The 72,089-nt window shown below is 38.3% G+C and overlaps 1 protein-coding gene across 1 annotated transcript; it reads right to left on the reverse strand.

Annotated features, from left to right (window-relative positions):
• Positions 1 to 27,346: 27,346 nt before the first annotated feature.
• Positions 27,347 to 49,874, reverse strand: SLC40A1 (solute carrier family 40 member 1). The gene is made up of 8 exons (XM_040475626.1): positions 49,514 to 49,874; positions 48,947 to 49,014; positions 42,953 to 43,112; positions 40,636 to 40,751; positions 39,476 to 39,602; positions 32,175 to 32,420; positions 30,673 to 31,329; positions 27,347 to 28,950 (listed from the first exon to the last, which is right to left on the reverse strand). The coding sequence occupies exons 1-8, from the start codon at positions 49,554 to 49,556 to the stop codon at positions 28,637 to 28,639; spliced, it is 1,731 nt and encodes a 576-aa protein (XP_040331560.1). The 5' UTR covers positions 49,557 to 49,874; the 3' UTR covers positions 27,347 to 28,636.
• Positions 49,875 to 72,089: the final 22,215 nt, after the last annotated feature.

Consider the following 72,089-nt stretch of genomic DNA (forward strand, 5'->3'; position numbering starts at 1 on the left):
TCCTGCCCTCAGATATGTTCAGTCTAATGGGGAGTAGACATGAAAACTAGTCTTTGTACTGCACTGTAACAAGTGCTATGAAAACAGTAAGCGTGGATTAAAAGGTCTCATTCTACCAATAGACAGATCAAGAAAACATTCATGAATAAGAGCTATTTTTAGGGGCACCTGGGCGACTCAGTCAGTTGAGCCTTCAACTTCGGCTCAGGTCATGATCTCGCAGTTTGTGAGTTCAAGCCCCACGCCGGGCTCTGTGCTGACAGCTCAGAGCCTGGAGCCTGCTTTGGATTCTGTGTCTCCCTCTCTCTCTGCCCCTCCCCTACTCACACTCTGTCTCTCTCTGTCTCAAAAATAAATTTAAAAAAAAAGAGCCATTTTTAGTTGAGTCAAGATAGAGGAACAGGACTTTGCCACAGAGAATAGCATAATGGCAGATGTAACAACATGACAAACACAGGGAGGTATGAAAGGGCCTGGCAAATCTGGGTATCTGCTAATAGTTTGTTATTGATACAATAAGGGTGTAATGGAATGGATTAGGACTGGGGAGATGAAGCCAGAATAGGAGGAGGGGCTAAATTATGAAGGATTTTATATGTCATAAGAGGTTTGGTTGTTTTTTTTTTTTAATGTTTCTTTATTTTTGAGACAGAGAGAGAGAGAGAGCGCCAAGCAGGGGTAGGGGAGAGGCAGAGAGAGAGGGAGACACAGAATCCAAAGCAGGCTCCAGGCTCTGAGCTGTTAGCACAGAGACCAACACGGGTCTTGAACTCACGGACCACAAGATCATGACCTGAGCCCAAGTCGGACACTTAACCAACTGAGCCACCCAGGCATCCCTGGCATAAGAGGAGAGTCAAGTAGGATTTCTAGTAAGAAAGTTACTATATTGGTTCATGTGTGATGGTAGGAACCTAAACTGAAGAAATGGCAATGGGAATGGAGTGGAGGAGGTATATTTGAGAAATGTTTTATATTAGCCAACTGATTAAATGTGTAGAGTGAGGGCTAGGTAGAAGTAATGGAAGATGGACACCAGATTTGGGGCTTTTGTTCCTGGCCAGGTGGTGGTAAAATTAGCTGAAGTAGAAACCTGGAAAGGCATGAAGGGGAAATCAGTATGAACTTCTTTTTAAATTTTTATTTATTTATTTTTATTGTGGTGAGAACACGAAAGGTGAGATCCATTGTTAAGTGCTAAACACGGTAGTGTTGATTATAGGTACAATGTTGTATAGCAGATCTCTAGAACTTAATTCATCTTGCTTTGCTGAAATTTTTTTCCTATTGATTAGCAAATCCCCATTTCTCCTCTTTCCAGCCCCTGGCAATCACCATTTCAACTTGTGATTCTATAAATTTGACTCTAGATACTTCATGTAAGTGGGATCTTCTATATGCCAAAAAGACTCACACATTCACATCTATACCCCAGACCTAGGATAAAAATTCACACCAGTTTGCCCCGGGATTTTCTTGGTTTTAGAACCAGAAATTCCATGTTCCATGAACCTCCTCAGTCCCAGGCAAACCATGATCATTAATCACCCTAACCAGACTTCTTTCCCAACCTCTAGACTTATAAATCTGACTACTCTCTAATTCCACTTGAATATGTAATGGGCATCCTAAAGTTAATATGTCCAGACAGACTCCTGATCTTTCTCCTTAAATCTGCTTCTCTCACGGACTTGCCCATCTCAGTATATCATGACTCCATCTTTCTTTCTAGTGGCTTATGCCATAAACCTTGATGGAACCCATGATTTTTTTTATTTCTTCTGTAACACACACCCAATCTGTCAACATATTCTGTTGGCTTTCTTTCCAAAATATCCAAAATCTGACCAGTTCCCCTACTTCTACTGTTACCACCCCAACTAAGCCACCATAATATCTTACCTGAATCAGTGCAGACAAGTTCATAACTGATATCCCTTCTTCTACCTTTCCTCAACCCTATCCACACACAGATTTTATTCTCCACACAGCAGCTCATGCAATCCTTTAAAAAGAAACATATGTCAGATCACATCCTTTGCTTAAATTTCATAATTATTTCCCACTTACTCAGACTCAAAGCCAAAGTTCTTATATCAACCTTCTAGGTCCTTCCTCACCTGACCCCTATCTCTGTCATCATCTCCTGCTATTTTCATTCCTATTAATCTGCTTCAAACATACTGGCCTTCCTTCCTGTTGCTCGTTAGACATGGCAAACATACTTTTATCAGAAGGCTTCTGCCCTTACTCCTCCCTCTACCTGATATATTCAAGGTTCACTCTCTCATCTGGTTTAAATGTTACCTCATCAGTTTTCCCTATTTAAAATAGTATGTATTTGTGCACACACATATACACTTCCTATCCTCTTTGTGTGATGTATTTTTCTCTGTAGCATGTTCACCAAAGGACACAATTTATATTTTATTGTTGATTTGATTATTGTATATCTCCTCTACCACCAAATGAAGATCTTTAAGAGGGAACTATTTTATTTATCACTATATCCCCAGCATTTAAAAGAGCTTGCTATACAATAAATATTCAATAAGTATGTGTTATGTAAACCAATGAATGAATTATAAATTGAGATAAGAACTCCAAAGGGCAGGAACAGAACATGTAACTATAAGAACATGTAACAAAAGAATCTCAACCTAGAGAGTAGGGAGAATTTTCTAAATGCCACCTGAACAGAGGGATCTGAAGGGTGAGTAGGCATTGACAAATAAAGAGGACAAAGGAATATATCAAACAGAAGGAAGAAGGTATGCAAAGGCTTTATGGCTAGAGATTCTACAGTGTGATCAAGGAACTTAAAAACAACCTGTGCTACTGGAGTACAGAGAGCAAGAGGAGATTGCTGAGATGAGATTGAGGATGTATATAAGGGCATGATTTCTGTCTGTATTGGAGAGAAATAAAAAGGCATTAGAGGAACTTAATCTTGGGAGTAGATGTGTGTATGTCCTGATCCCATTTTCGTAATGCAAATATCACTCATGCTGGTATGTTAAGTGGGATGAAGAGGGCTCGAGTAGAAATACTGAGACCAGATGGACCACAGCATACTATAGGCAAGAAATGATAGTTCCATGGACAATAAAATAATGGTGGAGATGAAAGAGTGACAAATTCTGAGATTCTAGGAGTGAAAATGGACAGGGTCTGGAGAGGAATTAAAGATGGGGAAGAGAGGATGAGGGAGAAAGAGATACCAGCAATGATGCTTGAATTTACTAACATAACAGGTGGTGGTAATATTCACTGATTTGGCGTATTGGAAGAGGACTTGACTTGGAGAGGATGGCTTAAGAGTTTATTCTTGGACATCCTGAGTCTGAGCAGCCTTTTTCACACCAAAAGGAGGAATTGGTAGAGCTTTTGGACATAGCGGACTGGGGCCATGTAGAGGTCTGGACTGGAAACAAGTATTTGGGAGCAATCATTGTAAAGATGCTTAATGAAGCCTTGAGATTGATAAGATGGCCAAATTTTTGCATGAGTTCTTACTAAGCTGCATCTTTTCTTCTCTGTAATGGAAAAAATAACTTTTTAGACAAAAGCACGATTATAATTTATCCTTATTTAGTTTCATCTTGCTATAACCTGTTATAACTTTTTAAGATTCTCATCCTCACTTATTTTCCCTCTCCTCTTTTCAGTTTTTTATATTCTGTAATAATAATAATAATAATCAGCAGCAGCAGCAGCAACAGCATGGCAAGTCATCTCTAGATGTTCATCAAGAACAGCGTGGAACCAAACAAGATAGAGAATGTATCCCACTTGGGACTTCCCTCCAGTTGCATTGGTAGAGGCAAATCCACTTCAGATCAACCACAGCATCCAACTTTACTATTCAACAGCCCGTCTTGTCTCCCAAGGACAGCATGACAGAATGTGTAAAATTATTTATATATCAGGTAACTTTAGAAATATGACAAGAGTACTCCTAAACCTACCGTTCAAGTCCCTACTCTATCAGTTCCTTGGTTTGTGACAAGTTTGAACACATTGCTTAAACTCTCTGGCTTATGGTTTCCATTTGTAGACTATTGGTCACAGTATCTTCCCCACAGACCTGCAGAGAGGATTACATGAGGTGATGCGTGCAAAGCATCTGGCACCCAATATGTACACAAAAAAGGAGCTAGTTTATTTTTGTGTTATTATTACCACTATTGCCCCCCAATTTATGTGCATCTAACTTGGTACTGGAGCATATCTCTTTTTTGATAACCTGGTAGGTTCATGGGAGGACCATTGCCTCATTCCAGCAGATAATAGCAACACAAGAAATCATGTACGCAAAATTGGTTATAAAATGGAGCAAAAGAGTTGTCCAAGAATAAACTACCATTTAAGGATATTTTAAAAGACAGCATAGGGACTAGATAGGATACTATTGGTTGAGCTTGAAAATAAAACTTTGCAATTTCTTTTTATTCAAATGTTAGGCAACTAATAGATGTGTACTTTTACTATCAATTTGATGCTGAAATATTTACCACATTAGCTAAATGTCTTAGGTACCCAGAAAAATAGGCTACCTACAGAAATTTACATCCTACCAAACATTGACTTATCATGGGAAGTCTAACTTTACTAATTTTACTGAAATCTGGCCTTTTTCTAAAAAAGTCTGCGCTGGCAAAACCAAGGGTTGGGGAAGAAAGAGCACAGCTTTTGGAGTCAGACATACCTAGGATGGAAATCTAACTCTTCACCTACCCCGTGAACTGCCGTTAGCAAGCTTCCCTGTTTGTCTCATCTTCAATTTCCTCAACTCTCAGATGTGAAAATTAATGTCAATACCATAAGGTTGCTGAGTGTGTTAAGTGATTTATCATATGCAAAGTGCTTTATACAAAATAAGCATTCAATAAATGCTAGCACCACTTTCCTAAATACTGCTGGCTACGCACAGGCAAACAATGGGGAAATGAAAGCATGATTTTGTTCAAATGAACTGTACCCAAACTATCTTTCATTTCCAGCACTTACCTTCACAAGCTTGTCATTGGGACCCCACCATTTATCACAGCCAAGAAAGATAACGAAATGGTATCAATTGTTAAACACTTGCTAAAAGATAAAGGAAAATCCATTTCTAATGATCTGTGCTTAATCCCATGACATTTAGTGGATGAAAAATGAGTCTCATTCTTTGCTTATAACAGTTCTTAGAGTACTTAATTTTAAATATATATATTAATCAATATAAAACATGCACTAGTAACAATGGCATAATGTAATGTAAGCTCCATGCAGGTAACGAGTTTTGTGTGATTTTTCCCTTTCTCTATATGCCAAGTGCCTGGGAACAGCACCTGCACCCAGTGGATTCAGAGTAAATATTTGGCAAGTCAATGAATGAGTGACTACACTGGTGATATCAGTGTATCAGCATTCTTACTTCCTTCTACGTGTCCCTTTTCTCCCCCTATCAGCTACATTTTTACTTTTACACATTATAAGGTTGTTAATATTTGCCTGTTGTTCCGTAAGCACAGGAAAAACTTGCTGTGTTTCGTCCATAGGTCACTCAAGGCTAGTTGTCTTTGCTTTCCCCAAATGTTGTGTAGTTTATTTAGACACAGCCCTGCATGCCATCTGCCTGCATGTTGGTTTGGGGAAGGGGGCTGGAGGTGCCCACTGGTGGCAGCAGCTTTACTCAGACATCAAGTGAATCCCTTGATTTTAACACCAGTTCCCATTAGCTTGCTCTTGACTCGGGCCAGAGACTTTCTGGGAATCTGCCGAACAGATTGGCTCTTGTCTCCCTGAAGCTCCTGTGATCTATAAAACTTAGGCTCCTTCAGCATGTTGATTCACAAGCCACTCCCAGTCGGTCCCAATCTCCCAGGAATGTGTTAAAATCATTTGTTTGTTAATCCATTCCCATCCTCATTTTCTTTAACGTTATTGATTTCTTTCTTTTTGTGCTTCTCTACTTTTATTTCAGTAGATGTTAAAATGACACCTCATACCTCATTTGCCATCTTAAAGCACAGGTGTTCAAAATAATATTTTTAATACTTTGTTTAATATGTGTGTGTATGTGAAGGAATCAAGAGACACACATGATTTGTTATGGACAACTTCCTTTTGCTTTTCCTGCTGAGTTTGACTTCCCATATGAACCATAATATAGTCAATAAGTGATTGCTGATTCTCTTAGTTTTTCTTGTTTTTAATTTCAGTCTGAGATTTATGTTAATTCTGTGATACATCTTTTAAGCCACATTAAAATCTTTTCTTTCTTTTTACAAAATGCAGCTAAAACAAAAAATATATATATATTTGAAAAGCAACACCCCCTCCCTTCCCACACACACACTGTGGATGAGCAAAATCCTACCTCATAGACAATGAAGTTGAGGAAGGACGGGGTGGGGGAAGGTGAATGAGCAACTGTGACCTGACTTCCCTGTTGTAGGGCCACAGAGCCAATGTATTAAACCAGCCAACATTGTCTAAAAGGGATTGGTCCTGGAGAATTCTAGGAAAAAATATCCAAAGACTATCTACATTTATCACACCTTTACCTAAAGAGAAACAATTCTCTTACCAAATTCATTCACTCAACTAGCACATATTTGGGAAGAAAGGAGTCTCATTAAATGATGATTAAATATCATCAAATGATATTGATCCTATCATTTTCTAACTCTTTCACCTATGTTACATTTTTTTTTTCATGGTCACAGCAAACTTAAGAAGTAGATACTACATTAGACTCTTGTCATTTAAAGATTTAACATTGGAGGTTTTCACTATTTTCCAGTAACCGCCAAAGTAGAGGACTTGTAATTTTTCTAAAGTTTTCACTTGAATCTGAGGCCCACTGAAGGTTGAAATAGGGGAACAAGTGATTAAGCAGTGAATGAGAAAAGATTTATTGGTGAGCATCTCTGTTTCAACTTGATTTTCTCATCTCTCTCAGCTCCCATCTTTTGTAGCTCCAGCATCATTCTTGGATCTAAGGATTTCATGTCTCAAGAGTACCCCTTGATTATTTCAAGGGTCTCTTATGAAAGACATAATATAATGTAGCAATGCTGACCCAGGAAAAAAAATAGCAAACTAGGATTCAAGACCATTTTTCTAGACTCAAAAATTCCTGTTCGTCCTTAGTTCACCCACTGAGATTCCTTCTAATGCTGGGGATAGAACTGCAGCAATGATTTTTATCCTCACTGAATCTGAGGCCCCATAAGGAAGAGTGCACCTCTCCCAGCAGCAGACTGTGCCCTAGGCAGTTTAAGGACCCTGTGAAGGTCAACCTGTCAACAAGGAGGCTTATCTCTTCTTTATCCGTAGGAGGATATAAAGCTAACTCCCTCCTGACAAGCAGCAGTATAAGATGAGCAAATACAAACCATTCAGTTGAATCAAATGATCAGTTTAATAACAGGTAGAGATGTGTGACCTGAAGAACATGAGTTACTTGTGGAAGATTGAAAAAGAAGCCAAACTTGAGTTAAGAAACAATGGTCTAAGCTCTGCCAAACTCAGAGACAGTCCATGGCCCAGGCCGCCATGGGTTACCAGCTTCATAATCAGTTGGAATTTTATACACCTCCATTGTTCTAGCTCGTAATAAGGTGAAGCTTGAAGTCTTCCAATTGTTTTCAGCAACCAGTAAACCAGTGCCTTTGTGCATGGGAAATATTTTGTCAATGACCAAATCTGCTTCTCCTTCCAACATGTTACCTTCAAACCAATTAACTCTGATCTCATAAAGAGAAGTTTGCCAGATCAGAGATTAATAAGATCAATCCTTCCATACAATGATCAATGTATAAAAGGATTCAAAACCTCCATCATCTGAGACTCCAGAAGCTATTTATGAGCTTTCCTACTTCGTGTGGCACACTTTGTTTGATATGTATGTTCTGGGTTAGTTCTGCCTTTTTTTTCCCCCAGGAAAATAAGTTCAAAAACAATTTTTTTAAACCAACAGCGTTTGGGCTGGGCCCCAGGCAGCTTAGTTAGCTGAGATACCCTTAGATAAGTATTATAAATATTTAGAAGGTACCTTGGCCAGATAATCAGTGAGATTATTGGTGTTTTCTCCCAAAGAATACAGTATGCAGAAAAGGTAAAATCTAATTCAAATTACACAAATAATAACTCAGTACATTTGTGTGACACTTTAGAATTATAGAGTACCTTCACATCTATTACTTCATTTAGTCCCTATAAGATTAATGTGAGGTAGATGTTATTCTCTTATTTACCAAGTTGAGTAACTTGCCTGAGGTGACACAGGTGCTATGTGATCAAAGCCAACTCTATATATTACTCCTTCATTGAGGACAATCCTGGTGTCCATACTAAGTGAGGTGCTGGGGCAAAAACAATGAGTAAGACAGTGTCTTTCTTTACAATGTGTTTGCAGTGTGTGTACACATATTCTCAGTAACATGTCTAATGCCTCCTGGAATGAGCGAGAAGGCAGTCTTTTTGCTAATAGACAAGAAAACCCAAGCCAGGCACCATTCCAGTTGAGTCTATCTGCCCTGTTTCAGCTTTGACCTGGGTAGGTCATAAATCATGTGAAAAGATTGCTCAGTCATTGTGCCGATTTGGTCTTTGCTGAGATTCATACAAGTTGCCTAAAAGCTGAAAAGCAACCTGATTTATCAGATCATTGTTATGAAAGCCATTAATGTCACATTCATTGTGCCAGGCTGCATCGGTGCCCAGGTTACTCCCTAGGAAAAAGTAGGGGCAAGTCTGGAAGTTGCAGTAACTAAGAAGAAACCGTGACCTGAAAAAGGTTCAACGTGACCACAGCTAGAAGTGAATGAAAAAGTATCTGCTGATAGCTGAAATGGAATAGAGTGACATGAAATATTATTCACTCTGATGTCCCCTAAATTATACTGAAACATTGTCAGAATGTCATTATATAAAACTGTCAAACTGTTGGCCAAAGACAAAGTTAGGGGTCTGGTTACTGGAGAGTTATCCCTGCAGGCATGCAAAATGTTACAAATGGCCATAGCCTGTGTCAGCAGTCTGCCCCTCCCCTGCCTCCCTCCACCTCCTGCACCCATCCTTCTCTCCGCACTGAAAGGCTTCCCTCTGGTATATTTAGGCTTTGTCCCCTATTTATCTCCTGAACTATTATTCACCCAGGAGTTACTCCTCCCTAGTCCTTTGAGATCTGGCATCTGGCATGGCTCATTTTGCAGCTGGGAATCCTCTAGAACTTGCAATCATAGTCCCCTTTGGGGGAAGTTGCCACTCCTTCACATGGGACCAGCAGACAAGACAGGCCATTGTTTCCTCTGCTCAAACCATTTGTTTTCCACAGTATCACTCCAAAAAGCTGTATGATATAAGAGCCTTTACCAAATGGCTGAGGTAACTTGGCCAAAGAACTGGGCCAAGAAAGGAATAATTTAGTTCAGTAGAAATAGTACAGGGGCAAAGCAGCCAACATGTTTAAGCCTGGGCAGCAGTGCCTACCTGCACCACCCTCCCATAAAACCCTCAGCCCGTTGCCGTCTCCACCTTTCTTGTGGTGATCTCTATCTTCATCTTTAGAAAGCACTGGACAGAGAATTGGAATGAACTAAGGAAATAGGGTAATGTGTCCACAGGCAAGTTGAAAGGAGGGACAGGATCAGTATGGTAAGTGTCACCAGTGATGCACCATATCCTCTTGAGTTCAGACAGGTTTGTTTTGATAATGCTATTCTCTGGGTGATTTGTAGTAATCACATACACACATCAATTCTTCAAATTATGATCACTTGAAAGGTCTGGCTTATTTTTAGGTTGAGAGAAGAAGAGCCTAAATTAGATTATAACAATATTTGGATGGATGGATTTATATCATGTTTTACAAAATCATGTTTTAAATCCAGTAAATGTCAGCCAGAATCTGGGAAGAAAAACTTCGGGCACAGAACAGCTGCTAAAGAGTCTCGTAAATAGAGATATATAATGCTGAATTTTCTTAAAGGTACCCAAAGTAAAGTATCTCTGCCATGGAAGCCACCCACTCAGCAATTTGACTATCAAAAAATATTTCCACTGTAGAGAGAATCTTGTGCCAAGCCAGGTGCAACCATGACAAACTGTAAATGTCTAAAGTTGTACAAAAAGCCTCTTTATAAAATAGTGGTTGGATATTTTTCCAATAACACTGAATATCAAAAGACAGCACCAACAGTACATTTCCAGAAATCATAATCACTTCCTCCATTAAAAACATCTACTCAGAGCCTTCCCTTGTGACGAGCAACTTCATCTGGCTTTATTTTTATAACACTTCTAATGGTTCAACTGTGCAATGGGCCAGCCGTTGTAAACAGGCCAGTTCTATTATTAGATTGGTTTAGAAGAGTCTATAATCCCAAAGAGTGAAGAGATTTATTCTCCAAAACTGGCTGTTCCCTCACAATATAAACTCTAGTCAAAGAACTTCTGTCTCTGGGAAATGAAGCGGATTTGGAAAATAAGGCAGTGTTAAACTGCTTATGTGAATACATTTTTTAAGAGTTGACTAAGTCACTGTTCTCTCCGTAGTACAAGAGATTTCAGTCTGTACCACTGAGGAAACACATTGTTGGCTTACTTGTTTATGGACCTGTAGTTTACTAGGCCTAGGGTGACAAAGTACCAAAACCTGGGTCACTTAAAAAGAAACTTATTATCTCACAGTTCTAGAAGCAAGAAGTTCAACATCAAGTTGTTGACATGGTTAGTTCCTTCCGAAGGCTGTGAAAGAGAATCCATTCCATGCCTCTGTCTTAGCTTCTGGTGGTTTGCTGGCAATTTTTGTCATTCCTTAGGTTCGGCTACATCACCCCAATCTCTGCCTTTACCGTCACATGGTATTCTTCCTCTGTGTATCTGTGTCCCAATTTCCCCTTTTTAAAAAAAAATTTTTTTCAACGTTTATTTATTTTTGGGACAGAGAGAGACAGAGCATGAACGGGGGAGGGGCAGAGAGAGAGGGAGACACAGAATCGGAAACAGGCTCCAGGCTCTGAGCCATCAGCCCAGAGCCTGACGCGGGGCTCGAACTCACGGACCGCGAGATCGTGACCTGGCTGAAGTCGGACGCTTAACCGACTGCACCACCCAGGCACCCCACCAATCTCCCCTTTTTATAAGGACCCCAGTCATATTGGATTAGGATCCCACTCTATTTCAATGGGACCACATCTTAACTAATTACATCTGCAACAACTCTGTTTCCAAATAAGCTCACATTCTGAGCTACTGGGGTTAAGACTTCAACATATGAATTTCAAGGGGGCACAATTCAACTCATAACAGAACCAAATCCATGTTCAGTATCTATTGGACCAACTTCCAGAAAATCATCCTAAAAGAAAAAGAATTCAGTTGTAAACTAATGCTTTCCTTTCACTTTTCTCTTATATGCCACCTCTCTGCTCTTGGCTTTTGAAGGAGGGATGCATATTTATGAATGATAGGCTTTTATCAGGGTAAAAGCTGTGGAAAGTTTTGATCCATACTTAGACATTAGAATTAAATTTTACCAGAGACTAATTTCCAAGACTGGAAATGAGTAAAGTAATATTGTTAGGCTTTATTTTAAGAGCTAGAAGTAGGGGTGCCTGGGTGGCTCAGTCAGTTAAGCAGCTGACTTTGGCTCAGGACATGATCTCATAGTTTGTGAGTTCGAGCCCTGTGTCAGGCTCTGTGCTGACAGCTTGGAGCCTGCTTCAGATGCTGTGTCTCCCTCTCTCTCTGCCCTTCCCCCACTTGTGTGTGCGCTCTCTCTCAAAAATAAATAAAACATTTAAAAATTTTAAGAGCTAAAAGTAAAATAATGGGAGCATTTTAAGTATGATAGCTAAATTTATTTCTTAAGTTGGAAATCACTTGGCTCGGGGTAGGTTTGTTTTTTGTGTTTGTTTGTTTGTTTGTTTGTTTGTTTGTTTTTACAAGAAACCAAGAGACCTTCCCCTCATCACCATGCAAACTTTGCCATTGTTGGCCTTCTTCCTTAAACTATGTTGGCTCTTATGCCTAGCTCTTCATTTTTTATTCTTTTCCTGCCTTATTCTCACTCTTTGCCACTTCAGGGTATCACACGCCGCCTTCCAACTGCTAAATGTAGAATTTCCTCCAAATTATACTCCAATCCTATCCTCTTTCCCTGCTCTATCCTGTGATTGTAGTTACTTCCTGGATCCAATTATCATTTTTAGGCACCTGATTCCTAAGTTGATATTCTATCTTTGACTTCTCTAGCTACAGACTCATATTTCCAGTTGTTTGCACCTGAAACTCAATAAAACTAAAACTGAGAGCATCATATCCTCCACTCCCTCTGCTATTTTCTCCTCTCTATTATGTTGTTTCTGTTAATTTATTATTCTTCCACTCCACCAGGCTCAGAACCTTGCAATCATCACATATGTGTTTCTTATTGTTTCCATTATTCAGTCATTCTAGAAATTCTGTTGTCTCTGTCTCTGATATGTATGTGATCTGTCTTTAAGTTATCTTAGTCCAAAGCCCTTATTATTTTTCACCAGAGTCTAAATTGCTTCCTGTTATCTCAGCCTCTCTCTGCTCCATTCTAAATTATACCCTGCTTCTCCCACTTCCAAGAGTTCAGCTGGAAAACATAACTGATTCTCCATTTTCTGTAAATTTTAAACTGAGACACCAGTTTTAAACTGGCATTTCTGACCTCTATGATATGGATATATTCTTCTGGTTTTCCTTATCTCCTTCCAGTTCTATACAGGTACCCCCTTCTTTGGCCAGAGTAGACTGCTTGCTTTTTTTCTTCCAATGGATTTGAAAGAAATGGATTTTTCCAAATAGTGTATTCTTTAAGGCTAAAGACTTATTTATTCCATGTTCTCCATTAAGTCATTTCTGATAACCAAACAATATCTCTGATGTTTAGCATTTTGTTTGTGTTTCATTCCACTTAACACAAGCCTTAACAGAATGATAGGCCCATGGTATATGCTCAACAAATGTCTTAACTGACTACCTTTCCCAGGATGCCTTGCTTTAGAGTTACTGACATTCTTGTCTTACCTTGTCTACTAGATTGCAAAGAAAGTAAGGATTCTAGGAAGGATCCCAGAAAGGAAGGATTCTATTTCATTTATCTCTTTATAGCCCTAAATGCTCTTCCAATCATTTTATTCTGGGCCTTTGATAGACAACTAATCAAAACTACTGATTTAAGCCAAAAATGATATTAGACAATCAACATGACACACCAAAAAAAATGTTATAAACTTCCCAGCCAATGGACAAGAAGGTCAAAATTATTATTTGATCTAAATATTTTGTTAAATGTACATCATTCACTAGATTATGTAACCTTATCTTTGAAACATCATAACAACCCTCTTATGAATATCCCATGGGCTGCTAATGGTTGGATACTTGAAGGAGTGGGGTGAGGAACAGCAGAAGGAAACTTCATGCACCCATGAGCGCTAGTGAAAGTGATGGGAAAGAAATGACCCCAAATCTTAATCTCAAGAGTGTCCCCATGACAACATTTTCATATGCAGCTCTTCCTATTGTGCTTTAGTGTAAGATTTCCTGCAAAAGACAGAACTTTAGTTTTGCCTCCTAATTACTTACACTGAACATTCAATAATAATAATAATAATAATAATAATAATAATAATAGTTGTCCTTCCCTGTACTTTCTCACAAGCTCACAGTAAACCATCCAAGTCTATTTTTGATTTATCTTGGAGGCTGAGTTCTCCATAAGAAGAATGAGAGTCTGCTTTCTCCTCTAACACAATAACCTTGGTTTCCCTGAGCTTGTGGATACATATTGAGTGATAGTGATGCTGGAATTTCTGAAAATGCAGAGAAATTTGACACCATGATGAAACAAATGCAGTCTAAAACTACGGGTTTACAGATACGGAAACTATTTGCTATTTTTGTTTATATAAGACAAATACAGATCCCTCTCCACAGAAAGTTAGTCTAGTCTTGAATACCTTAAAATATAATTCAAATTGAAAAATATAATAGACTTTTTTTTTCAGAAAATGTCTATTAAAGGTTATAGAGAATTTACTATACTTAAATAAATTTTATACAGTCTATTGCATAAAATCAAGTCACTAGAACCGCTTAGATGAAATAACTTGTCCAAGTCTTGTGGAGATGGTATTAGCATTCAGGAAAATTGCTGTTTCCAGCAAAGGACAGTGAAAAGCAAGCTAGTCTGAGGTGTTTGGGTGAGGTTAGTGTTTCAGAGGCTGAGCTCCGGAGAAAGATGCCTGGTCTCCATCCTACTGACTGCATCTGTTATGCTATGATTATTTACACTAATCAGTTACTATATCAAATTAAGCTGATAACTTTCTTTCTTTCTTTCTTTCTTTCTTTCTTTCTTTCTTTCTCTCTCTCTCCCTTCCTTCCTTCCTTCTTTCCTTCCTCCCTCCCTCCCTCCCTCCCTCCCTTTTGGCTCTAAGGCATTTGGATATCTATGGCTTTTTAAAAATGGCTTTATTGAGATGTAATTCATATACCATACATTTCACCCATTTAAAGTATACAATAAAATAGGTTTTAGTATAGTCACAGAATGGTGCAACCATCACCATAATCTAATTTTAGGACATTTTTGATCTGTGTTTTTTGCATAATAAATTACCAACTCTTTTTTTTTTTTTTTTTTTTTCATTTGCTGTATTCTAATTGCCTTTTTAGAATTCTTCCTACAGTCTCTGTACAGGCTATGTTGAATAATAGAAGAAACCACTTTATTAATGGAGGAGGTACACAAATTAAGTTTTTTTAAGTTGGGGAGGGACACAATTTTTAATTAATGTGAGGATAGTACTGGATGAACTCTATTTTCCTGGCTGTCTCACAAAAGGTCTAAGTTCCTAAAATTAGGCTGGTAGTACAGAGGAAAAAAAGCAATGGCCTAATTATTTTTTTCAACAGTGGGATTGGAGGTTGAACTCATGCCCTGAGAATGAAAGGAATTCCCTTATCCAAGTATACATTGTAATTTTTAAGGGTCTGGGGAAGGGGAAAATGCAATCCTATACTTCTAAGTGGTATAGATAGTAGTAATAAAACGTTATATCATGGGCTGGATAGGTACATTCTGAGGGGGGGAGAGGAGTATATTGCTTATTTCATCACTTGGCTAAGCCCAGATGGACTAGGGCCAGCAATATATGACTGGGCATCTGAAGGACAGGGCCTGTTCAGTGTCAGCTTGAACAGGGCATAGAATGTAAGTACCTGTACAGGAAATTAACCCCAACGATGGTATTCCAGAGCCATGGTTCTGAAGTTGAGGTGGGATGGGCTGAAAATGAGGTCAAATAACCAATGAAGAAAAACTGGAACCACTTCACAAACTCACCTTGTCCAACTGTGTTCAAAACACCCAACACACATCAATCTGCACTGAAATCCCTTGGTTCAGACACACAGACTGGTTTTTGCAAACAAGACAGTAGGTTCAGAAAAAACCGAGCAAGTCTATTGCTGCCAGTCCCAGAAGTTTCCTGGATTAGTTCAGGCAACAGCTGCATAAATATTTCTTACATTGGCTGCCTGCCTTACTCCACTTCTTTGTAGGAAAGAGCTTTGCAGAAAGATTTTTTTTTTTTGCCAGTTCAGTTTACTACTTGTATCTTGTGCAGATTGACTTGAAGAACATTATTTCTAAAACTAGGAGTGTTCCAGGCGTAACTACTGGAAGCTAAACAGACACTACCAATTTTTCTCTTTCTCCGTCTGGTTTATTCCTATTCATCCTTCAAGACTTAGCTTAGAACATTCAGTATCAAGTAATGATAAGGATCAAACAATAAAACTCTAAACCTTTAGTAAGTAACAGAAAGAAACACTCAAATAAATGGGAAGATGTATCTATTTAATGGAAAGAAAAATTCAAAATTACGAAGAAATCAATTTTTCCTAATAGTATTTATTCTCTATAATAACAGTCAAAATCTCAATGAGCTTGTTAGGAGTTGACAAAATGACTCTGAAGTTTATCTAGAAAAATTTAAATGCTAGGGGGAGGCTGGGTGGTTCAGTTGCTCAAGTGTCTAACTCTTGGTATCAGCGCAGGTCATGATCTCACAGGTTTGTGAGTTAGAGCCCTGCATTGGGCTCTGCACTGTCAGTGCAGAGCCTGCTAGAGATTCTCTCTCTTCTCTCTCTCTGTCTCTGTCTCTATGTTTCTCTCTCTCTCAAAAATAAATAAATTAGCAGTTTTTTTAATGCTAGAAAATTAGGAAAATTCTGAAAAACAATGAGAGAACTTGTCTACACATGTTATAAAGCTAGAATCTGTACTGACCCATGAACTCCTAGACTCCAGTGAGTGCAACAGAATAGGGCCTATAAATAATCCCACATGATACATGAAATCGGCACTCAATAATAGTTACGATTTTGTGAGCCCTGATAACGTGCCCTGTAATCTTCTAAGCCCTTTACATACAGTCATATATGCAGTCCTGACAACTCCAAGAGATAGATACGCATCTCTGTTTTATATGTAAGAAATCAGGTCCAGTGTGTAAGCAGTGGAGCCAGAAGTTGGACCCACACAGCCTACCTCCAAGACCCACTCTCTTAATCACTACTCTATATAGTATTTTAAATCAACAAGGAGAAAATATCACTCCAGATAGGTGGCTCACTGAAACCCTACCTCACTTTTTATATCACAGCTTATTCTAGATGGCTTAAATGTTTAAATATAAAAATAAAACCATAAAAGTAACCGAAGGGGCATCCGGGTGGCTCAGTGGGTTAAGTGCCTGTCAGCTCAGGTCATGATCTCATGGTTCATGGGATCGAGCACTGCACTGGGCTCTGTGCTGACAGTGCAGAGCCTGCTTGGGATTCTCTCTCTCTCCCTCTCTCTCTCTGCCCCGTCCAGACTCATGCACATGCTCTCTCTCTCTCTCTCTCAAAATAAATAAATAAACTTATAAAATAAATATAACTGAAGAAAATATGGGCTTTTAGAAATCTTGATGTAGAGAGGCCTTTTTACAGCCCATACAAAAGTCAAAATCAAAATAGAAAACACTGATAGATCTGACTCGAACATTTTAAAAACATAAAGTCAAACGAATAAGTGAAATAATAATTGCAGTACATACGACAGGCAAACATTAACATTCCTAGCATCAAAAGATCTTTTACAAACCAACCAGGTGGTGATAAGCATGCCAATGAATACATACATAAATAACTCATAAAAATTTTAAAAATAGAAAAAAATGTGAAAAGATGCTTAAATTTATTAATTATTAAAGAAATGCACATTAGAATAAAAAGAATTTTCATTTATCAGATTGGAAAAGACTTGATAGATAAAATTCAATGTTGACAAAGGCACAGGAAAACATGGAAACTTGAATTTGTGCAACTTTTCTGGAGAGCAATTCACATTTGTAAATCAAATTTCTTATGTGTGTAACTTATGGTCTAGCAATTCATCCAGAGACTTATCTGTAAAGATCACTGCCTGAGTATCCACAGATATATATACAAGAATATTAAGTATAGAATTATTTAAAATTATTTAAATTTCCCCTATCACTTGATAGGGGAAACAACCTAACTGTAGTTTGATAAGAGACTAGCTAAATAAAGGCCCAAAATATAGGAGGAAACTATATACCTGTGAAAAGTGATATAATTTCAAATTTATTGATATGGAATAATCCAGGATATATTGTTGAATGAAGAAAATCAAGATACAGAAGAACACGTGGAGCACAGCCACATTTATATAAAATTATAGCTACACACACACACACACACACACACACACACACACGCCCAGAAGATTTACTTAATCTTTTGTCACCAAAATATCAACCTGTGATCATCTCTGGGTGAAGAGACTTGGGGTGAATTTTACTCTCTTGTTTATATTTTCATGTATTATTTGGAATTTTTAAATAAGCAAATAAATACAACTAAACAAAGAAACATAAGAGATCCAGCTGAAGCATTGCCTTTTCAGGAAGCCTTCCCTAACTCTAGGCTGGTCTAAGTGTTGCTCTCTGACCTCCCATAGCACCCTGTGCACATCTCAACCACAGCAAAACCGTATTATAATGTAAAGACATCACTTGCCATTAACTCACAAGCTTTGAATACCCTACTATCCTATTTATTTTGTTTTTCCTGTGCGAAGCTCAGGGACAGGCACGTAGCAGGCAGTCCATGACTCAAACTGTCTGGGAACTCAAACAACATCCTATAAAGTGATATATTCTAAGAGACCATAGGTGTCAAATTTTATGAGATTAGGATGTGATTTTTTTCAAGAGTTTCAATGAGATAAATAAAACATGGGAAAAGGCAAAGTAATGGCCTTTTTTTATGGCTCTGTCTGCCTTCAAGCAAGATACAGGGTCTCAACGAATTAACATTCTTCAAAATCTTTTGAGTACTACGGTTTAAATCTTGACAATGACGGACACTGTCTTATTACAGGGAACATGTCTACTTTTTCTGGAACTCTCACTTTCTGGATCTGCAGACTGGAAATGGGAATGTTTCACCCAGCAACAGCCATTTAACCTTCAATGACTGGTGATGAGGAATAGCTAAGAGTATTTGCTCTAGGGCCCTGCTTTTGGCATGCTTTATTTCAGCTCCAAATTTTCCAGTGAACTCTGTCTCTATTTTGACATTGAAAACAATGTTTCAGCACTGAGGGACACTCAAAAATGTTTCACAATAAACTCCTCTTATCTGTTTGTTGACTTCATCATGTGAGGTTTGCCTTTAGCCAGATTACAAATTATATTCCAGGGATAGTGCTTTTGAATTATAAAAACAGATACGAATTGCAGGTAGAAATGGTCTCTAAAAGGAGTGCCTGGGTGGCTCAGTCAGTTAAGCGTCCGACCATGACTCAGATCATGATCTCATGGTTCATGGGTTCAAGCCCCATGTTGGGCTCTGTACTGACAGCTCAGAGCCTGGAGCCTGCTTCAGATTCTGTGTCTCCCTCTCCCTCTGTCCACTCCCACTCGTGCTCTCTCTCTCTCTCAAGAATAAATGAATATTAAAAAAAAATTAAAAATAAGAGAAATGGTCTCTAATTAGTAGCTATTATTAGATAGTCACATGAAATATACAATACATGAAAAGGGGAGTAGGTAACATATCAGATACCCCAAGAGTAAAAAGGAGCCCTCTGAGTGAAATTAGTTAAAAACCTAAAGACCTGTACCCAATATCCAAACTGTTAATGTATGTATAAACATCTGCCCGAAGACGGTGTTGGTTTTGTGATGTTAGTGGTGCTATTACTGCTTAAATTCAAACATGATACAATGGCAGTAAATGAAAAGTTACAGCTTTACCCCTCATTACACCAACTAGAGAGAATGCCTTCTTATTATTCTTGGGTTTTTCAGGTAGTTACTTCATCATTATGCTTGTTTGCCTATGTTTAGGCGGGTGTGATTTTCACACGCTCCTCCAGCCTGTGAAAGCACCAGCCTTTAGTGATCATGTGAAAGCTGTGACTCTTATTTTATAAATATTGACACTGCTAGGTCAGTCAGTGTCTTTCGGAGTGTTTATTTACTTAATCTTTTGTCAGTGAAGTTTAGCATTTCCACAACATGTTACTTTAAGCACGTGTCATCATTTTGAACTTGCCATATTACATAAGACTGTTTGTAAGACCTGTAGTGCATGGCTAAGCATTTGTTTATTTAAAATCAATGGACCAAAATTTTTAAGAAATGTAAAATGTTGGAGCATATGAATGAAATACTACCAGGAAAAGAAGGATAGAGGAAGAATTAAAGGGTGATTAGAAACTAGAAGAGTGATGGGCACCTGGGTGGCTCAGTCAGTTAAGTCAGCATCTGACTCTTCATTTCAGCTCAGGTCATGATCTCACCATTTGTGAGGTCAAGCCCCACATCAGGCTCCTCGCTGTCAGTGCAGAGCCTGCTTGGGATTTTCTCTTTCCCTCTCCTCTACCCCTCCCCCACTCGTGCTTATTCTTTCCCAAAATAAATTTAAAAACTTAAAAAAAAATTAGAACCAGATGCAAATAACTTACAAGCTGTCATCAAAACAACTGCACATAAATCGTATAACATAGAACATTATAACATTTTTATATGATAAACACTGTAGTTAACTTAGATACAGTTCTAGGACCACACAGTCTTTTTTTTCCCACTTTACACAAATATAGTATTCACTTTCAAAGTAAGGCAACCTGTTATATATTCAATCAAGTCAATGACCATTTAGACTTCTTTTTTGAAAAAGTCTGTTCATGCCTCCCTAAACTTGAATTTCCAAATAAGCAGGACAAGTAGTTCTTTTGATAATTCAATCATTGGACTCATTAAGAATTGTATTGGAGAAGAATGAGCTGTTAATAAATATATAGAATAAAAAGATATAGATAAAAGACTTAGGTACAGAATAAAAATATACAGATAAAAGACTTATGTAACTAATAGAATCTACTAGAGTAGCTCACAGTAAGCCAGCTACATCTAATTTTCAATACTACTGATAACTATTTCTTGATTTAGCAGCCTGAGACACTCTCTCAGTGACATACTGTGACAGACACTTCATGTCACATTACATCTTGCTGTCTCCTGCTTTCAAATGATATAATTTATATAATTTCATATAAAATGCTTAAATTCCCTTTATTGTTTCATCATTTTTAGATACTATTAATTCCCTCTCTATAAAATGAGGACATAACAACCCTACATGATCCTTCACCTCTTTTCTATCCCCAACTCCCAGCTTTTGTCAACTACACCAGGACTTTTAATTTATAAGTATTTGTAACATTTACATTTACAACCATGTTGTCCTTGTCTTATAGCTTTACTTAAAAGCTTCTGATCTTCACTTAGTGGTTAATTTAATTTAATTTTTAATTTTTTTATGAGGCAGAGAGAGACAGACTGCAAGCTGTGGAGGTGCAGAGACAGAGGGAGATACAGACTCTGAAGCAGGCTCCAGGCTCTGAGCTGTCAGCACAGAGCCCAACATGGGGCTTGAACTCACAAACTGTGATATCGTCACCTGAGCCAAAGTGGGGTGCTTCACTGACCGAGTCACCCAGTTGCCTCCACAGTCAACTTTAAAAATTAAAGAAAAATGACATATTATTATATCTCTGCTCAAAGAAAATGATCTAAGAATCAACATAAAATTCATTCTCTTTTCTTTTACTCAAACAATTCCTCAGAATCAGGCCACAGTTTACTTTGTGTCATATACGGAAATAATTTTCTTGTACAAGTTTTAGGTTTTTTTCTGAAGTTTCTAGTTACATTTTTTTTTCTACTGGACAAGAAACATATTAACACTTCATCATATCATTAGGTAACCCAGCTACTTCTAATTCCCTCCCCATCCATTCATCTCCTCCATCTTTTTGTTTCTTTTTACCTGATTTTGTCAATAGAAAGATATTTGACATCCTTTTTTTCAATGATTGATTTATTGATTGATTTTTGAGAGAGAAAGTGCAAGTAGGAGAGGGACAGAGAGAGATGGGGGACAGAGGATCTAACACAGACTCTACACTGACAGGCTAATGGCAGCAAGCCATGGGGCTCAAACTCACAAACCTCAAGATCATGACCCGAGCCTAAGTTGATATTCAACTGACTAAGCCACCCAGGTGCTCCAGATATTTGGCATCCTTGACATCCATCTTTAAGGTCACTTATTTTTCTTTATACATTATTTCTGTCTCTTTGTTCTACTTTTGAATTCATTTTTATTGAATTTGGGGGAGAATCATGTTTTTAATTTCCAGTAATTTCCTCCTGTTCTCTTTTGCATAAAACATTAAGTATAACTTACCTGATAGATATCATTCCTTTTTGAAACTCTCTGAGGATATTAACTAGAATTGAAAAAATCTGTTTTCTCCCCTAAATTATCTCTGGATTTTTTGGTTCATACTTTCTTTATTCATCTTAGTCCCATTATTTGGAGCTTTTGGTTTTCCCCAGGTTATCTGTTCATATATATGAAAGAAAGCCTAGGTTGATGAATTGCAAGTAGCTTATGTGAATTTCCTCTACTGTTGAGTAGGTTGTTTTTTCTCAACAGATGCAACTCTGGGAAGATTTCTGAGTAAGTGGGCAAGTCATGTCAATGGGTAGGCTTCTTTAAGATATGTAGGTAGAGAGCACAAAGACCATCAGGGTTTCACTTCCAGTATCAGAACAGGAGGGCTCCTCTCTGGGGTCCACACCTTCACTAGAAATACTAACCCTCTCCAGACTAATTGTTCACTCTGCAAGTATCATCATGTCAGTAGTACTGCATACATGCTTTCCTTAGGTGGGAAGAAGCAACTGTTTTGTGTACAAACTGCCCACTTCCCTCACTGGTTCTCTATACCTGTCAACTCAAGCTACTGCAGGAAAGGTGGTTCACACCTTTTATCCTATAGCCTTTTATGCTAGGGCTTATATGTACAAGCCAAAATAAGCTGAAGGTTTTAGGTATTCTTTTACTGTTATTTCAGTGGCATCTGAAGAGGAACAGTGGAAAAACATATGTACTCTGGGGACTATCTTTTTATTGAGAGAGAGAGAGAGAGAGAGAGAAGAGGGGAGGGGCAGAGAGAGGGAGAGAGCAGTCTCCACACTCAGCACAGAACCGGATGTGGGGCTCAATCTCACAACTGTGAGATCATGAGTGGAAATAAAGAGTCAGACGCTTAACTGACTGAGCCACCCTGGTGCCCCAACTATCCTTGTCTAAAAACTTGCGTTGTGAATTCCCTTCCCCCTCTGCCCAATATCTTACCTTCTTTCCTTTCGCCCTTCCTCTCTTCATCCTTCTATTCTTCTGTTCCTCTCTCCTTTTCATTTACAGAGAAGTGCCTAGAAGTTAAGGAAACATTAGAATTAAAAACAGTGATGAGAATTTTCCTTTTTTAAAAAATAGAGGTTCTTTATAATGTCCACAAAAGAAATATCAGCTATTTGTTTTCCAGAGACCTAAAACTAAATGTAAATTCAGTGTACTTTTCTTCTAGACAAATCTGTTTGTAGATTTCTACTGTGAACATGAATATGTATATTTGAAGAAAAAAAATGGACAGGTACAATTAATTGGTATATTTAACTGAATAGTTCATTGAACATGCCACACTGGCATAAGAATAATTCAGATAAAAATTATATTGAAACAAAGAATATCCTTAATTCTTTCTCACATGAATTTAAGAAATACTTTACTGAGTGATATATCAGATATTGGGCTAGAAATGCTAATCCCCTATGAGATAGGTATTAATATTCCTATTGTGCAAATAAAAATGCAGGGAAGTTAAACAATTTACCCAGGAACACAGAAGCTAGTAAATGACAAAGCCAAAATTTAAACCCAGATCTCTGTGCTGTTCCTAATCATTTTCCTATTATACGTTAGACGTATTAAGAAATATACCCTTATATACCTTATTCATATATCCCACAGTTTTGTAAATGCTGCCCGAGGACCAACCAAGACATTTAAAATGGGTGTGGCAGCTATGAATTAGAAAAACTTCAGCTCCCTGGAAATGCAATTCGAAATCCTTGTGTTCAATGAGTCAGTTAATTAAGTTACACCCATTTTCACTGTGTAAGTTAAAATGTGTTTGCCACAAACAAATAGACCCCTTAAGGATGGTAAGGATTTTCCAACACTTCCCATAGAAAAAGCTCAAGCTAGAGGTGTGTGGTGTGGAGAGAAGAACCTTGGGAGTTCTTGGAAGAACAGACAGAAATGGCCTTGGGAGACAGACAGAAATGGTTTTCGATTCTTTTGCCACTTCCTAGCTGCCTAAGTGCATGACATTTATTTCCAAGACTCAGTGCTCTCATCTCTAAAATGGAGATGATAATATCTTCTTCACTGAGTTATGGTGAAGATTAAATGAAATGAACAAAGTGCTGGTAAATAATAGATGTTTAAATGGTAGTTCCCTTCCACTGTAGTGTCTTTTATTTAAATACCTTATAATTTACAGGTAAGATATTTGGTCATATACATAGTAGTAAATAAAAACCCTATCATTGAATAAGCATTCTTTCTAGAATATATATGTATATGTTAAGTTCAAATATTCCTTTAGGTATGATTTACTATGTGACTGTATACTGCTTAATAGGATCATTTATTGTAAGGTCTTTGAAAATCAGTTCTTCAAAATATATATTTCTCCTGAAGTGTTTCAATTTAACATATTTATCCTCCTGCATCTTCGGTTAATTTAATTAGATTAACATTTGCATTATGGTCACTATAACTAAAGACAACCATTTTCTAAGACACTTGGAACATAACCAGGAACTTTGTGGTGCACTTTTCTCCCAGTAAAATGCAATAAGGAAAATGTTCAAATGGAAAAATATATACCAATTCACATAAAGGCCAGAGTGAAGAACGTGGAAGAAAGTACTTACTTGTACTTTGATCTCTCATTTGTCCATCCTTTAGATAAAATATTTGCTCCCTTTTGGACTTGGAAAATGTAAACAAGTATCCATATAAGGAAAATAGTCACTTAAGTTCTAAAGTGTGACTTACATGTGGCCGGTTCAGACTTGTTTGTGACAAATGTGTACGTGTTGTCAGAAGGTTATTCCAACATTTCAACTCTACTCTTGAATTGCTATGTTGTAAAACAAAAATGTTCTGATAGCAAAGATTGTTCTGAAAGGTGGATTAAGAGGAGAAAAAAGGAGACATAAAAGAAGCAGCAATGTTTAACTGAAGTTAATGACGAGTTTCAAATAAGTATCATTTAGGGATAAAAGGTAAAGCTCAGTGGCCTTTTGTCTTGGCTGAAAGGAATCTGAGAGTAAATTTATTTCTCAATCATAATAAATATATTAGACTAGGTATTAGACTACTTCTATGTTATTGAAGTTTTTAATTACTCTGTTCTATGTGTTGAAATTTTTTAATTACTCTATCAACAATCTTAATGCAGACATGACTTTAACTCAGAATTTGGGGGGGGGAAATATACACTTAAAAATGAACAGATATAGATATCGACATAATCTTGGTGAACAAACCAACTGATGATATGAAGAGTTATTTTTTAAACTTCATTACAAAGACATTGAAAGGATACACCCTGAATTCTTTTCAGCTGGCACTCTTGAGGATTTACGGAGTGTGATGGGAAAAGAGGACTTTGTCAATATAAAATTCTGTGCTTGCTGTTTCTTTTTCAAAACAGAAGCACACTATATTTATAATTCAGAAAAACTTTAAAAGCTTTTTTTTTTTTTTTAATCATTATTATCCTTTAACCCAACAGTGTAAACAACACATGGAATAAAGAGCTTTGGGGCAGAATGCTCATTGACATCAATATGTCAGGAAATAAATGCATAGATGACTTGACCTTAAATGATCTCCAAAAAAGGATGTCTAAAAGCTTAATATTTTTTATCACAAAAAAGTGTTTGCCCTGTTTTCTTGCTCCCTGTACTCTACACGTTTTTTTATATGCAGCTCCTCTCCTCTTACACGTTATTCAAGTACATTCTCCTGTTTGCAAGCTATCCTCTTAGAGAAAATCTCCCAAAGGGGCTCAGAGGTAGCTTGTGGGTGTATATTGTTTGACTAGAAAGATGTTCTAGCATTTTCAAATTAGTTGCCGGTATTTAAGAATTTGGAGAGTCCACACAAAATTTCAGAATCCCAGCTTCTCTTGAAAGATCAAAGGACATAACACAGGGCCCACGTACCTGCATGGCAACGGCATTGCTTCCAGCTGCCCCTCTTGCCCCAGCCCCCCATAGCCGGACCACACCATTACTTCCCAATAGTCCTTCCAGGGCCAATGCTCCATTTAGCACGCCTCCTGCACTGTTTTTCTGTCTTCTGATAAACAGGAAAAAAATTTCTTATACCTTATCTTTCTTTTTGGGGGGTTGGAGGTGGGGAGAAATGAAAGGTATATCAAGCAAGCCACCTGTTTCAAGAAAAAAAAATGGGGAAAGGCATAGTTCCTTAAGGTAATGAAGATGGCTTTCTGCATTTAGTAAGCAAAGAATGCCTATGTTGAAAAAAGGAACTTAAAAACCACGGTAGGAAACCTGCATGGAATAAGGCATAAAAAAATGTAATAATTTGTTTTTAACTGGGAGCAAAATAAGTGACTCTTTTAGGAAATGTAATTACAAGCTAAGCGAAGGACAATTCTCGTGTCTCTAATCCGCTTCACTCATTGGTATCACCTGATTGTCCCTGTAGATATTTGAGTTTGTCCCCCTATTTAGAAATACACCCAGACACAGGCTCTGTTCATCTGCCCACCCCTGCCCTACTTCTATGCCTGGGGCTGTAAACAGCAAAGGCTGCCAGGCCAGCGGTGACACCCCTCCCCTCCCCTCCCCTCCTCTTCCTGCTCTCCACAGCACTCTGCAAAGATAAGCAAGGTGGCTGTAAAAATTCCTTTCGGCTCTCCAACTCCAGGCTCCTTCCTCCTACACAGGCCCCTCTCTCTCCAGACCCTCAATTTGTCAAAATGCCCACATGAAGAGCCGCGAACTTCCTTTGTTAATATGGTTCTATTCATCTTACAAGGTCACAGGCCTTCCATTAAGGCTGCCAAACTCAGGGCAGAATTCAGACCACAGCTGACCCCTGTGGGAGGGAGCAGAGGGCCTGTTCAAGACAGCAGCCAAACCTTACGGAGGCATCTGCCGTCTGTCCATAGGCCACAAGCAGGTCTGGAGCTTCGGGGTGCAGGCAAAGGTTCTCAAGGCCCCAATTTTAGGGGAAAGAAAAGGAGCCTCTGATTAACCATGTCAGAGTCAAATCTGCATCCCAGGAAGAAGCTGTCTGGGGTACAGATCAAGTCTTCATTAACATTTGTCAAGTACAGAATGCGGCTTTTTTTTTGGACTACAGCAGGAACCTAGAACTCTGTCGTTAGGCCCAATTCCTAGTACTGATACCACCTCATCCGATAGTCCACAAAGCACTTCCACATGACTTCTCTTATTTGACTTGGTCAGGAAAAGCTGTGAGGTGGGTGGAGTTGGCTTTATAGTATCATCTCCAATTTACAGAAGATGAGATAGAATTCAGAGGGCTTCATGTGACTTCTTCAAGGTCAAGGAATGAGTAATGAGTTCATGTTTACTATATTTGTATCCAAACCACCATAAACTGTACATATGAACAGTGGGATAACACTAAAAATTATGAATTATTATGAAACTGCAGAGGAAGAAAATACCTTATCCAAAACAGATGTTCTATAACAAAACTAATATTAAATAACTGGGGAACGCAACTCAGGAAAAAGGACTCAAGATTTTAAAAATGTTTTTTATATAGAAATATGTTACAAAGATTTTACAACATAGTAAATCATTATGTCATACCATAGAAAGAAGATGAAACCTTAAGAAAAAAGAAGAAAGTGCTCATAGTAACGGATTGCAGTCTCCATGAAAGTGCATAAACGGTTAAGGCAAAGTACCATGTTGGTACTGACATGTTGCAAAAGGACTCGGAAAACAGTTTTTTAAAATACATACAAAAGTATTTCTTTTCTTCCATTCTTCTCAAAGACATTTGAACGGGATACATTTATAAACGGTCTTGCTCTACAACTGTGTAAAAATAACTCCTTGGGTACAAAACAGTGAAAGTAAAAATGCTCTAGCTGAGCACATTCAAAAGTCAATCTGATGATTTTAAAACAAAACCTTTCCAAGTGTGAGCTTGCTTTCTACATTTAATCTACCAGGCTAAAAGCATGCTCCCTCCTGTTCCAAGACAGAGATCATTAATGATAGCGGAGTTGAATTCAGATCTTGCTCTCCTGGGTGACTTTGAGCTTCTAGTTTCTATGGCCAAACTATCAGCGTATTTGAAGTCCTTATGCATTTACTGTTATATATCTACAGCTTTGTTTCTATCTGCAGCTTACAGGAGAGCCATTTTCTGAAGTGTTATATATGCTTACTACAGTATTTCACCATGATAATAAAGATACAAAGGTGCTCTCTCAAGTTATACCGTAAATCCTATTTGAGAATTCTAGTTAAGTATTTCATTTTCCACATATATGTAAATCCCTTATGATCGACAGGATCAATAAGAATAACACTGGTTATCAAACTCTCCTCTTCATACTTGAAGCAGAATTTGTTTTTTTTATAATGTGAAGAACATGCTAAAAGAAAATAAATTAGCTAGACTTGGACAAGAATGAGTTTTAAGGAAAAATGACATATCTGAATTCTTGCACAGATAATAAATATCTCCCAAAGAATAACTTAAATCACGTGACTAACTGCTCTTCGTGTAAAATTTTATCTACTCCTGAGAAATAGGGAAAAATCAGTGTTACCTTTCTCCACATTTAAACTGAGTTTTTCTTTTCCTTTTTTGATTTTTTTCCCCATCCTTAAGTGTAAGGGAAATTAACCAGTTCATTTCCTCTGACTTAAGTCTTGTAAATAGCTTCTAGCCCTCAGGGTACAACTGGGGTAAAACCAGAGAGAAACACCTAGCTGTTTATTGGAATTCTGAAGTACAAAATAAGCATATGTGCTCTGTGTAATCTAGTAACAGGGATAGCAACAGTTAAATGGTCTCACACAACAGATATATTAGTTTGATTTTCATTCGTAACTTCTTTTTCCTCAGGACAACAGGCAAACATCTTGCTGCCCAGAGTTTTCTGGGCAAATCGAAAATACATGATGTGGCCCATTGCCACAAAGGAGACTGAAATCAGTACAAGCAAGCCAAAAGCTTCAGGATTCGGAGCCAGGATAACCATGATGAAATGCAGAAGATCAAGAAGATAGTTCATGGAGTTCTGAACACCATTTATAATGCCTCTTTCAGATTCAATTACATTTTCTTGCAGCAACTGTGTCACAGTTAAATCAAAGGACCAAAGACCTATTAATAGAAGATATCTGTTAAACACTGAATTTTAATTTACAGCTTTACATTTCACATTTACATTTTAAAAATCTGTTGACGTGGACAAAATATATATTCATCCCTATTATCTTGAAGTCACCATGCATATATTCATCAGAGCCTTGCCTTGCAGAATTCTTTTTCATTAATAAATACTTGGTGTTGTATATAAGTGTTGAATCAATAAATTCTAGACCTCAAACTAATATTACACTGCATGTTAATTAACTGGAATTTAAATAAAAACTTGAAAAATAAAAATACAATAAATAAAATAAAATAAAATAAAATAAAATAAAATAAATAAAATACTGGGTTGCTAGTGGCTTCAAGAAATGATTTTTTATAGCCACCATACTAAAGTAAGTCTAATCTACAAACTTCTTAATTCTATTTTTTGTGATTATTTATACTACAAAAGCAAAACTCTGAAATCAGAGACAATAAATCTTACTGTAAGTACTAGTGTTTTTAAAGCCTACAGTGAATGTACTAATATACTGTTGTGGTTAAAGTTTAAGGACTTTAAGTGATTATTACATTTACTGCTTGGTTTCTAAAGCCCCTGTAATAAAGCTGTCTTGCTTGAATATTAATTGTCTTTGATAAATTAATGAATTGCTTTGTATCACAAGATAAATATGGTTTCATTTAAAGAAAAAAATTCAGGCAGAGATAATTCATCAGTACTCTATTAATAATTACTTAAATTTTACTTTGTAAGAAGTCATTACATTGTGTTTCCTTCCAGAGCTATAAAATCCACTTGTTTGGCAAAGTATACTGTAAATACACATAAGCTAGAGAGGACTTTTGAAGGATTTTTTTTTTTTTGAAAACAAAAACACTACCTTTTTTACCTTGTCCTATACAAATATTTTCTAACTCATAGTCCTTTTAGTAGAGTTATAGCAATATAAAGACACTAAATCACTAACTGGCATCATTATAACTAATATATTTTCAAAAAATAAGTTGCATCAGGGTGCCTGGGTGGCTCAGTCAGTTGAGCATCTGACTTCGGCTCAGGTCATGATCTCATGGACTGAGTTCGAGCCCCGCATTGGGCTCTGTGCTGACAACTTGGAGCCTGGAGCCTGTTTTGGATTCTGTGTCTCCCTCTCTCTCTCTCTGCCCCTCGCCTGCCTGTGCTTTGTCTCTCAAAAATAAATAAATGTTAAAAATTAAAAAAAAAATAAATTAACTAAAAAAAATAATAAATTGCATCAAGAGTAACACTTAAGATACTCATTTATTAAAAAGTTTAGGGGCGCCTGGGTGGCTTGGTCGGTTAAGCGTCCAACTTCGGCTCAGGTCATGATCTCACGATCCGTGAGTTCGAGCCCCGCGTCAGGCTCTGTGCTGACAGCTCAGAGCCTGGAGCCTGTTTCAGATTCTGTGTCTCCCTCTCTCTCTGCCCCTCCCCTGTTCATGCTCTGTCTCTCTCTGTCTCAAAAATAAATAAACGTTAAAAAAAAAAATTTAAAAAGTTTCAAGCCCTAATCATATTTTAAGCATATGTGCATATATACAAACTGTATTTTAAACTATAAAATAGAAATTTCATATGTATGTAAGGATACAGAGTGGGTTTTGCTTAAATTAAGGGAAGATTTCAGATCATTTATCATTGAATCTTCTGAACCCACACTGCAAAAAAGACACTTTAGCTCATTAACATTCAGAGAGATGACTTACCAATTCTAGCAGCAATGACGCCTGCAAACAGCAGACTGACAGACACTATGGGCACAGATTTAGGACTCATCTCTGGGACAATAGTAGCAGGGTCAGACACATTTGACATGTGCATTTCAGGTGTAAAAATGATTTCAGGTATATCTGTAGGTCTAATTGTGGACAGCGGCTCTCCTTGAATCAACCTAGAATGGATATCTTCAAAAGGAGAAACAGACAAGTCCAAGGGGCTTCCAGGCATGAACACGGAGATCACACACAAGATCAAACAGGAAAGCTGTGCAAATCCTGAGATCAGACCAGTCCGAACCAGGCCACATTTTCTACGTAGCCAAGTAAAAGCCATGGTTCCCATTATTCCAGTTATGGCTGATGCTCCCATCAGAATACTGAGGATGGACCCGCTCAGCCCCTGAGTGTAGGCGTACCCTGTGGTGATACAGTCAAAGCCCAGGACAGTCATATAGAGGAAAGCAAGACCCATGCCCGCCAGAAACACTGGCTGGTTGTAATAGGAGACCCATCCATCTCGGAAGGTGCGGAAGGGCTCAGCCATCTGGGAGGCACAGCTTGGCTCTTGCTCATGTTCAAGCTCATGGATGTTAGGGTCTTTCTCACCCATTAGATGAGTTCCCTCCAAGGATTTTGGCTCAGTTTCTGTTAATAAAAGATATTATTATATGTATCAGTATAATATGTATTTTCTTTTACTAACCTAAGAATTTCAGCTAAGAAACAATCTCCAAGTAGCATTTATGTCAAATAAACAAAATACTATGGATATCGCTGTCTCTCACATGGTCTGTCTCCCTCTCTCCATTGCCCCCCTTAGAAATTATACTCCAGAAATGAAGGAAGGAAGGAAGGAAGGAAGGAAGGAAGGAAGGAAGGAAGGAAGGAAGGAAGAAAGAAAGAAAGAAAGAAAGAAAGAAAGAAAGAAAGAAAGAAAGAAAAGTATACTCCCACCAAAGTAAAAGTAAATAACAGGAAAACTCATCAAGTAAAAATATAATAATTGTCTGGAAAAACACAGCATCTTCTTTTCTGGGGCCCTGTTAGGATTCCATTAGCCCAAAAGTCCAACTTGCTCTCTCTTCTTGGGAAATGCCCACCTTCAGTCCTCATTCCCTTCCACTGTTGTACAAATAGCTATGTAACTCTTCTCTTCATAGACTCAGGAATTCTCTTATTCTTTTTCCCCCCCTTGTTTTTCCCATTCTTATGGCTCAATTTTTCCCAGCCATCCCTCAGTTGATTTCCCCTCCATGTCTGCTGCTTACGTTAAGGAAAAGGGCCCGAGGCCTCATTCCAGCTCCCTGAGGTCCAATCCCAAGTTGTTCCTCAGGCTGTCAAAAGCCTGGGTATTGACTCATCCATACCAAAGTGACATATTTAACCTCATGCACGCCTTCAGCAGTAATAAACTGGATGAACTTTCGTCTTCACCAACTTTTAAGGTCTGAACATCAGAATAAAAGGATTGATCGCTGTATTGAGCTTACCTTTATGTAAATTCAGCTGTTTCAATTCAGCTTCCTCTACTTTAGGAGGAGCTTTCACAGCCAGAGCAGGTGTTTTTTGGTAAACCTTCCAGAGCAGAAAGTACTCCACACACATGGACACGAAATTCCACCCCGAAATGAAACCACAGCCAATGACTGCAGAGCCAAACGTCATAATCTGACCAACAGCCATAGGGGCCAAGATGTTGGTTAACTGGTCAATCCTTCGTACTGTAGCATTCATATCTATAAAGGTAGGTAAAGGAGGAAGATAAGTGTGCAAATCTATCAAAGAGAGACTGCCCACTTACATAATACAAACTCATAATCCAAGAGTATAGATTCCTAGAATATAAATTTCTAAAAGCATTCTGTGAACAAACCATTTTGTTAGGAAATAATTTGTCATTTGGAACAAGTCATATTAAATCTGCCTCAAAAATCATGATTCCCTGGGGTTGTATAAATAAGTCTAATATTAGCTTTTAAGATGAATACAATAGTGAGTGACCCTACAAACATGTTTTCAACAAAAATTTATTAAATGCCTATTATGGGCTAGGCATTATTCTATCACTATAAAAAAAAATAAAGAATATCCTGCCCTGTCTTCAGGGAGTTTACCTTCCCATGGGAAAAGAAAGAGTAAATCAATCAATAAATATATATATATATATATATATATATATATATATATATATATATGTATGTATATGTATATGTGTATATATATACACACACACACAGAATGTCATATGTTAATTAAATATTACGGTGAAAAATAAAGCAGAAAAAGGGTGCTGGGAAAAGAGAAATTTCAGTTTTCTTTTTTTTTTTTTATGTTTATTTTTGAAAGAGAGCACAAGCAGGGGAGAGGCAGAGAGAGAGGGAGACACAGAATCCCAAGCAGGATCCAGGCTCTGAGCTGTCAGCACAGAGCCCGACATGGGGCTTGAACCCACAAACCATGAGATCATGACCTGAGCTGAAGTCAGATGCTTAACTGACTGAGCCACCCAGGTGCCCCAAAAGATTTGTTTTCAATATGGCAAGGTCAGGAAAGGACTCCCTGAAAAAAAAAAAAAAAAAAGAGAGAGAGAGAGAAAGGAGTAGGAGGAAAAAGAGTCAGTCCTGTAGATATCAGTGAAAAGAGAATTCCAGACCAAGGGATGTAAAAATGTCCTGGGGCAGGAGGAGCACACCTACAGTGTTAGAGGAACAACAAGGAGGCTGGCAGGGCTAGAGCAGAGGGAGGAAGGGAAGAGGTCAGAGAGGGAGGGTAGACTGGTCTAATCACCTAGGGTCTTGTGAACATTATATGGATGCCAACTTCGTCAATGAATGGGTGAGGAAGCCTTTTGGAGCTTCTGAACAGAGAGGTGACACAGTCTAACTTATGTTTTTAAAGGTTCATTTTGGCTGCTGTGTTGTGAAGACTGTAGCATGAGGATGAGGGAGTTGGTAGATAAGAGCAGAGGCAAGAAGACAGGTAGAAGATGATGTAGCATAAACCAGGACAGTAATAATGGAAATGGGGAAACAGATGTTGGATACACTTCAAAGGCAGAATCAGAAAGATTTGCAAATAGATTAGATATGGGGTGTGAGAGAAAGAGAAGAATTAAGGAGGACTCTGAAGTTCACTGTTGCTGTTTTCTAAGCAACTATTAGAAGGAAAGAGTGGCCATTTACTGAGAAAGGAAAGAATTCAAAAGAATCAGATTTGCAGCAAAAGAACGAGTATTTAGTTTAGAGATGCTGATTTTGATAGGCTACTGACAAGCACAAGGGTGTATCAAGTGGACAGTTAAATATGTCTGCAGTTTAGGAAAGAAGTCTGTGCCAGATTTGGTAGTCATCAGCCAGTTGAGTTTTAAAGCAGTCAGACTGGATGAGGTCAACCAAGGGACTGAGTGTAGATCCAGAAGAGGCAAGATCTGAGGACCCAGTCCTGGGCATGTCAATGTTTAGAGGTCAGGAAGATGAAGAAGAACTAGTGAAAGAGGAGAAAACCCAGAGGAGTGTGGCATCCTAGAAGCCATGGGGCAACACTGTTTCTAAGAGGAGGGGTAATCAACTGGGAAGTGCTGCTGATAGGTCAAGGAAGATGAGTACTAAGAGGAAGCTCTAGATTGGTCACACAGAAGGTATTGGGGGCTTCAAAGAGAGTAGTTCTGGTAGACCAGAAAGGGAAAATGCCTGACTGAAGCTGGTTTAAGAGATTGGTGTCAACTCCAGGAGATATACCATTTATATTATATTTTTAAGTGAGTGGCACTCCCTGGATTCACAATGTAAATGTTGCCCCCCTGGCATCATGAAAAGCAAAGTCCTGACCAGGGACAGGAACTAGAAACAGCATAGACATCTTTTTTTTTAAGATTTTCTGAAAACAGAAACAAAGAAATGAGGTGGTAGAAGGGTAAAAAGAGGTAAAAATGTTTAAGAGAAATATTATTGCACATTTATATGCTGTTGGGGATGACACCATAGATGAGAAGGGATGGAATCTGAACCAACACACAAATGGGAGAGCTACTCTTAGACGGGAGCAAAACCATCAACATGCACAAGAGTGCAGACCACATACGCAGCTGCAGGTGGATGTAATGGGGACAGCATGTGTAACTTCTCATTTCTTCTACTCTCTCAGTAAAGCACAAAGCAAGGTCATCAGTGAAAGTGAGGATGGGAGAGGAGGTATGGAATGTATGAGGAGAAAGGAGAACGTGAAACCTACTCCTCTAAGGAAACAGGAAGGAGGAAAGGGCCACAGAAATTAGTACGATCACCTGGCAGCACAAAAGGGCGAACATGAACCCAATGGTCACGAACTGTAAAACAGTGAAAACAGAGAGCAAAGCTGCATTTTTCTCCAGGCATGTTCTACTGGAGAGTAACAGAAGGAGAGGAGGCCAAGTGAGCTGAGAGTATAAGCTAGGAGGTGAACATATGTGATCAGAATGTCTGACCTGTAATTTCAGCTGAGTAAGGAAGGGAGACAAGAGCGGTCACAGACAGTGAAAATGGCCTGTAGGTGACAACCAGACTGGAAGACTGTTGTGGCTAGGGTATGAGAAGGAATGAGCTGGAAAGACAGGAGGTGCCAATTCAAGACATGAATGCCTAAGATTAAGATTATGGAAGGGGAGGATTTAGTGGTGATGACCAAGTCTAGGACATGACCATGGGAACATAGCAAAATCAGAGCAGAGGACAACATGAATAAAAGAGAGGAAGTCAAGAAAATGACCAATTTTCTTATTCTCTATCTCACAGAGTAGAGTGGAACCAATGAGACAAATCCTTATCAATCATGTGGGGCACCTTAAGACAAAAGCAATAGGTGACTAATAAGTGCATTAGCAGAAAATTGCCTTTATTCCTTCTCTAATTCTTCCTGGTCCTCAACTGCCTTCCAATTAGTCCCATGAGTGTATAATGCTTACATGATAACAGGAGAACTTTGACACGTTTCACCTTTCACTTGAGAGGCAAAGGCAGTTTTCATTGATCTCACACATGACCCTTTTTTGCAGAGGCTTCGCTTTCATCCCACCCTCAAAAAGTTTCCAACTCAGGTGCTAACAGAGAAGTATAGAATAGATTCAAGTAACTCAATATTTTGATTCCCAAAATTGAGTACGAGTGAAAATATACACATGTTCTGAAAGCCCCACAACAAGAGAAAAATTAATTTAGTTAAAATGATTTGTTGTATTTTCACTTCCTCAGTTTTTAAGTGCTCCTGAAGCTTCCTAATGCCACCAATTTCAATCTTTATTATACTTAGGAAGCTAATAATGTTTGTGTGTGATGCAGTATCAGTAACCGGCTTTTATGTTTTGGAAGCAGAATGAACTATATAATGATTTGGGGAAAAGACCTCATCATTTCACTGGTAACAGGCTAGAGAAGAATCTGTCCTCTGAATATGCAAACCCATCCTTTGCACAAATTTCTATTTATTCTTATGTAAACACACATATATGTGCTCATTTAATTGCAATTGAACTATTTTCAGCTGCAGCTGAGGCACAGACCATGACATTAAATAAAGACTTGCTATTATAAAGGGTATATTAAATCTCATAGGATAATAATAATAAGCAGACCTGCTGAGCAAATAGCAGGCAACAGGTTTGTCTACCTTAAATATGAAATCAATTTTTAGTCAATAGAGTTCAAATAAGAAATTTATTGGTCATCTTGATCACAGTAACCAGCAGATGTGTCTTTAGGAAGGAGGATCAAAACAAAACAAAACAAAACAAAACAAAACAAAACACCTCAGAAGCTATAAATAGAGTGGTTAACAAAGAAAATAGGGAAGGAAATAAAACAGAAGGGATAAAAAGTCTGGGAAAAGGAAGTGAGCTTCAAACAGGTTTGACAGGCTAAGGGTCATAGCACAACAGACTACTTTAATAAAACACTAAACCAAGTACCTAGGCAAATTAGCCGACAGATTAATTACCAGTATTTATGTAGAAAAGCAATTCCTTTTCTGGTGATCTCCAAACTAGATGGTAACAGCTGTATTTTGGTCTGATGCCACTGAAATTCTAAAATTTTTTAACCTTCCAGGGAAAATGTCTCTATTTTTTTACCCTCAGTGATACAACTTCCAGTTTTGAAACCTATTCTGAAATCAAGAAACACTGCATTAAGGGAAGGGGAGCAATTACCATCTGGCTCACCACCTCTCCTCCCAGTGCATACAGCTTTTGCCCTTCACAGGCACACACATACAAGGCGCACACAGGTTCAGCATCCCTGTCCAGTCCCCTGCTCGGGTTTCTAACAGTTTTCGCTGGGTTTCTAAAGTTTTCGTTTCGACTTCAAAACGCGCCCTGCACAAACACACACAATTCCTGACTGGAGGACGTGCGTCTGTGTGCAGAGACTCAACCTCAGAGGTGACTAAGGTGTACTTCTTGACATACACTTCTCCAATTTTCCTCTCTCCTCCTCTCTACCTGTTCTATAATTCTGCCTTATAGCAGAAATAGCACCAAAAAATCAATGGTTAGATAGACCCTTGCTGACCTTCTGAACTAAGAAAGTTTCTATCCTATTTTGAAGCATGGTTTTAGTTAATCTTTTAACAAATGCTGAAGAAAGACAACACGGAGGTTTTCCCTCACTAGGCTACTAACCTGCAATACTAGTTGAATGCAGAAAAGCACCACTTGCTAAAAGCTAATTCACAGTGGATGAAACTTCAATAAGCAGCTTGCTTCCTTTCCTAAACTTGAGAAATTCGACTTCACTTGCTAAAAAGCACCACTTGCTAAAAGCTAATTCACAGTGGATGAAACTTCAATAGGCAGCTTACTTCCCTTCCTAAACTTGAGAAATTCCAGAAAGTTAGAAAATAGACTGCAATTATTCCTCTGCAATTATTCCTGATAATAAAGAAAGGCAGCTGAGAAACAGTCATTCATATTCTTCTTGTTGTTCTGGGACGTCAAAAGCCCACAAAGTTATATGGAATCTTTGGTTTTTCTTATTTATTTATATTTGTATTTAGAATAAATGATAAATTCTGAGGAATTTTCACTTTACACAGGGCTTTCTTCCCCCCAGACTGTACAGACTTCACAAGAGTCAAAATGAGTTTAAAATTCATATTAAGAAGGGAGCCTGGGTGGCTCAGTCGGTTAAGCGTCCAACTTCAGCTCAGGTCATGATCTCACGGTTCATGAGTTCGAGCCCCGCGTCAGGCTCTGTGCTGACAGCTCAGAGCCTGAAGCCTGTTTCAGATTCTGTGTCTCCCTCTCTCTCTCTGACCCTCCCCCGTTCATGCTCTGTCTCTCTCTGTCTCAAAAATAAATAAACGTTAAAAAAATAAAATAAAATAAAATTCATATTAAGAGAAAGAAAATCATTTTAAAAGACAACTTTCCCCCCAAATATATTCTACCAGATACATATGTGCTCTATTTTCAAAACAGGTCTTTTTGTACCTTTTGAATTTTAAAACATGGATATGTATTACATACTTAAAATAGCATATTAGAGAAAGTAAATAAGGAAAAAACATACAAAAAAGGACAAAGCCTAATCATATAGTTCAATGTGACAAGAAGAGACATGGAATTATTTCCTATTGGTAAATGATTACAGGAAGAAAAAAATCAACGAGAATCACTACTTTACCTCTAGAAAGAATATCCTGTGGTATATTCACATGTGCTATAAATTCATCCTATATGGACACCATTCTCTAAAATCACTGTGGTATTTGTCTCAACTATAAATAACATTGCTACAACAAAGTGATGATTTAAGCAAATTCTTCTCTTTCTTCCTTTAGACCTTTCACACATTTTCTTTCTCTCACCACCTCCTTTCCTTTTTTTAGCCACATGGCCCAAACAAAGTTGCCTGCTATCCCCAACACTAATCTTGCCTTCTGTGAACTAGAATAAGCCATTTAAATCATCAGCAATAGTTTTCTGGTCTGTCAGGATGGTTGGGCAATAGGTTTGTGATACCCATTATCTCAATGACCAGCACAACTGATTGACCTGATCTAATCAGTGGATAGGTGTACCCTTCCTCCTTAACCCTGTGTAGCTATGAATCTGATGTGTGTCTGTGTCAGGGGGCAGGTAGGGAATATTGAGTGAGGTGAGTTATTCTGAGTACAAGTGATGCTAATGTAATAGGACATGTTGCTTTGTAAGCATTCTTTAGTCTGTCTCTGGCCTCTTATATATGTTTCCAATGGACAACTAAGATTATAAGCTTCTTGAAAACCATATTCTGTCCTCAATTTCTCTAGTATTTGTAACAGCAATTCTATTGCATTGCATATAATATAATAAAAGTTATAGATTATAACTTTAAACTTGAAGGAATTAACTACTAGAGTCCCTTTTGGAAATAAAGTGTTTCCACTTGGTTTGGAGAAAAATAAAAAGCAGTAAATACTAGTCATACTACCATGGTATGAATGAATCAATCTCATGTCAGATTTTCACTGCTCTAAGTATTAAGTAAACATACAGAGACCATGAACAGAATTTAAAAGAAAGAGTTCAAAAGAAACGTTCTTCCATTTGCCAGGTTTGCATACAATAAAAGTTCACTATCTTATAAATTAATTTCATAACAGTGAGATAAATCATTGCACTGAAACTGACAATGTGATAAGACAAAGACTATATTTTCAATTTATGGAAAATAATTTTCAATTAAATACCCAGAAGAAAAGGTTTAACCCTCATTTACTACCTCTGACATAAAGTGAATCCTCATGTAACCCCTTACATTAAAAGAGAAAGCCAAATTACCTGCTAATTTGCTTCTGTCTCCTCCTGCAACAACGACAATCCAGTCCCTTTGGATCGTGATTGCAGTAGCAGTACTGGCCAAATTTGCAATATTTGCAATAGTGATGATCAAGATGTAACAGGAAGTCTAAGGAATTATAGGAAAAAGTTGAGTTAAAAATGTCAGTTTTACCTCACAGGACCTACACCTCACTGTACAGTGTAGTTTGAAATGGTCTTTGGTGGCATAATAATAAAATTTTAAGTTCATTTCACAAAATTGTAAGAAATAATTTTACTTTGTAGACATGAAACCATAAATACCAGTAGTCAAGTTAAAGGGCATAATATCTTCCTAATCCACATCATCTGCAATACACATAGTACAAAAATTATAAAAATCATGTGCACATTTATGTGACATAGTTATCATAAAGTGTTAACATAGCAGTAGTTCTTAATTTCTTCCCAAAATACCTCTTTTGGAAAAAACAATAAAGGGGAAGTGAGAAGACCTGCATTTAAGTCAGAATTATGATACTTCCTAGTTGCACGACAATGGTCAATCAGATAACATCACTTTGTCTAATTTTTTCATTAACAAAATAAAGGGAATATACTAGAAGATTTCTAATGTTCTCCCTGGCTTTGAAACCCTACAGTATGTGTCTAAATAGATAAGAAGATTCAATAGTTACATCAAATCCATTATTTGCCACCACCCCATCTTTCCCCTTTTCCATCAAGCTATCATGAGACCATAGTGTGAGAAGTTATGTAGTCCATGACCCCATACATACCAATTACTATTGGAGGAATACAATTATGACAAATTAATAAATATATGGATTACATTTCTTATGTAATGTGAACAAATTACAGGTTAGTAGCTGAAAACTAATTGACAACTGAAGTATACAATAAACTTTTAGAAATACCACTAAAAACAAATAAGGAAAAAAAATAGGACAAAATTAAAATTCAAACAATATTTAATGAGTGCCCACTATGGGCAAACAAGCAAAAACAAAATATAATACAAACGGTAGAGGATATTAAATGGACACAGAGGGTCAACAGTGTCTTTGTGAAAAGATACCCCCTAGTCTCAAAGGGCTTTCATTTTTTACCGCTACCAGATGTTCTATTTTCTGCCATCAAGAATATCACTGAGAACTTACAAGAACCCATCCATGATACATGGTCAGAAGCTCGTTTTTATGTAAGAAAACCATCATCAGAATGATTCCACACAAGATGACTGAAACATTCTGTACCACCAGCGAAGTCTGAGCCACTGTACAGAGGGAGGAAGCAAAGTGTTCACTACACCAAAATATCACAATGGCCCCATTTTTGTCCACACATTAATGCATACGCAAATTACTATATGAAAAAAAAATTCCTGAAGTAAATCCTGAATCAACTATTTCCAGTAGGACCCACCAGATAACACCAGACCAGTAAAACTTACAGGAAGAGTGAAGTATTCACCATTTTCCTATTAATTAAAGCCATTCATAATGACCACATTTTCATTTAGTTTATTCTCTTGAAAGTTTACTGTCATAAACAGAACTATATTACATAGACAAGATCCATCTTTCAGCTCTTTGTTGCTGAAGCTAAAATCATAACATACAGGAAGTTAGAGAAGAGGTTAAGAAGTCATGGAATCCATAAGCCCCTACGGAATAGGCTGAATCTGATAAGATAGTATGAATACATAGGAAAGATATGTAAAATTCACCAAGAATAAAGCAGCAGTGTGTTCCACTGGGCATTCTAATGCTGTATGCTGCTGCTATGAAATTCTAAGTAACACCTTCCCTCACAGAAAATGCCAGCTTCCTTGCAGTCCGGCACCCATGTAGATAATGTATTGGAGTAAGGACTAAGTACACCAAGTAAGGACACCCACAGTCTTATTTGTAATCTTTTCCCTGCCACTCACCAGGGTAGGTGATCTAGGACAGGATACGTAATGTCTCTTATGTCTGTGTCTATAAGGTGAGGATGATGATACATATGTGCCTTCTTTACAAGGTCAGTATGATGCTCAAATAAAATACTCATGAAAAGTACCCTGAAAAATACAGGGAGTTGTATGCGTAAGGCATAATTATAGCCCTGGTCTTTAAGGGCAGTAAAGCTCATTCTGGCTTAGAAGGTCATATAAAAGCCTCAAACAAACTGCTTTCTGAAATTAGTTTGTAGTAAAATCCCAACATACAACTCATTCTTCTATTGCACAAGGATTAAATACCAACTGCGTGAAGTTTCTAACTTTTAGAACCCCACCAACCAGAGGAAGGAAAGATATGGGAACAGATAATTGTAAGAGTAGAAGTACAATAGCAGAGGTGTTGACAAAGACTCCTGAGAGCAGAGGAAGAAATGATTAAATCAGCCCAGAGACATCGGACATTTTCACAGAAAGTGACATGTGAGCTGATTTCATGGGATAAATGGGAGATTGCTATCCTACCACACACTTTTTCATCTAACTCAACATTCTTTCCCAACCTAGGATTCCAATGCTCAACAATCATAAGGTTAAAAGGTCTCCAAGATATATAATATCCCTGTGTTCCTACAAATAACGATGTGAACAACCAGGAATGTTTTTTGTTTTCTTGTATACAAAACTTAGTTCTATATGTGTTCTGGTATATCCATTCTCAAAACAGACAAATGTCCACCTTGACCATTTCACTAATAGAATCAAGTCCTAGAATTTGATAATCCAAATTGCTCTCTATCCAGGGGCAGTCATCCTTCACTGAAAGAAACATATTTCAATCTTTTTTCAATGTCTAAAATAGACTTGGCCAGGTCTTGGCATCATCAACTGCACAACCCAGGAAAATTGTGACCTGGCTTATTATCTGGATTGCGCTTATATTCTGCATAGCTGAACTGTTCCATCACTTTCTCTCTTTCCTACACATAAAACTGCAATGATTTCAGTACTAATGCTCTAGAATAAATGTCAATATATTACCATTTCTTCTTTTCCACTCAAAAAATTTATAATCAGCTCTCCATGATCCTGACTCAGATATTCTCTCTTCAATCTATAGTTTTCAATTACCCTACACCTGCCTCTATAGAAAACACTGTAACCCAGAGGACAGATGTTAAAGCTGTCCCAGGAACATCACACTGACTGACTCCAGTGCGACTCATGGTTAGAAAGAATGCCAGAGTTAAGCAAACTTTTAATGTTTAAGATGGCTCCCAGAAAAGAACTATGGTGTTAATTATTACCATCTGATATTTATGACTAGCCAAAGATCCAAAAAAATCTATAAGCTTAATATCTTGGCATTCCAATTTTGTGCAGAAGCCCCAGGACCTTCCATGTAGAAGTGCTGACGCTGATCATCCCATTGCTCAAGTATGGCAAGCAGACACACAGTGGGTCAGTCACAGTGGTTTCTCTTTAGCTCAAGCCTAGGTCCCATGAATACAAAGCCTTAGTTTACCACTTCTCACCTTTAAGTCTGGGATTCTTATCCACCCAATCACCAATGATGGCTCCTAGGACCAGAACAGACCCTGCCACCACCAGCCCGTAGACTGCAGTCAAGAGGAGGCTGTTTCCATAGAGCTCTACCAAAAACACAGACACTGCAAAGTGCCACATCCGATCTCCCTTGAATAAGAAAAGAGAAATGTTTTGATGAGATTATTTTTATTTCCCAGGCAATTACACTCAGGAAGTTGCTCCCTTATCAAAATGTACTTTCTGGCTACACCATGAGATTTTTCCAAGTCAACAATTACTCTTTGAATTGAATATTGGTCAAGTGTTAAAATCATCCATCCTGGTCCAATGGAAAATATTCTGGGCCATTTACTAAGTAAACCCAAAAAAAGCATGATATTAATGAAACACACATACTCCTTATCATTCTAGAAAAAAAAAATGTAGTTTCAACACTGAAGAAGGTTTTTTGAGACAAAACTTCTTCCCTTTGTGTCAGGTTTCTACCTGGGCCTGGAATTTACCTATCGTGATTTGAGAGGCACAAAGTAGTGTGCTACTGAACCAGAATGAAACTACAGTATAGTTTACAAACATTCATATGCTTTGAATGTCAAGACAAAGCCAGTTTCCCAATTTGTAAACTGATAAGAATGAACTATATGATCTTTAAAGTTTCTTTCACCTAAACATTCTAAAATATATGCTCTATTTCACCAATAAATTTCAAAGTCAAAAAAAGGCAGGCTCAGAAAAATGAAATTAATATGGGGAAAAAATTAATATGGGCAAATTCTGGTACCACATTTATAAAAATGTCAGAAATAAATGCATAAGCAGCTTTTTATTTGAACATTTTAATATGGATGGGTTTGGAAAGGGTGTAAAGACTACTTATTTTTTCACTGTAGAGTATACAGGAAACGAATTCATTATGGCAGAATGTAGAATAATGAAAATTTTTAAATGAGTCAGGTAAATTAATGCATAAGAAATCTATAATGGACCTTATCATGAGATTTTTGGCTCCATCCCTGACCTCTGACCTGAGTTAACATAAAACAGGACAACAATGTTTTATCATAACCTATCCCTGGAAATCACTACAGGAAACTAAATTCCCAGTCTAGGCTCCTTATGCATTTGACACTATCTGGAAGTACTAGAGTCCTAATTCTTTCCAAAGTTTCTTAACACCTGCTTGATAAATTCAACGTATTAGGACCAAAGTATTATCCTGGTATATCAAATGATTTTTTTAAAATTTTATAAAGCCAAGACAACAATTCTATGCATTCAAAATTTTAAATTGAGTCAGGGCGCCTGGGTGGCTCAGTCAGTTGAGCGGCCGACTTCGGCTCAGGTCATGATCTCGCGGTCCGTGAGTTCGAGCCCTGCATCGGGCTCTGTGCTGACAGCTCAGAGCCTGGAGCCTGTTTCAGATTCTGTGTCTCCCTCTCTCTGACCCTCCCCCGTTCATGCTCTGTCTCTCTCTGTCTCAAAAATAAATAAACGTTAAAAAAAATTTTAAAAAAACAAAATTTTAAATTGATGCACATACACAATAGCAATCCTTTACAATAAACTTCATGTAGACCAGTATTTCTCTGCAGGAATGATTTTATCCTCCAGGGATCACCTGGCAATATCTGGAACTGTTTTGGATTGCCACAACTCTGGGGCAGGGGTAGGAGTACTACTGGCGTCTACAATGCATAGCGCCGTCCCCTACAACAAAGTATCCAGCCCAAGATGGCAACAGTGCCAAGTTAAGAGAAACCTCTACCATGGAGTAGAGGATTGTGAACATAATTTAGGAAGGCAATTCAAAATTAACATCAGATTAGGGCCTTGTCAAATGGGGTGAATATGGTCAAGTAAATCTTAAAACAAACAGTGGAAGCACTATGTCTGTAAGACTGATTCTAACCTGATGGTCTGGAATGTGAGCTCTAGAACATTCTGTGTTCTCAAAGCTCAGCCCACTGCATGGCCCAGGTTACATACACAACAAATAACTATGGAATCAACAAAGGAGTGGATCTGCAGTGAATCCCAGTTGTGAATGAGTCAATATAGAATAAGTGGCAAAAACCTATACTGATTTATCAATAACATTGTTCTGGTACATTAGATTTGTTCCGTGACTGTTCAAAAGTTTGAGGATTAATCAGTACCATAATTCACACGTCTGACACAGCTTTTGTTTGCATTGATAATGGAAAGTTTTTCCACTTAAATTAAGTAGGAATTAAGTTTCAAATACCAATGTACTAAATGATTAAAACTGTATGATAACACACAATTTGTTTGAAACCCATAAAAAGACAAATTTATATTAAGATAAAGAGATCAATAAGAATAACAAACTGCTTCCTTAATCTTTAACAGGAGAAGCAAGTGTAGATTGGATTAGCATACAATGGGAGGGGGTGAGGAGAGGCACTTTATCTTCCTCTCCATCCCTCTGAATAGCTCCCAAGGAAAAGACAAGAAACACATAAATGCCCTAAATGATAGGTGGCCTCCAGGAGTGAATTTCCTTTTTCTTACCATAAGGAATAAAAAATAATACTCCATGACTGTGGCTTCTTTCTTTCCTTTTTTTTTTTTTTTTTTTAACTCCTACTTTTTACCCAAACGAATTTTAGACTCTTCTACAGCAGGCCATCAAAACAAGTGCTAACAAATGAAAATTTTCTTTCTTGCTTATCCTTGTATCCCTGACGCCTCCTTGATGGAGAGGAATAAAACTGCTCCGATTATCCCAATTTCTAAAGGCTTTAAGCTTTAAGAGGCAACAGATTCCACACTCATGAAGCCCAAAGTAGTACAATCTTGAGCCCACCCATTCCTTCCTTACATCCATTTCCTGCCCTCCCATGTGCTCTCACTGTACTTTGATGATTTGTTTACATGTCCATCTACCCCCAGTGGGCTGAGAGCTGAGGGACAACTGAGTATCTGTGAATGAATGATCACAGTCATTAATCCACTTACTTCTTATTGGGAAGCTACTATAAACCCAATCCTACGGCAGGCACTAGAAACTCCACGGTACACAAAAATCAAAGTCCATACTTTCCCACAGCTTGCATCTCAGTGAGCAGAGACCAAACACAAACCTAGAACAGGTCAAATAGTATAAATGCTACAAGGAAAAATGAAGCAGCGTGAGCAGGAAGGTGGCATTTTGCATTAAGTAGTCAGAGACCTCTCTGAGCAGAGACCTAAAGGAAGTAAGGGCTGGAGTCATACACACATCTGGGATATGAATGAAGACAATCCAGAGGATAATGACACAAGATACAAGCAACTGGCCACCCTTTTCCACTGTTGGTTATCTTTTTGTGACTAGACACATTTTTTAAAGCCCATACTAAATCAAATTATAAGCTCCTTGACAACAAGACCCATTTCTTACAGTACTTTGCATTCTGATAGCATAGAGTAAAATGTACTGATGTACTGGCAGATAGAAATAAAGCCAGAAATAAAAAGCATCCAACCCCACACAGATATAACCTTCTACCCTAATACTTCTATTTTCAGTGTACAGGAAACCATGGTTTGGCAGAGTTTTCAGGGGAATGGATAGATGTGTGCGTGTGTGTGTGTGTATACATATATATAAACGGATACACACACACACACAAACACATTTATTTTGTGCTAATAAAATTAGGCAGTGTCAAACAGGAGACAAAACTCAAAGGCAGACTTATCTAGAGTTACTGAGCATTCCTCTTTTGTACTCTTTTGCAATAAGGAGTAAAACTCCACTAAACCTTATATGGTTGTAGATCCTGGTTTGGGGGGATTTTGTTTTGTTTTGTTTTAATCCAACTTTCCACAAGAACTCCCTTAACTCAACTTACTGGGGTAAGTGTCTGCCACTTTTCATATGGGACTTTTAATTAACATGACAAAAAAATCCTCCTGGAACAACTATAGTTACACCCTTTTGGCAAATCTGACCTCACAACCTAACAACAAAAGGTCACATAAACATTAAAGGTAATGAGTATTTAGAAGTGAGATACCTCATTCTCCTAAGACATAGGTCCAGACCACAGGATGGGAATATCAGATGCTACCTCTATTCCTTGTTATTGGTTTTTAAAATACTTAAAAGTAGGGGCACCTGGGTGGCTCAGTGGGTTCAGTGTCCGACTTCGGCTCAGGTCATGATCTCACAGCTGGTGAGTTCGAGCCCTGCGTTGGGCTCTGTGCTGACAGCTCAGAGCCTGGAGCCTGCCTCGTATCTGTGTCTCCCTCTCTCTCTGCCCCTAACCCACTCGCATTCTGTCTCTGTCCTCTCAAAAATGAAAACATTAAAAAAAAAAAATTTAAATACTTAAAAGTATTTTTAAAAAGTACTGAATTAAATGGAAGGAAAACTATAGGTTTAGGTATAATTAAGAGTAGTTTCACTAGATTTCTACTTAGAATCATCAGCTATTGAAAACAAAATCACACCAATTCAACTTTGTTTACATGTATTTGCAGAGTCATCCTTGTCTAAGCCTCTGGGAAGATAAGAGCTAGCCTTTCTAAAAAGCCATCTTTGAACTGCTATTTCTTAAAGAGCTGATAACCTAGCTTAATAATTTCCCAAGGGCATGGGTCCACATTTCCTCTTACAATAGTTTGCATTCATGTCTTAAGGATGATCCAACAGAAGTTTCCAATTTAAAAAGAAAATACTATTCACAAAATTTACCTTAAAAATTCTCTCTCCTTTTGATTTTTTAAAATTAAAAATCATAGGAGGCATACATAGAATTTACTCAAATACTGCTTTTAAACACTAAGAAGAATTGTTTAATTCGAAAGATTCTAATCATTAATCAAACACACACATACAGCATCCTTTTGGGATTATTCTTTTTTGGGACGTTGATGAAGCTAGCCAGGCCAACAGAAACACTGGCCCTCTTCTAGGACCGCATAGGAATTTGGAGAGAGAATTATGAATCATTTGCTGATTTTCAATGGATGATGGTTTTTAAGACAGCTTGAGATGCTCAACAAATATCTACCAACAGATAACATTTTTTAAAAATTTTTTTAATGTTTATTCATTTTTGAGAGACAAGGAGAGACAGAGCATGAGCAGGGAAGGGGCAGAGAGAGGGAGACACAGAATCCAAAACAGGCTCCAGGCTCTGAGCTGTCAGCACAGAGCCCAACAAACTGCGAGATCCTGACCTGAGCTCAACCAACTGAGCCACCCGGGCACTCCAGATAACATTTTTTTAAAGTTTATTTATTTTTGAGAGACAGAGAGAGGGAGTGCACACACAAGAGTGAGGGAGGGGCAGAGAGAGAGGAAGACAGAGGATCTGAAGCAAGCTCTATGCTGACAGCAGAAAGTCCCATGGGAGGCTTGAACTTACTAACCCTGAGATCCCGACCTGAGCCAAAACTGGACACTTAACCAACTGAGCCACCCAGGTACCCCCAGCAGAGAACATTTTAAAGCCAAGAATTTTTATCACCCAGATATTTGTTTTGGATGCCAATTTATATTTAAATTAATCACAGAATGCTATTTTTAGCCTGAATCAGTCACTCCACTATTCTACTGTATTTTCATAGTGCAGTATGCTGGAATTTATCATTTTAACAAAAGAGGAAAAGGGAGAAATAGCTTAAATGTGAAATAGAAGATACATGAGACATTCATCCGTTTTTAGTAGCAAATATTACCATAAGCCTAGTAGCACAAAATACAATTTATTAGCAATGCAAATATTCCTGTCCTTCTATCTTTGGATAGTTGTTCATCTACATAAAGTATGATAATTAAATAACATTTACTAACACCTATGGGAAAATATCTTGGGTGAAAATAACTTTTTGGTTAGAACATGTGTGTTTGGATGGTTTATTTAGCTGCACGGAAAACCTGGAAGGTGACTTAATAAAATTGGTCCAAATGAAAGGAAACAAGAAATTATGCAAGTATGTCGTAAGAATTACTGTACATTGTCACTTACCCAAGTAGACAGAGAATGACCAAGGTAGAGAAGGAATTTTGCCGAGGTCAGGTAGTTTGCTAAGGATCCTGCAAAGACACAGGAGGGGCGGTGGATAAAAAGCGTATTTAGGTCACTTAAGTGAGCTGAGGTTGGAATACTTGCCCGTTTTCTCCTAATAAACACGATCATTAAAACCTAATTTGTGGGACAAACCACATACATTTTATCAAGTCACCGAGGAATCGATGTGTCCAGTTTGCTTAATACCACTCGCTTCAAATCACCACGACCTATTGGTCAATAACTGCAAAACCTCACCTACGGTTAAGAAAGCTCTTGTTTCAACATTCTTTAACTCCGCCTTTTTTTTTTTTTTTTTTTTTTTAAACAAGACAATCCAAACTTCCAGGTCTACTCCTCCTTGTCGGCGTGTAAGCCCTTTCCCCGCATCTTGCAATTCCCTTCTTCCTCGACCCTCACCAAAAGGAGTCCCGAGCACTCCGATCAACAGCTGAGCCACATTCCTCCAAAACTGCGCAGAGCTCCTGGCCTCCACCGCCCACCACCCGCGTTAGGTCAACTCACCGCAGCATCCTCCCTGGTGGTTTTGCTCTCTTGCCTTGGTCATGACCCCAGGCGCCCCCCGCTTGCTCTTCTGCTGCTGCAGCTGCCCTCGATGAGGTGCTTGTTAACAGGAGTGCAAGGAACCGAGGAGAGCACCGCTAAAAACACCACAGCCTTACGCAAAAAGACCCCGACGTCTACTAGGGCAAAGAACAAAAGAGAAACGGCCCCGGGGTCTTCTTTTAGTCTTCTTTCCAAACTTAGCTAACACTGTAGCTGAAGTTGGAAAGGCAAAGCCTTATGCAAGCGGGTGGGAGGCTTCACAGGCCGTGCGAGCCGGATCCGGCACCCCGCGCCGCCGCCGCCGCCGCCACAGCCCGCGCGGCGCAGCCCTGCACACTTATACGGGGCCGGGGCGGAGCTCCCTTCGGCCGCAGGCTCGGGGCCGCCCCCTCTCGCTCTGGGCCAGCCGGGCGTCCCCGCGGCGCGGCTCGGGGCCAGGCGCCCGCCGCCCTCACGCGCCGTGCCGCCCTCCACGCCCTTCCCAGGAGGAGTCGCCAGCCCTGGGCGCGAGTGGCCACCTGGCCACAAACAACCCGCGCGGCCTGCGAGGACCCTCGCCCCACGAACTGCTCGGGCCGGGGTGTCCGCCGTCCGGGAGGCCGCGGGAGGGGGTCGGGAAGGCCGCAGGGCGGCGGCGAAGGGGAAGAGGATCGTGGACCCCGCGGGGCCGACGGAGAGAGGCCCAGCGCCAAGCGAGCCGGCCGGTGCCGGAGGAAAGCACCCGGTGCCTGCAGTTTGGGGGAGAGGGAAGCCGCCGGACCTTCCCTGTGCAAAGCCCCAACCCGGGCTTGGGAGTGGGGGGTTATTACTTTTTAAAAAGAAAATCATTTTTAATATAGGAACTAAATAAACATAATTCATACCACGGAGGCCACTTTCCTGGCCTTTCCATTCCGGCCCACCTGTGGCAGAGAGTACCTTTTCTTCCCGGGACTACGGAACCGGGCTTCTCTCAAAGAACAAGAATCAAAAGGCAGGAAAGGGCACAAAGACCAGAGTTGAGCCCTCTCCAGAGGAGTAAGGGGAGGCTTGTAAAGGTCAAGACCCGCAGCGTGTTAGGGACCCACCCCCAGCCCAGAACTTAGGTCTCCAAATCCTTCCTGGAGATGCAGCAAGGAGGAACCAGCCCAACCGTTTCCCTTCACCATCCTTCCTTCTTTATCACCACTTCCCAACCCCCACTCCAACCCCCGCCCTCCCGCCCCGTCCCTTCCCCACCTCTCCTCCAAATGCCCCAGTATCTGACAAGCAGTTACCAGGAATACCGGTTATCCCAGTTGCGTCCCTGGGTCTGAACCTGTCCAGATAAAGCCATTCGGTGGCCTCCTGAAGTAGCAGATGAAGGACTCTAGAGAACACCAGGCTTCCATGAATTTTACACTTTTTTCCCCTTCTGGGCTGAAGCCCCGGTGCATACCAACCCCTACTGCCAGAGAGTTACCTTACGTTTCTCAATCTTGCCAAAACCCCGGGAGGGGATCCTACACACTGAAACTCCAACCAAATTCCACACCCTGAGCACAGGCCAGACTGACACCCAGCAGTGAAGGGAGACTCGGATAAATATATGCCCTGTATCTGGACTATCAATCAGGAGCCTCACAGGTCTACTGGCGGGTGGGGCACAGCTGGATTCGTTGGGATGTGGTCTGGAGGGCAGAGATAGGGGATTTGCAGTTTAGCTACTGCTGCTAACTGTTTTTCCCCTTTTCAAGCCCCTTTCCCTCAGTACTTTCAAGTCCTTTGACTTAACTTCAAGAGAAGTTTTCGTTTGTCTTCTTAAGTTGGAGCGTAAGTTCATGTAGACACACAATATGAGGGACCTGAAGAAGAAGGGGACTCGCCAATGAAGCCCTCCACGTTGTGGAGAGCTCTTAACTGGAGACGAATTGTGTTGATAGATCCTCAAGCAAGGAAAAGAAAAGATAATGATACTTTGCACATTTTGCCACAGGGTTTCTCAGCAACGAGGACCTCCAAGTGCATTATGTTAATTTTTACATGCGTGAGAAGTGCTGTGCTGTCCTCAACTTCCAGGTGGCTTAAAGGAGGTTCAGTTGCTTTTATTGTTTTTAAACATTGTTTCTGTTCTTTTTTTATGTTTACTTATTTTTGAGAGAGGGAGAGACAGAATCCGAAGCAGGCTCCAGGCTCTGAGCTGTCAGCACAGAGCCCCACACGGGACTGGACCTCAGGAACCGGGAGATCACAGCCTGAGCGGAAGTTGGCACTCAGCCCCGGTTCAGTTGCTTTTTAAAAAATTACTTCCGGTTGACACTGCCTGAGAAATGTTTGTGGGAACAGTAGGTAAGTCAGTGTAGAGCTCAAAATGTGACATGGAGACTTTTCCATTGTCATCAAGGAGTCCCCAGAAGCCAAAACTGAGAGAACAAAACAAAACAAAACAAAAAGGTGGGAGACTACCTATGGAAGTGAAGCACATAAGAAAGATCCTCTGGAAAGAAAACAAGAAAGATCCATAACATCAAAACCAGTGAGGTGTTTGAGCTTTGGCAGGGGAATCCTAATGGATTATTAGGAAATTATTAATGGAAATAGTCAAGATATATTAGTTGGAGCTCATGAAATGAAAAGGAATTGAAAATAAAAATGGAAGGAAAATCCTCAAAATGTGTGCAAACTGCAAATAACAGTGATCTCCTGACATTGACATTGGAGTTTGTAAAGCACAGCTTAAATCACAAGACCCAACTGGTTATTCTTCCTTCCGAGGAATTACTTGACTGGCTGAAAATTAAGATTTCTTTTAAAAATAGGCTTTTTTTTCCCCAGAACGCAGAAAACATAACTTCTTTATAAATGTAATCATAACTAAGAAAGTCATGCGAATTTTAAATCGATTTACAAAACAAAAGATGCCCTGAGAACGATTTTCTAGTTCATTTTCAAAGTTTTTAAGTTTATGAATAGGTTAACTAACTTTTAATCAATTCCAGCCAGAATAAAAAGTATATTTTAATTTAAAATTGATAAGTATTTATTTTGGGGAAATAAAGGAGTTTAATTATTTTTAAGTTGCTTTTTCACTTACCGCCAGCATCCTGTTTCCTCTGCTGTATCTGATGTGCTTCCCAAGACAAATGCAGGATAAAGAATGGTCACCACTACACTGCTCTAAAGAAAAGTAATAGGGTTATCATCAACTATTACAGGAAGAACTCAGATCCAGAACAGAGCTTCTGATGGGTGTGAAACTTTTTAGCCTAACTTAGGAGCTTTAAGGCCACATTGCCATTCAAAAGGCTTTTTCAATGTTACAGACATATTTCAAGAACTGTGACGTTTCTATAACCTATAACTGCCTGAACCCTTGGGAAATTTAAGTTTAGACACCTAATTTAAGTTACAGACACCTAGATGAAAAATAAGTATCCTCCCAGGTTTTCACTTTGTTCAGTTATTTTAAATAGACTTGACCTTGCAAAACTTCTCGTGAATGCTGACTCTTGTTCCTCTCTCTCTCTGTCTCTCTCACTCTCACTCACATACACACACATACGTACACTCTGTAGTCTACAGTTTCTAGTTGGAAAAGTAAATGCAGAATTCAGAAGATCCCAAAAGAAATACATTACTAAGGCAAATCCATAGAGACAGAAAGCATGTTAGATGTTGTCAGGGGCTGGGACTGGGAGGAGGGAAGGATGGGTAAGGACTGCTTACTGTTACAGGGTTTCCTTTGGGGGTGATGAAAATGTTCTGAAACAAGACAATGATCATGGTTGTGCAACATTGTGAATTTACTAAAAGTCACTGAAATGTATACTTTAAAATGGTTAAAATGGTGAAATGTACGTTATGTGAAGTTTACCTCAAAAAAAAAAAATCTATTCTTGGGCACCTGGGTGGCTCAGTTGTTAAGCATCTGATTTCGGCTCAGGACGTGATCTCAAGGTTTGTGAGTTTGAGCCCCACCTTGGGTGAGCTCGTGCCCACTGCTGCTGAGCTTGTGCCCTGCATCAGGTGAGCAAGGACCCCACTTTGGGTGAGGTCAAGCCCCACATCGGGTGAGCCCTGCTGCTGCTGCCCTCTCTCTCTCTCTCTTCCTCCCCTCTCTCTCTGCCCCTCACTCACTTGCTCTCTCTTTCTCTCTCTCTCACAAAATCTGTTTTAATATGGGAATTTTGCCGTTTTTCAGTAATAGTGTCCATTGGTATAAATGTAAGCCAGATGTTGTCTTAAGAGATCTTAAAAAAGAATTTGGAAGGAGGAAAAGGGACACCTTGCCCATCATCCTGGAAATAAAACAGGGAACTGAGTTAACTGCTTAGTTTTCTCCATGTGCAGCCAGAAAACACATACAAATTTCATTTAATAAATGTTTCAATCACTCAACTTTGGCCACAGGTAGTTTCTTTTGTTGCCTAACCTAACTCTCTCATGTTACAAGGTAACATACACTCTCTTGTAGTCTAAAGTAACAGAAGACGGTCACAGCATCATCACAATATTCACATTCTCAACAGCTTGCTCGGCCTTACCTTCCACAGGCTACATGAATAGGAATGGCTTTCTCAGCATTCAGTTATTTTAGTTGGTCTTCTTGGCACCCTTTTTTCCAGTAGCACCGTTTGCCTGCAAGCCCCTCACAGAAGACAGCACAGAGGGCCTCACCCATCTAAGCAAAGAGCTCCTGTGTTATACATTCTGATAGCCTCAATCTTCTGTCTCAAACGCCCCACACGGAATACCTGTTTCTAAGCAGCATCTTGAAGCTGAGTCCCACCAAGTTGGACATGCACTTATGCATGAAGTTTGCATTCTGGGCTCTTGGCAAAACTTTCAGAGTTCCTTAATGTTCCCTTTGGGACACAGTTCACATGTCCAGTGCAAGAGTCCCTGTTTTCCAGTTCCCTCCTGACCCCAACATCTTAGTGATGTGGTCATTGTGTCTGCTCTTTTATTTTGTTTGTTTTTAGAAATATTATTTCCATACTGCTGATTTGTCCCTCATGTCTTATAAAATGCCTAATTAACATGTCAATTACAACTGCAGCCGAGTGGAAGATAATTGTGTCTCACAGCCATAAAATCCTGATTAGATGATATTCTTCATCCTGGGTCCCTGAATTGCCACTCACACAGACTAACAGTGTAATAAGGAAGATCCTAATACAATAAAGAAGACCCCTCATCATGTTTCCTGGACAAAGCCTTCCTCTCTGATGCAGTTATAAAGTATTGACTAGAGTGATTATTTCAACATTTAAGGATAGTTAAAAACACAGTAAGAAGGTCCCTCCCAAGGAAGGCTGTCTGTCAGAAACGTTTTGTTACACTGTTATCTGCATTGAGCCATGGATGTAACAAATGGCACCATATATTTGGAGCACGATATAAGTGGCAGATGTTACACAAGGTGCTTGTCAGATATTATCTCAATTCATCTTCACAACACCTCTGTGAAGTAATACTGTTACTGTGCCCATTGTACATATAAAAAGACTGAGCCTTGGTATTTGCTAACTGCAAATTCTCTTCAAAAACATGGATCCCTAAGGGGCACCTGGGTGGCTCAGTCGGTTAGGTGGCCAACTCTTGATTTCGGCTCAGGTCATGATCGCATGGTTTGTGAGATCAAGCCCCATGTAGGGCTGTGCATAGACAGTGCAAAGCCTGCCAGAGATTCTCTCTCTCCCTCTCTCTCTCTGTCCCGCCCCGACAAATAAGATTAAAAAAAACATGGATCCCTAAAATACTAAGTAAACTAAACTTTTTAAAAATCTGAGTTGCAATAATAGTTTTGAAAGAAATCTCAATAAACATTTCTACTACATATATGGGTTTTATTTCCTTTAAGAGGAGAATGGGTCATTGTGTTCTATACTTGATTTTGCACTTGAATTGATTCCATTATTACCCCTCTAAGGAATTTTGAGTTATTCTTTAAGGCAACATAGAATCCTGGCTTATTTTTAGACTGTCTACTGGATCCAAATATTCATAACCTGAAAAAATAGTATCAACAAATAAAGGACATTGGTTTGCTAACTATTTTGGTGCTTCTATACTTAAATAATTTTTTGAATTGAATTGTTTAGTCCATCTGTTATCTGAAATGTAACAAAGGATATTTGAAGCTGTGCTTCCTGAAGAACACTGCCTTTTTACGTGTGAGATTGATTTTTAATACATTTCTATAGAGTTTCCAAAGATACATAAACTATGATGCTAGAACTGATTGGCAAAAGTATTTTCAAGGCTATCAGTCTCAGAGAACGTGTCCTTCAACTTCTAGGTTTCATTTGATTTGGGAAGCCCAGCTTAGGCTGCCTTTGGGTTGCTTACTTAGGTTTACCTGACGTTTACCTCACCCTCCATCTGTACTGGCTGTGAGTCTTTCCTTGCCCATCCCCACCCTTTCCTTCTGCTAGAGTACTAACCAATTACTGTGCTGTAGCCAGCACAGCCTCCTGTTTCTTGTGGTCACAAGGTGTGTACTTTTTGTATAATCTACTTTGTGTTCTCGTCAGCATTAAGATGGCTCCATCCTTTGAAAAAAATAATAATCCATCCTTAGGAAGTGACATTAGAAAACATAAACGTTTTGGCTAATTTAAAACTGCAAATGAAAAACACCTCGACTACAATTATCAGTTTATGTGGATGTAGGGTATCATTAAATGAGTTTGGTTGCTTCTTCTTAGTACCAATTACTTTAGACAGGTCTATTTTGTTTTTCTTTATATATGCAATTAGTGCCCTTTAAGGTAAAGTGGACTGATGCAGAATAATGATTGTGTGTCAGCTCTTCATAGGGTGAGCCTTCGAAGCCAATGCTGAATGCTGATGATAAAATGGTTTAGGAAAGATTCATATTTGTGTCACAAGAATCTCTTCTGTCTACTAAAAAAGCCTTATTTTTAAAGCAGTCGACCAGCTCAAACAACACTATAAAAAATATATAGAAAATGTAGAAAAAATCATATAGAAAAAATAACTTCCAGTTGTTTTGATATTTCCAGTTCAAACTGCTTTCAGTTCTCTGTCAAACATGTCTGTAAAGACAATTAAGCTCACACAACTAAACCTAAAAGTCCATCCATGTATGTAAACGGTTGGCTCAACCAACAGAGGAGTCGATAAGCATTTCTGAGGTGTTTAGAAGGCTACTGGTAAAAATATCTTTCTGATATATATCCAGGTTAACTCTGGAGGTAAATACTGTGTAAATATTACTCAAATTATCCACGTATAACAATTGCCTCTTCGAGGGAAAGAAAATTTATCTACTGGAATCCTTTTTATAATTAAAAAGTAGAAGAATATCCTCCTGCAATTTAGTCTAGATTCTCTAAACTTAAAGTTTATTTGCTGGTTCTGCTGTTAAGAAGTTAGTCTCTTGTAGTAACAGGAGACAACAAAGGACACAATATAATCATGAAGAAGCCAATTCAACAAGAAGATCTAACAATTGTAAGTATTTATGCATCCAACATGGCAATACCTATATACACAAAACAGTTAATAACCAACATTAAGGAAATAATATAGTAATACAATAATAGTAGGGAACTTTAACACCTCACTTACACAAATGGACAGATAATCTAAACAGAAAATCAACAAGGAAAGAGTACCTTTGAATGACACACTAAACCAGATGGATTTAACAGATATATTCAGAACATTCCAACCTAAAACAGCATAATGCACATTCTTTTCAAGTGCATACGTAACATTCTCCAGAACAGATCACATATTAGGTCACAAAACAAGTCTCAACAAATTAAAAAAGATCAAAATCATATCATGCATCTTTTTGGACCATAACACTATGAAACTAGAAATCAACCACAAGAAAAAAAATCTGGAAGGAGTACAGATCATGGAGGTTAAATAACATGCTACTACATGATGAATGGGGCAACCAAGAAATCAAAGAAGAAATCAAAAAATGCATGGAGACAAATGAAAATGAAAACACAGTGGTCCAAAATCTTTGAGAGGCAGCAAAATCTGTTGTAAGAGGGAAGTTTATAGCAATACAGGCATACCAAAAGAAGCAAGAAAAAAATCTCAAATAAACAACCTAACCTTACACCTATCAGAACTAGAAAACCCATAACAAACAAGCCCAAACCAGCAGAAGGAAAGAAATAATAAATATTAGAGCAGAAATAAATGATATAGAAACAAACAAACAAAAAAAAAAAAAAAACAAAACAATAGAATGGATCAATGAAACCAGGAGCTGGTTCTCTGAAAAAGTTAACAAAAATGATAAACTTCTAGGCAGATTCATGAAACAAAAAAGAGAGATGACTCAAATAAACAAAATCAGAAATGAAAGAGGATAAATAACAATTGACATCACAGAAATGCAAAGGATTGTCAGAGAATATCATGAAAAACTATATGCCAACAAATTGGACAACCTAGAAGAAATGGATAAATTCTTAGAAACATATAAAATAGCAAAAGTAAAGCAGGTAGAAATAGGAAAATTTGACCAGCATTTACCAGCAATGAAATTGAATCAATAACCAAAAAACTCTCAACAAACAAAAGTCCAGGACCAGATGGCTTCATAGGTGAATTCTATCACTTAAAGAAGACATTTTTTTTTATGTTTATTTATTTGGGGGAGAGAGAGACAAAGTGCAAGCAGGGGAGGGGCAGAGAGAGAGAGAGGGAGACACAGAATCCAAAGTAGGCTCCAGGCTCTGAACTGTCAGCACAGAGCCTGACACAGGGCTCAGGCTCACAAGCCATGAGACCATGACCTGAGCTGAAGTCAGATGCTTAACTGACTGACGCTTAACCCAGGTGCCCCTACTTAAAGAAGACATATAAATGGACAGTTAATATCCATTCTTCTCAAACTTTTCCAAAAAATAGAAGAGGAAGGAAAAGTTCCAAATTCATTCTGTAAGGCCAGCATTGCCTTGATACCAAAACCAGATAAAAATACAACTTAAAAAAAAAAAAAAAGGAGAACTACAAGCCAATATCTCTGAAAATCATAAATGCAAAAATCCTCAACAAAATACTAGCAAACCGAATCCAACAATATATTTAAAGAAAACATTCACCACGAGTGGGTTTTATTCCCATGATGCAAGTGTGCTTTAATGCTCATAAATCAATCACTGTGACACATCACATCAATAAGAAAAAAGGTAACAACTGCGTGATCACTTGGATGCAGAAAAAGCATTTGACAAAGGACAATATCCATTCATGATAAAAAGCCTTCAACAAAATAGGTTTACAGAGAACATACTCTACATAATAAAGGCCTTATATGAAAAACCCACAGCTAACATCATACTCAATGATGAAAAACTGAGTTTTGTTTCTTTTTTTACCTAAGATCAGGAATAAGACAAGGATGCCCATTCTCACCACTTTTATTCAACATAGTACAGGAAGTCTGGGCCACAGCAATCAGACAACAAAAAGGAATAAAAGGCATACTAACTGGTAAGGAAGAAGTAAAATTTTCACTATTTGTAGATGACATGATACTATATAGAGAAAACCCTAAAGACTACACACACACACACACACACACACACACACACACACAACTACTAGAAAATGATACATGAATTCAGTAAAGTCGCAGGATACAAAATCAATGTACAGAAGTCCATTGCATTTCTATACACTAATAATGAAGTGGCTGAAAGAGAAATTAAGAAAACAATACCATCTACAAATGCACTAAAAATAATTAAATACCTAGGAATAAACTTTACCAAGAAGGTGAAAGACCTGTACTCTGAAAACTATAAAACAATGATAAAAGAAATTGAAGATGACACAAAGAAATGGAAACACATTCCATGCAAATGGATTAGAAGGACAAATATTGTTAAAATGTTTATAACATCCAAAGAAATCTATAGATTTAATGCAATCCCTATCAAAATACCAACAGCATTTCTCACAGTACTAGAACCAGCAATCCTAAAATTTGTATGGAACCACAAAAGACCCCAGATAGCCAAAGCAATCTTGAAAAAATAAACAAAATCAGAGGCATCACAATTCCAGGCTTCAAGTTATATTACAAAGCTGCAATAATCAAAACAGTGAGGCGTTAACACAAAAATAGACACACAGATCAATGGAACAGAATAGAAAGCCCACAATAAATAAAATAAATAAATCCATAATTATATGGTCAGTTAATCTTCCAGAAAGGAGGCAAGAATATGCAATGGGAAAAAGTCTCTTCAACAAATGGTGTTGGGAAAACTGGACAGCCACATGCAAAAGAATGAAACAGGACCACTTTCTCTCACTATACACAAAAATACACTCAAAATGGATTAAGGACCTATATATGAGAACTGAAACCATAAAAAATCTTAGAAGAGAGCACAGACAGTAATTTCCTTGACATTGGCAATAGCAACATCTTTCTAGATATGTTCCCCAAGTCAAGGGAAACAAAAGAAAAAATAAACTATTGGGACTACATCAAAATAAAAACTTTCTGCACAGCAAAGGAAACAATAAACAAAACTAAAAGACAAACTACTGAATGGGAGAAGGTATTTGGAAGCAACATATCCAATAAAAGGTTAGTATCCAAAATCTATAATGAACATATATAACTTGACACCAAAAAAAACAAATAATACAATTAAAAATGGGTAGAAGACACGAACAGACAATTCTCCAAGGAAGACATACAGATGGTCAACAGGCACATGAAAAGATTTTCAACATTATTCATCATCAGGGCAATGTAAATCAAATCCACAATGAGATACTGCCTCATATCTGTCAGATGGCTAAAATAAAAAACACAAGAAAGAAGTGTTGGTGATGACGTGGAGAAAAAGGAACCCTCTTGTACTGTTGGTGGGAATGCAAACCAGTACAGCCACTGTGGAAGACACTATGGAGGCTCCTCAAAAAATTAAAAATAGAATTAACCTGTGATCCAGTAATTGCACTACTAGGTATTTACCCAAAAAATATGAAAACATTAATTCAAAGGGATATATGCACCCCTATGTTTATTGCAGCATTATTTACAATAACCAAATTATGGAAGTAGCCCAAGTGTCCATCAATAAATGAATGGGGGCACCTGGGTGGCTCAGTTGGTTAAGCATCCAACTTTGGCTCAGGTCATGATCTCACAGTTTGTGAGTGTGAGCCCCTCATCAGGCTCTCTGCTGTCAGCACAGAGCTTGCTTTGGATCCTCTGCTTGCCTATCTTTCTGCCCCTCCCCCACTCATTCTCTCTCCCTCTCTCAAAAATAAATAAATATTTATTTATTTATTAACAAGGAATGAAATCTTGCCATTTGCAACAACATGGATGGATCTAGAGAGTAGAATCTAAGGGAAATAGGCCAGAGAAAATCATTCCATATGATTTCACTCATTCGTGGAATCTAAGAAACAAAAGAAATAAAAAAGGAAAAAAAGAAACAGACAAATTAAAACAGACTATAAAAAACAAACTGGTGGTTACCAGAGGAGGGGAGGATTACGAGGTGGGAGATGGATGAAATAAGTGAAAGGGATTAAGAATTCACTTGTCTTGATGAGCACTGAGTAATATATGGAACTGTTGAATCACTATATTGTATATCCTAAAGTAATATAACAATGTATGTTAACTACATTGGCATTAAAATATTTATTAAAAAAAGAAGTCTCTTGGACATTTCCAGGTTTCAAGATCATTGCAGGAGTCCCACACACCATGTCCTTCTGTAACCATATTCAAAGACAGAAATAGCTAGTGGTACAGGGCCAAGAGCTCTTAGTACCCTGTCTCTTATCAGAAAGGAAAATATTCCCTAGGATATCCAAAGAGGATTTCCTCTTACACTTCATTGGTCAGAACTGGGTCACATGCTTGCTCTTAGGCCAAAAACTGGAGCCACTTTCCCTGAGATCATAATATCTCCAATGAATATCTAAATAGGAATTCTGTTAGCAAGGAAGAAGGAACAGGATAAGAATGGTTTTTGCTACCCTCAAACTTATTATGTTATTAGAATAACATGGAAGCTTGCTAAAAGTCAGTGTTCTGTTGATACTCCTTGGCTATAACTAGACACAACATTGGTACTCTTAGGTACCACTGCTAAGGTTGAATGTTTAATTAAAATGGTGTGTGCCTGGGTAGCTCAGTTGGTTAAGCATCAAACTCTTGATTTCAGCCCAGGTCATGATCTCTAAATTTTTGTTAGCACCTGTGATTTTGCCAGCATTTCTGAAGAACTGTATTTGAATGAAGTTTTACCCTCAAAAAGAGAATAAAATCCATTCAAACAAATAGAAATAGATTATGATCTGGAATGTTTTTGAAAACATGTATTTTATTGTGGCTATAAGTATATTTTGAGTTTGGGGAACCTGGGTTCTCAGGGTTCATGGGTTCGAGCTCCGCATCAGGCTCTTTGATGTCAGCGCGGAGCCAACTTCGGATCCTCTGTCTCCCTCTCTCTCTGCGCCGCCTCCACTCACTTTCTCTCTCTCTCTCTCTCTCTCCCTCTCTCAAAAATAAATAAACATTAAAATGAAAGAATACTTTGAGTTTGTGTTTGTCCTATTACTCACAAGAACAAAATGAATCAAAAAGTGAAAAATTCAAACTGCTTTCAAGTATCATTGAAGTCATAGATACTACATCACAGAAGCCCTCCAAAAAGTTGAAACCAAACTTCTGAAATTTAATTTAAACTACTTGTTTATGAAAACACAAGCTTGGTCTCAAAATACTGTTTTCAGTTTAAATGAGGAAGTACAGGTTTTAGGAAGTAGTTGTTCGTGTGGTGGCTATGAGTTGATAGGAAATTAACTCTTTGGGAGTTAATTCTCCTTTGGGAGATTTAACTGCTTTGGGAAATTCTCCAGACTGTTATTATTAGTAAGAATAACTTTGCACAGTTTTTAGATATACTCTTTTAGGTGATAGTCACCAAACATCAAGAATACTAAAAATTGTCCACATCATAGTAAGATATCTCCTCCAAAAAAAAAAGCATCCATTTCCAGTAATTTTTAAATGATTATTAAAGACTATAATTTGGATAAAAAGATAAAAACACAATTTTTCCATTTCCCATTATAAATGAACTTCCAAACATATCTGTACTTATATTTTACTAAAGACAAGACCTGTCAGAGTAAACCTGGCTATCAAACCAAAACACTTATCTCATCTCTACCTTTTAAAAAATAGCGAATACATTAAAATGAAAAGTTTACTTTTAGGGGTGCCTCGGTGGCTCAGTCAGTTGAATATCTGACTTTTGATTTCAGGTCAGATCATGATCCCAGGATCATGGGATCAAGCCCTGTGCCCAGTGCAAACCCTGCTTAAGATTCTCTCTCTCTTTCTCTCTCTAAAAAAATAAAAATAAAAATCATTTCCTTTTAAATGTTGTATCCTGTAAAACGTAACTGCTAAAAATATCTTCAGTTATCCATGGATAGGTTTTCCACACTTTTAACAGCATGTGCCAGGCAAAAATGAGATGGTAATGTGATAAGTCATCATCAACCAATAACTTGTTTTATCACTCTAGTAAATAATAAGCATTAGATATGAAAGTGAAGTTAATGAGGTATAAGATTTTCTTGGTGAGATTGGAACAATTCCACAGAATGCAGGAGGGGTGGCAGCCTTACGGTTTCCTAGTAAGTAGATTATATATAAAATCTGAAGATTTCCAAGTTTGATATTTTCTATTTTATCTGTTTACTTTTTATTTTTCTTTTTTAGAATTTATTTTCCACATTATAATTTATTGTGTGTTAGATTCTTGTGAGGATGTAAGAGAACATCATTTCTGAATGGGTGCTTATGAAATGAAGCCTATCTTGATCAACTGGTCAACTGAGCAATGAAATCTCTGGCCAGCAGTGAGTTGTTGGCTGGGGGAGGTTCATTTGTTTGTTTTTGTTTTGTAATATTTTATTTATATATATTTTAAGTAAGATACAAGCCCAAGGGATAGGTCCCATGGCTCATGAGCATTTAAAAATAGGATTTGAGGATTATAATTACTATAGGCTGAATTGTGTCCCCCTGCCCTAAAAATCATATGTTGAATCCTAACCCCCAGGACCACAGGACTGACCTTATTTGCAATAGGATCCTTACAGATGTAATTAATTAATTAATTAATTAAGATGAGGTAATGTTGGAGCAGGGTAGGCCTTTATTTCAATATGACTGGTAAAGGTAAGTATGGACATGGACACACACCCAAGAAGAATGCCATGTGAAGATGAAAGTAGAGATCCTGTAAGTCAAGGACCACCAATATTGCTAACAAAACACCGGAACCTAGGAGAAAAACCTGGAACAAACTCGACCTTACAGCCTTCAGAAGGAACCAACCTGGTCAACACTGATTTCGGACTTTGAGCATCCAGAACCGTGGGACAATGAATTGCTGTTGTTCTAAGCCACCCAGTTTGTGGTATTTTGTTACTGCAGTCCTAACAAACTAATAATTAATCATAGTTTAGCTTCTTTCATCAGAAAATAATAACATTTGACCCCTCCCAGGCATTGATTTTTTTCAGGATCAAACAATAAAAGTGGTTGTGATGGCTAAAGCAAACCAAACTTCTAATTTCCACTACTGTCCTTATAGGCAATACTTTATAATAAAAATTCTTTGGAAACTGATTAAATTTTGGTTATCCGGTATGTATACTTAATGTCAGATATAGCAGAAGCAGAGCATTATGTGACACTGATACAGAGTGTACGTAAGGAAAGGTTTATAACATCCAAAAATGTAAATACATTTCAGCATTACAATTAGAGAGTTAAACATTTTCATATGCAAAAACATTAAAGACATATCTAAGATGAAAAAGGTATGATTCAACTTCAATAATAAAAAAAAAAAAAGAAGTGGTTGAAAAGTAATTTACGTATTTTTCTTTCCCTTTTCATGAAGTCATTAAGGGCAAATTTCACACTTTCTTTTCTGCCCTCTGAGTTAAAGATTTGGATATAGGGGCGCCTGGGTGGCGCAGTCGGTTAAGCGTCCGACTTCAGCCAGGTCACGATCTCGCGGTCCGTGAGTTCGAGCCCCGCGTTGGGCTCTGGGCTGATGGCTCAGAGCCTGGAGCCTGTTTCCGATTCTGTGTCTCCCTCTCTCTCTGCCCCTCGCCCGTTCATGCTCTGTCTCTCTCTGTCCCAAAAATAAATAAACGTTGAAAAAAAAATTAAAAAAAAAAAAGATTTGGATATAATATGGAACAATATGTGGTCATTTGGCAGGTAACTAGCGGACCTAAAGTAGTGATATTCTAAAATCTAGACCCAGAGCCAAGAAATATCTGTGGCTGTCTTAAGGTATGTTAAGCCTCTCTAGCAAGATTAAACCTTGGAAAAAGGTGGTTCCTATTGAGGAGGGAGGAATCAGGGGAGGAAGGGAGAGGGAAACAGAGACAGAGAGAAAGTTGTCAATACCATCCAAGGAAAACAGAACTACCTGACAGGTAGCCCTAGAAAACTCATAGTAAACAGAAGGATCATTTATTTGGCTTTGCCACACTTACTTAAAACTCCTTTAAAGCCATCTAATTCACTTTCTTCCATTTAATTTCCACCAGGTAATCTGGTATTTATTCATTTAGTTTTGCAGGCCCCATGGTGCTGGACAGAGGGAGTGTTAGGGAGTATTCTTTTCCCTAGAAAGGAATATGCCCCTCTGCAAGTTAAAATAGTAGTATAAATCAGATCCTTACTTTTAGCAAATATAATCTAGCTGTAACAGCTGAAAGAAAAATAATGGCTAACACTTATGGAGTATTTGCTATGTGCCTGACATATCTTTTTTTTATTTTTTTTAAAGTTTATTTATTTTTGAGACACAGAGAGAGAGTGAGGGAGGGGCAGAGAGAGAGGGAGACACAGAATGCAAAACAGGCTCCAGGCTCTGAGCTGTCAGCACAGACCCCAATGTGGGGCTTGAACCCACGAACAGCGAGATCATGACCTGAGCCAAAGTCAGACACTCAACCAACTAAGCCACCCAGGCACCCCTGTGCCTCACATAGCTTTAAGCACTTTACTTGTTCATTTAATTCTCACAGAAAACCCTTGAAGTAAGTGTATTTATTAAGCCCATTTTACAGACAAAGAAATTAAGGATTAGACCTCTGGGGAAGTGTTTTACTGAGTCTCTAGATCTGAGAGTTAAGAAACAAAACCTCAACCAGTAGTGATCCCTTAATGTACTCTACCTTCTTATACCCAGCTTAAGGTAGACAGCTTCATCAATCATGTTACCATACAAGGTAGTACCTGCACTATCTCAGCAACTCTGTACATAGCTCAGTTCCCTCTTGAGAATGAAGATAGCAGTAAAGAATTCCAAACAAATCTATTGTATCTTCTCAGATCAATCATGGCTGAGTGATTCTCCAAGTTGTAGAGATAGTATGAAACAGCTTGAATATTTTGGGTGTACAGATTAGCTGCAATTTTGTGTGGACACTATTACATTGCTGGTCTAGAAGTAGTACTGTAAACCCATTTGGCAGTTTTGTAAGGGTGAATTTCTTTTGCAAGTACTAGATATTCAGACTGCAAGTAATGAAACCTTACCCACACCGTGTAGTAAGAGACTTCATGCATTCCTTGGAACCACTATAATCCTTAAAAATGTATGGCCAAAACTTCAGTTTGAGTTGTCTGCTTTTCTTTAATAATTCTCCAGGTCTTCAATTGATGAACTGAAATAAACACCAATAAAGTATAGGCACAGGCGATTCCCTACGATTACCTTTTACCTTGGACCAACAAGACATTTAAATTTTCTTATTCTGCTAAGAATAAGACTTTTTAGGAGTTAAGACTATGGAATTGGGCCTCAAGTATTCAGTTATATTATCAATATTAAAGAAATGAACATATATTAATCAAATTAGAGAGCAACGAAAGAAGAGGTAAACAGAGGAAAAACATGAGGTATGGCTTATCAATCTCTGTAAAAAGAGTAATTCCCTCCTGCCCCCCATTAACTAACTTCAAGATTACCAGAGAGGCTGGGAGAAGAGAGGAGAGAAAGTGGTGCTTACCCCAAGGGGGTATGGAGAGAAGTGCCTTTCACAGAGTCTCAGCAGAGCTGGAAGAGGGCACATCTTTGCTGCCTCTAGACACTCCTACGAGGTGGCAGGCACTCGCCAAAAAAGCAGAAACACGCAAGTGAACAGAACAGACAAGATGTCTACCCCGTGAGGCTCACATCCACTTTGACAAACTCATGGTTGGGCATATTACTCCTTTATACTACAGGAGAAGAAAAGCTGTGGAGGGGTGGATAGAGAACTGACATCTACTGAGTGCTCACTTTGTACAAGGCTCTGGACCTTCTTGTACCCCGCTGACTTGTGGATCTAACACATAAGACTTGAAGAGCTGCTGAAAAATCCTCATGTCTTCCCTGCTTCAGATCCTAAATAGACCAGACTACATTATGGACTACATAATCAGTGGTCTATAAAAATAGCAATCATAGAAATACTTAGAATCCGCAAATTGGGACAGTGTGGGCACGTGGAAGACACTTAATAAATATTTTTAGAATGAATGCATGATTAATAATTTTTAAAACTGTCAAAAATCAGTTTCATTATTTAAGAATTTATTGTTTTTTTGAGTTTACTTATTTATTTTTGAAAAAGACAGAGAAAGAGAGAGAGTGAGTGTTGGGGGGTGGGAAGGGGCAGAGACAGAGGGAGAGAGAGAATCACAAGCAGGCTCCATTCTGTCAGCACAGAGCCTGGATGCGGGGCTCAATCTCATGAACTGGGAGAGCGTGACCTGAGCGAAAATCAAGAGTCAGAGGCTTAACCGACTGAGCTATCCAGGCACCCCAAGAATTTATTGCATGACATGAAGTTATTTGACACTATAAAAGTGTTTGTCTTAACCTCTCAAAGGGAACATTGCCTAAATAAATAGCCTGAACATTGCCTAAATAAAGAAAATGCTTAGAGAATTTAAGATAGGATGAAGAGCTATTTTAGGCAAGTACTCCAACTTCTTATACCCATGAGAATTCTTTACAAACAAGCCAACAACTTCAAGTCACAAAAGGTCCTCCACCTGAGCAGCACCATATTATTATAGCATGCATTCCAGGGGGGGCTGGCTGACTCTTATCTTCAAAACGAATGATGTTGAGAACCCGAAAAGTAAACAATGCAGATTGTTCTCCTTTCTGAACTCATAGGACATACACTTTGAGGAGCAGAAAAAAAGGGGAAACATTTAGTTTGCTTAGTGAAAACAAGAGAAATCATCCAGTGGATTTGCATTCTGAACAGATTAAGTATGCCATTTGTTGATTGGCTAATTTCATTGGAAGAAATTCAATATTGAGGGAAAGAAATGCAATTGCAGGGGCCCCTGGGTGGCTCAGTCAGTTAAACGTCCGACTTCATTCAGCTCAGGTCATGATCTCACAGTTCGTGAGTTCAAGCCCCACGTCAGGCTCTGTGTTGACAGCTCAGAGCCTGGAGCCTGCTTTGGATTCTGTGTCCCTCTCTCTCTGCCCTTCCCCACCTCTCAAAAATGAATAAACAATAAAAAATATTTTTAAAAAATGTAATTGCATAATTCTCTGTCAAATATGAAGAATACTCAAATATAACATAATTTTTTGGCAAGTTAAAGAATATGAATAAATGTGCATTCCTATTATCAATAGCAGTACAATATCTTACAATATTGTCTTCCTGCTTAACTGCTTCCTTAACAGTCCACTTAGAGCCTAGCAAGAGCTGAGGGGGAAAAGATTTTATTACTTCTATTTAGAGTAAAAAAAAAAAAATTAATGCTTACCTCTTTATTTTATTTTTTTAAAGTTTATTCACTTATTTTGAGCAAATGAGCAAGGGAAGGGCAGAGAGAGAGGGAGAGAGAGAGTCCCAAGTGGGCTCCATGCCATCAGTGCAGAGCCTGATGCCAGGTTTGAACCCACAACTGTGTGATCATGACCCAAGCCAAAACCAGGAGTTAGACGCTTAACCGGCAGAACCACCCAAGCGCCCCTAGAGTAAAAATTTTAATTAACCTTCCTAACAAACATGGAAGGGAAAAACCAATATCAAGTCATCTGGGTGAGAGTGGAGGAAATCCTCTCTGCTTAGGCTGATACTTTTGTAAACCAAGTGAAGATGCTGGTTAACTCCCAACGTGAGGTAGAGAGCAAAGAGATAAGCAAACCCAGGAGATGGAAAGTTGGGCAGCTTCTGTCTTTTAGAGCCTCAGCTTTGTGGTAAAGCTTCATTGTTTTAGCAGAATTATTGGAAATTTCTAGCATGACACACCCACATTAAGATACCTGTGCTCGTTCCTGAGACACATGCAACCATACAATCGTCTCTTAATTATCCCTGCTAAAAGGGAACAGTGGTGAGGTTGAGCATCCAACTTCGGCTCAGGTCATGATCTCACAGTCTGTGAGCTCGAGCCCGCATCAGGCTCTGTGCTGACAGCTCGGAGCCTGTAGCCTGCTTCAGATTCTGTGTCTCCCTCTCTCTCTGCCCCTCCCCTGCTCATGCTCTGTCTCTCTCTCTCTCTCTCTCTCTCTCTCTGTCAAAAATAAATAAACATTAAAAAAAATGGAACAGTGGTAAAAATAACCCCAAATATCTGGGGGGGGGGGTTGGACACCTTTTCATTTCACATTTAAATTTTTTTATTGAGGTATAGTTTACATACCTTAGTTTTAGGCATACAACATAATGCTTTGATATTTATATATATTGTGAAATGATCACCACCATAAGTCTAGTTAAAACCTGTCACCAAACACAGTTACTGAATTTATCTTTCTTGTGATGAGAACTTTTAACATCTTTCTTAGCAACTTTCAAATATGCAATACAGTATTATTAACTATAGTCACCATGCTGTATATTACATCTCTGTGACTTACTTATTTTATAACTGGAAGTTTGGACCTTTTGACTCCTCTCATCAACTTTGCCCACTGCCCAAGCCCCACCTCTGGCAACCACCAGTCTGTTCCCAATATCTTTTTAAAAACCATTTAACTGGGCTATGGATATACTATAGTATCAACATGTATTATGAAAAGTTGATGAACATTAAGAATTACTTAATTCTTGTTGGTAACCATTGTTGTTGGTAGCAGATTGTTGTTGGTAGCCATTTCATTCTTTCAAGGAGTTTATGCCCAGTGTTGATGGAAACTGAAGAGTCATAATGCATCTCCAGGAATAAATTAGGGCCTGAAGGAATATGAAAGTTGAGAAGTATCCATTTATATGTCTCTTCTTATCTAACATTTAGGAATCTGTGTCTGGAAGACAGGGAAGTTAACAGATGATCACTGGATTACCTATCACATAGAAAAGAGAAGAAGAGTTTTCTAAGAAACTTTGATCTTCAAAGTCAGAAATGAACATAAAATAAATTTATGGCAGGAAACCAACGTGGGGAGCATACCAGGTGGCAAGAACCAACTGGCTTAGAACCAACTGGCCCAAGAGCAGAGTAACATTTATTGTTTCATTGAAAAGAAGAAAATAATTTTATTTATTTATTTTTGAGAGAGAGAGAAAAAGAGCATGAGCAGGGGAGGGGCAGAGAGAGAGGGAGACAGAGAATGTGAAGCAGGCTTCAGGCTCTGAGCTGTCAGTACAGAGCCCAATGTGGGGCTCGAACCCACAAACCGTGAGATTACGACCTGAGTCAAACTCAGATGCTTAACCAACTGAGCCACCCGGCACCTCAAGAAGAAAATAACTTTAAAAGGACAGTGATATAATATTTTATTTGCTAATAATTTAATATTTGAAAATTTCCAAAAAGGACATTTCTACACATTCACATCAAAAAAGCCATGTTCCCACCCCAAATATCCATGTACATTGTATTTTTAGTGTATGATACAAAACAGCTTAAGCAACTCTACTTCTAAAACATATTTCTCATATTTATTTCATGACAAATCCCCAGGCTGGAGGCAGGGTAAAACCCAAGAGGCTACTGCCCCTTCCAGAATAACCATGTGGGAAGCTTCAGGATGATTAGGTGAACACAGAATGGCTATGAGCTTCTGGTAAGCAGAACTAGGTATTATTCATCTTTAGACATGGCACTTATTACAGTGCTTGGTGCATAGTCACTATTGGATAAATGTTGATTAATAAGTGTGCACCTCATAGGTTTAAACCATAGGTAGCTACCTGGATTGGGAAGAAGTCACAGACTGAAATTCAAATTATGTTGGTAACTTGTCCTATGAACTTTTATGAGTCAGTTCCTGTCTATTTGGTCATCTAGGAAAGAGGCTGCCTGGTGGAATGTTTAATGTATCTTATGTGCATTGAACTCCTCATATAAAAGTGCCGAGTAATTACCATTATTATTAACTAAAGAGCTCATCCTTTATATTTACCGAAGTGCCTTTCATCCAAATACTTGAAAGCACTTCCAATTATGGCAAATTACTCCTAATACTTTTCTAAAACCTTAACACATTTTAAGGACTGAAAACATATCTATAGCTTTCATTTATAATTATTATCTTTACTCAGTCCCAGATGGCTTCAGTGTTATGACAGTTTTTAAAGGCTTTCTTTGGTCTTTCAAATTTTTCAGAATTAATGACATATTTACATTGAAAGGGCTACCAGCTAAAAAGAAATAATTTAGTAGGCCCTTAGACTCACTATTTAGTTCAAGGGCAATATGACTTTAACTCTGTTCACTGTGGACAGATTCAGATAAATCTGAAGAAATCTTTTGCCATTATCCAGAGACCCACAATCTCTGAATCATCACCAGCGCTGGAGGCATAAGTCAACTCTGGGATTTAAGTAGCCCAGAGTCACCAAGGAGCAGCCACGTTCCATGAAAGGAACATGAGTCCTCGGGAATCACTGACACTCATTAAGTTCTTCTAGCACCAAAGAAGGCAGGGGTGCCTACCAACAGGGCACCTCAAGGACCCCTTGCATTTCTGCTGCTTAAATCCAGGACAGGCTTAGCTACTAGGACCTCAGGCATTTGTAGACATCCTTCTGAGGGCCATTTGTGACTATAGTGCACTGTGGTCCAGTTCTACAACTGGTGCAAACCTACCTATCTTCACTGCCAAAAAGAGAAAAAAATGCTAAGACAAAAACAACGAAGGCAGGAGCCAATGATAGTTTTAAGAAATGGTTGTGTCTAACAAGTCCCTTTACATAGAAGTATATTAGTATTGTTTTCCAGTGTCTGTATTTAACATAAAACAATGATCATTTTGAAATTAAAACACTTATATTTAAAGCATATAACATGAAGACTTGCGTTGGAAAAGTTGGAAGGGACTTTTGTTGGAAATTTGAAAAAGGTTAAATATAGATCTTCATTTCATAACAGCTGTAAAATGTAGAAAATTGTATAATTGACAAAATTATAAATCAACCTCTTTCTCTCATCTTACACAATAGAATTAACAAAGCCCCCCAAAGGATAAATCATTCCAAAATACAGACCATTTGTAATTTTTTATTTACAAATGAAGTGCATATTTCCTTATAC

Source organism: Herpailurus yagouaroundi, unplaced genomic scaffold (assembly GCF_014898765.1).
Source record: "Herpailurus yagouaroundi ecotype Mexico unplaced genomic scaffold, PumYag 140, whole genome shotgun sequence".
Lineage (NCBI taxonomy): Eukaryota > Metazoa > Chordata > Mammalia > Carnivora > Felidae > Herpailurus > Herpailurus yagouaroundi.

Coding starts and splice junctions, on each gene's coding strand:
- SLC40A1 (XM_040475626.1), bottom strand. CDS start 49,556: ATGACCAAGGCAAGAGAGCAAAACCACCAGGGAGGATGCTGCG. Junction 32,421..39,475: donor AGACAGAAGCAAATTAGCAG/GTAATTTGGCTT, acceptor CTACCTTTATAG/ATATGAATGCTACAGTACGA. Junction 31,330..32,174: donor ACAGCTGAATTTACATAAAG/GTAAGCTCAATA, acceptor TTTTATTAACAG/AAACTGAGCCAAAATCCTTG.